Below are 72089 nucleotides of genomic sequence, written 5' to 3' on the forward strand. Positions count from 1 at the left end.
GTTCCCCCATCCATGCCATGGGTAGCTAAGGAGACATGTAGCACTGCCTGAGAGATACGTAAGCCATGATGCTGGGCACCAGCTGGAAAATTCAGGACACTAGATCATCCCATCTCACACTGAGTGTGAGCCTTGAAGATGACGTTCATCAGCAAAGGCCCCATCTCATGTGAAACAGTAGCACAAACTTCTCCTCTCTCTATCATCTCATCACCCTTGGCTGGCCCAGCTCTGTCTTTGGTAAAGGTGTCAAAGGGCCGCTTGCCCTACCCACTCCCCAACCTCAGTTCTGCAACCACTCCTTCTTGCAAGGGGACAGCTTATGCAATGGATATGAGGGCACACAAGAGTTTTGCCATCCAGAGCAGGTTACAGATGCAACTAAGTCTGCAGAGAGGAAAAGGAAGCCCTGCACAAACCGAACCTTCAGTGAACACCTTCCACAGTGAGGGAAACAATGACACCCTGGCCAAGAACACTTACTCTGAATTAGTATTATTTCTCCCATATACACATTTCCCATACACGAGTTGCATTTATGCCCCTTTCCATCCTGAAAAATGCTTCTGCTTCCCCAGTAACACAGATTAAATAACTGTCAGTCTTGCTGTTGCAAATATGTTGGTGTAACGTTTAAATGCCCATTTCCCTTTTTTGACTTGGCTTGTTGGAGAACATAGCAAAGTGAAGAAATTTGTCTTTCTATGCTGTTTCTGGACAGGGAGGGGTGAGGGGAGCACACAGTTGGACAGACTGGCTAATGTCCTCTTGGACATGTGCTGAAGGCTCTTTGTTCCCCATTGACCTAACAATAAATAGGAACTGGACTATCCTGAGCCAGGACATCAGAGGCAGCTTTGTCCATGGTCAGTTGTTCTCCATTATATGTCTCCTCCCTCCTCGTGGACCTCACATCCTCATGAGATCTGAGGACTTTGACTATTTGGCCAAGATTTCTAGATGTTCTGAAATCCCAGACAAGTGGTCATGGGGCACAGTAACCCTGCAGCCCATGGACACATATTTCCATGCAGAAAATCCCAGCTGTTATTTGTATGCTGTTACCATGCCATAAGCACATAAGCCCAATGGGCCTAGTTGGCTCAGGCAGACCAGGACTGACACACCATCTGTCTGAACACACCCACTGTCCCAAATAAAAACTCTACAATATACAAAGAAGCCATGCAAAAAAAAAAAAAAAAAAAAAAAAACAAATACCTCAAGCAACACTAAAGACCTGAGGAAAGCTACCGTTCCTTTCTGATCATATCTGGAAAGTATGTAGAAAATGTGGAAAATAGCCTCACTATTAAAAAGGGGGAGGAGGCATAATTTTTCTTCCTTTCTAGGTCTTGAAAGCAAAGCGATAATCAGTGGAGATAAGCCCTGTCATGTATATATTGTTCTAGAAAAAAAGAAAAGGCTGAGGTGGCACTGTAGTGCTCCTGCCTTGCAGCATGGGCAATCAGATGCACAGGCAGTTTCCATGATTCAGCACTCATAAATCCCACTTCTGACTCATCAGCTCACAGGCCTCATCAACTCAGTCCTTGCCTCTTCCATGTAGACATGGGCTTCCTGCCTCCATTGCCCTCCCTAATACCTCTCAGGGTTAGCTTGCCAGAAGTCTACAATATTGCTTCCACTGAGCATCTTAAGGGAGGTCCATGCAAGAACCTGTCACATCAACTCTTCCTTCTTCAGAGTGTCTTCATGAAAAGTGTCAGGAGTTGCTGTTTCTATCCATCATTCAAAGACTGTTCTGAAACTGCTTGCTTCAATTTATCCTATACTATCTGCCAGAATACATGAGATGTGGCAGGTTCCATGAATCAACATACTTAATTCAGAAGGATAGTTTGGGTAACTTTTTTTCAATTGTATTAGTCAGACTTAGGAACTGGGAACAATTGCTCCAACCCAGACTGGCTGTGAGAGCAAGAATTACAAGCTAACTCCCCAGAACACAATCAGGACACACAATGTCTTGGCATTGCCTGTCTGTAGGGATCAAGTCCCTTACAGAAGTCATTATCACTATTATCCTATTCTTCTCCTTGGGAAACTGCRGTACTTTGGTCTGTTTTTCCTTTTAGAAAACCCTCAGAAGACATTTGGGATGATGCTAGAGGAACACCTGCATAGGGAGGTATCTCAGTGCTGCTTGCCTGTGGTAAGAAAAGTGCTTTTCATGAGTCACCAGCAGTTCCTTCCCAAAAGCTTGCAGTAGGCCATAAGGCCTCTGCTACCGTATATTTTGCAGTAGTGCTGCTCTCTGGCAGAACTGGCCTGAGTTCTCTGAGCATGTCATCCTGCTCATCTATTTTAAAAGCTTATTTGTCAAGGCTTCGGGTAATAGATTCAGAGTTTAAGTTGCAAGATCTGCAAAAACTCGATTACTAGTGAAATTCACTGTAACTCCATGCATTAGAGCAAGACACTTCCCTAGCTGATCCGGTATATTTGCCAAAGTCTTTGTGATGTTGATCAGTATGGGAAGTAGAGACCCAGATTCCATGAAGCGACAGCGCTATCAGGATCTCTCTTCTCCCTTTCTCCACCCAGTATATCCAGCTTCCTATTTTTATCTACTACTAATGCAGCTCTGATGGTCTCTGCTTTGAACATCTACAGTTTCACTCCATTAAAGCTCTGATGGCCCAACACWCCTTAGAAACCTTCAAGGCTTAACTGGCCCCATGCTGTACACCTCAGACTATTCATTTTATGTGGATCTTTCCAAGCTTACAGCCTCAGGCACGTTCTCATCTTCTGAAAGGTCTTGCACAACCTTTCTGGCTATCTTATCAGCACACAGAGCATGCCTAGGAACAAGGTGCTTTGCTCAGAGCTGACCTCTTTCCTTCCATTTTTCAGCCAGGGGGGATGGGTGTCCTGGGTCATTATCTGCAACCAGAGCAGGACCAAAGCTTTATGTCCTTGACTGTCAAATGGCATGGGCAGCACAAAACCTTTCCTCCACCAAGTTGAGCTCAAATGGTTTGGCCTGGGAAGAAAAAAACATCCTTTACCAAACATGGGTAAATTAGAGCATGCCTGCAGAGAGGATGAATTTTAAAACAGGATTGTAATCCTGCCTCCAGGCGTACACCAGCCTCGCTGGCAAAGGGGAGAGCCAGCTTCCTGCACTGGCAGGTTTACTCCACTGGGAGTTTCTGTGCACCTTCTTCTGAAGCATCTAGACCCTAGAGCATTTCCTGCTAAGCCCAGAGTCCTAAAGTGGCAAGACCACCTATGTGGTGATCCGCATGTCACCCAGAGGCACTGCTGCCACCTCTTCCAACCTTCCTTGGAGACCCTGTGTTCCAGCACTGGTCTGGCWCTGCACTGCTTGCCTGAGGTGTGCTGGTTTTGCTCATGACCCAACACTTTGCAACTGCAGATGTTTTAATACTCAAGCAATGTCCCTTCCCCCCCTCCCATGTTGAGATGAGTTTCCACTTGCCACGCCATGTTCTTGGAAGCATAGACAGAATGGAATTAAATATTTCAAACTAGCTCAGTGGAGGTAAAAAATGTTGCCTAAAGACAGAAGGAAAAGATTGTCAAGTGAGATTTAGAGATGCCCTGGGCAGATGAAAGATGATTGCATCCGATTCTGATAATGCGCCTGATTCTAGTACTGCTTGAAAAGGCCTCTTTCTCTCCTGGAGCTTGTTTTTGGCCCATTTCAGTCTATCCATCGAACTATTCAGACAGAAAAATATCCTCTCTAGCTTTAGACTCTAGAGTCTGTAATAGCTCCTGCCACTAACTATGAGATGAGGCAATGCTCACTTTAAATGAYTCCCAATTTTCTAAAGCCAGACAGCTAGTTTGTGACTCTCTTACCTCTTACAAGCTTCTTTTCTGTGACTCAAACTTATATGGAGGGTTAGAAATGAATGTCAAGCTAAAACTAACAAAGTGGGTGCCAAATATTTTTTTTTTTCAGGATACCATTTTCCCAGAGTCTCACAGAAGTAATTAAAAGGTGTCAGCATTTAGAAGGAATATCCTTGACAGTAATCCGATATAACTCAGATCAAATAGTTTGTCCGTTTGTTCTCTGGACCATAATATAACAACATCTTACAACATTGTGCTACAGTCACTAATTATAGTCAGGAAAGAATCCCCTGAGCTAAGTGAAATAGAATAAAATTGCCATATAATCATTAACAAGTCTGACTAAACTTAGACAAATTCAGAAAAGTCTGTTCTCTGCGTATAAGTGTTAGACTGCGATTCAGAAGACTTGTGCTCAGCCCCAAGATCAAAAACTCATTGCTTCTTGTGACTTTAAACCAGCAATACCTTGCCTGTCTGAAAAGCAAGGGACTTCCTTTCATGCTGCAGCTGCTTTAGTACCTGATTGACCTCTTCTAATTTCTTGACGTAGTACCTCAGACTGTGAAGCCCTATTATTCTTTAGATCCCTTTGGAAATAATTCAAAAACAACAACAACAAAAAAAAATTGTTGACTATGCTAAGCTGGAAAAATGGTGATCTTATTTTATTTTCTCAGGTGGGACTCGACTGAGACGTCTTTTTCTACAGCATCAGGTACCTATGAGCTATGTCTCCAAAAACTTTAGAACAACTAAGTTACAAAATAGAATCACATTTAATATCTTCTTTTCTAGACTGGCCTTTCACTCACCTGGAATGTGTTTTTGTGAAGATTAATCTGAACCTGCAGAGTTCCATTGGGACACTGGAGATTGAATGTCTAAATGAAAGTTGAAGTTGGGATAAGCCTCTGATAAGCAGGATAAATAAATAAATAAATAAATAAATACATATGTAACTGGACAAGACAGAGATTAAGGCAGTTTAGTTTTTCTGAAGATCTTACTAAAAAATATGAATGCTAAGATTCACATTCCTTACAGGTTGCCAGAAATGCTCGAAGTGCTGAATCTCTTCTCTAGATTTGTACCTGAACAGTATCAGTGGTGACGATGGTTTTGGCCCATTATGTTTCATGACAGACTGGACCCTTGGGTTTCTCATCTGAGCTCAGCCTCAATTAAAACTTCAGTAAAAGTCTGGGTATTTGACCTGGGATTACTTGCTTAGCCCTGTTGTGGGGTCAGTGCTAAATTCCACAGCACAAACCTGGACAACCAGCCAAACCCAAGCTATAGCCACATTCAGAGAGAGTCAGATTTGGCGTTTTAACTTAAAATTAGATTTTTTTTTTTAGCAACAAAATGCAGGAGAGAYTGAGGGATCTAATCAGATATTCTGATTCAATCCTAACTTTTGCAGAGATATTGTCTTTTCACTTGGTTGTTTTCACTGGAGCAAAGCACATCTCAGCACCAAGCAGCAGTGAGAGCTGGGTCTCAGGAATGCATTTCTGCTGTGGAGTAGAAGTTGCTAGGAAACCAAACAAGCAACAAGTTTATCTTCAAAGCTTGGGACCTTGGAAACTGGAATTATCTGGGAGGAATATCCTTCAGTGGGAACCATAGCATCTCGTCACTCCTGGCAGAAGGTATGTTAGGTTCTGATGAGGCACTGATGTGTGCCTAGGGACTCCAAAGCTACCAGATTTCCAATAACATCTCCGTGGAAAAAAAGCTAAATGTAATTAATTTTCAAATATGTGAAAAAAATGAATCAAGCTAAAAAGACTTAYGATCTAGAGAAGTTTTTAAGAAACAGTGAAGCACAGTAAGGCATGTAGCCACACCAGTTATTGRTTAGATGAGAAGCATAAGGCAGTGCCCACTAGGGAACTGAAAGCAGATTGTTCTCTTTGAGCAGGTACATAGCTCTCAACTGAGTTTTCAATTCAAAAGGCAATTGAAGTGACTCCGAAACTGCTGAGCCACCAAAAATTTAATTAGAATAACACAAGCACAATAAAAAGCAAGTATCATTGGTAGGTGACAGCCTGTTTTGTAGTCCTTAACCTCTACCATGCCAGTAGCAATTTCAAGCAAGTTCATCCCCATGCTGGGAGATGTACCCATCACTTGATGGCTCTAACACCAGGAGSGTCTGTGAGCATGCAGAGGGGCCTTGGCTCCCAGAGCCAAGAAGGTCATCTTGTTGCTGGCCAGCTTAGCCTCACACAAGCCAAGGCCAGTTGAACAAATCTTCTTAGCTCTATAGCTGCTCAAAGGGTATCTTTAGAGGGATGGTATTTCTGGGGTTCTCCTCTGTAACTCCACTAACATTTCTATATTAACTCTAGCTTGAAGTTTATGTAAATTGGAAAGATTCTCCCATGTGAATAATGTCCACTGTCTCCTCAGCCAGATATCTACATTATGGGTTTGTACCAATATGACTATACTGGTGACTAAAACCTCAATGTATGCCAACAACTACTATCAGAATCCAGACTTAACCAAATATAAAAGTTAATTACAATACTTGAAAATATTATAATTATTTCCTTTGGAGGCTATGACAAGGTTGTAGAATGGCTCCAGGAGCAAGGAGTGCAGGGCTAGAGATGCAGCAAAGCCTAGTACAGAGAATATGGGACTTTGAATTGAGACTGACACACACTTAAATCGAAGGACTTAGAAACCTCATTCCTGACTGATTTCCTCAGATATGCATGCCAAACTATCTTTAAAGATCCAAGGCCTAGCCATGGAAAATCAGCAATGCTGCAATACATAGGCAGATGTTTATATGTATCACTRTTATATATTGGAAAGAAGCAGCATTGCTAATACGTGTCATATGTCCTACTCTGGCAGCCACCAACGGTAATTCTTTAGCTTGAGTGTCAGATGCTTTTTAGGATGGGTGATTCTGTACTCTGTTACTCCARGCAAGGTCAAGTTGCAAGTGGTCGTGTTGTGCTATATAATGGCAAATTAGATGTTCCTGGATGGACATGGATTTATACAAAATTTTTAAGAAAAGAAAGGAGATAGAAAACATCTGTGTAGTGAATAGCTATTCTAGTGCTTCTCCATAAAAAGTCAGTTGTTCAGGGTACATCTGAGCATTCTCGGCTCTTGGATAGTCTTGCTAATTTTGCTTGGACTGATAAAGCCTAAGATGTGCATGTTATGATTTGCGCCACTGAATTTCGGTTCTGGGACAAGAAAGGGATAAACTCTTGTCTGGTGCAAAAGTGTAACTGTATTGTTATACCTGAGGAATGAGCAATGGTGCAGGTTCCCAGAAATAGCTACTAGTGTGTGTAGGTACTCCATATCTCACAGATAGGCAACCTTGCTTTACCCTTCTCCACAAGCAGAAGCACTTGCAAACATGAGCAATTAAGAGATAACRTCAGTGAGATAGAGTATAATTGTGGGATAATGGTCCCTTGTCTCAATTTAACTATTATCACAGAGCAGGGAGATTTATTTACCAAGTGTAAGATACAGTTCTGACCCTATGATAACATGATTTCGCAGTTACCTCCATAGTGTGGTGGCTCATCGGCTGATGTGTTTGTATGTGTTTCATTCTGGCTGATGGCTCCTGGAGCAGTCATTCATTACTGAGCAGTTTGCATGCCTCTCAGCTTAGAGTGCATAGAAATGCCCAAAGTGCTGAAATACGATTCAGTCCCTGGCTCTGTCACAGGCCTCTTATTTCACCTTGCGCATAGCCTTCTGCCTTGTGGGGGAACAGCTGTGCATTACGCTGTAGGAGCCGATCTGAGGCTGGACAGGGCAAATTGTAGTTTCTACAGAAGCCAGAAGATTGGAAGCTTTGTTATCTACCGTTTGCAGTGTATCTTTGGTCACTTGTGTTTTCACATCCTTTCTTTCTGGGACAGAGGAGAATGTATGTCCGTTTGGGATAAAGAGGAGAATCACTATTCTTGTTGAGACCCTTTTTGGCAGTGTCAGCAGTAAAAGTAAGGATGGATTGGTCACTGGGAGAAAACCATCTGTTTACTCCTAAATCTGAATAGATATTCCCTGTGTAAGCAGCTGTGCCAGGGGAAGACAATTGTCTTTCTCCCTTCCCTGGTGTTACCGTTCCCAGTCCAAGGTCACCACCACCCCCATAGATAGGTCTGCTGAGCGCTCATCTGCTTCATGCAAAACCTCCCGGATTAGCCTATGGAGCCGTCACAAAAGCTTTCGTTTTGTCTGAAGCAACTCAGGGAGGTCACACAACCCTGTCAGCTGACAGAGCGGTGGGATGGTAAATTCCAGACTGTAGGCGATGATGAGGAACTAGGGGAATCACAGCCAGACCCAGGAAATACCTGTCTATAATGTCCCCAGGGGTCGGAGGGAACATGCCTAACTGGGGTGGATAGGCAGTTTGGAAGAAGGTTCCTGTTGTTCAGATAGACACTTGGCTAAAATCCAAGGATGTCAGTAGGCAACTTTCACAAGTACAAGGCACTTAACAGAAAGCTCCCAGTGGTTTTCTGTGCTATTTTCCTATACTGAAATGGGACAGGTCTTATCTTTTTGAGGAAACTATCCAAAATTTCCTTGCYGAAAACACCCCCTTGCCTAATTGCTACACAAAGCTAAAAATAAATGTACTACTTTCCACCAAACTGCTTGCATGCAGCAGACAGGCTCCAGGGCCTTGCTGAGAAATGTAGTCTTTGAGAACTCCTCCACTCCGATGCAAAACAGAGAGCCTGCAGATAAGGCCTGCTGGCTGGCAAAGTGAACACTCGCCTAGTTGATTGTTTCCTATATCCAAAACAGGACTCCTTCAGGCTTAATCAGTATCTTCTCCTTTGTAAGATGTGCCAGGACTCCTTTTACTAACTTGCTGCAGCTGCTTCCTTCCTTCTCACCCAAGAAGACCAGAGAGCCAATTGCTCAGCTTAACCTCTGTTTGAGAAAAGAGATTGGAAATAGCGTGCTCTACCAAGACCTGGTGGAATTTCCTCACACAATTTCCTGGGCTTRCCACAATGCTTTTACCGTCTTCTACAAAGTATTTGGAGTCAGGATCTTGTTGCAAAGCTCAGCCACAATTTAATGCGGCACAGGTGTGGTCTTGCAGAGTGGAGGCAAAAATAGACAAGAACACTACAGTTAAAAATGCTGAAGTCCCAACTCAAGTTCCTGCATCTGCTTCCGCCAAAGAAAGAAGCTGAAGACTTACAGCAGCAACAACTATGGAAAGAATCCTGTCTACATTAAGGAAGTGCTTTCAGAAGGATGAGAGGTCAGAAGGTAGAAGTTGGGAGGTGACTGCCGAGTATGTGGAGGACTGCTCTGCATGCCAAAATGTCTACTATAGCTTTGAGGACCACTTTGCAACACAAACCCACATGACCAATTTTCAGGAACTGTATTACTCCTATTTGCAACAGCATCAACTGCTTGGCTCAGTCCTCCAGCACTGGCTCAGTCACAAGGACATGCTTTCCTGTAGGTCTCTAAAGGAAAGGATTTTGCTCTTAGCAAGACAACAGCGTGTGCCCCCGTGTTAGGTGGAGCTGCCCCCTTCAAAACTGCCCAACCCATTTCCTCCAAATCACTGCAGCTCAACAGATGCAGGCTTGACGGGATTTTAAGTTTCAAAAGGTTGCAGAAATGGAAAGGAGATTCTGAGGCATATGGAACTAAAGCACGCTGTGGCCTACTGACTCCTCAACTCCACAGGAAATGTTTTTAAAACTTTAGTCCTGCTTAATCAGTGAAACAATACTGGACGCCTACAGAGAAAGGCAAAATTCCCCTCTTCTCCTGCAGATACAGAAAATGCTTGTCTGAGCGGTTCATTGCTGATCTGCTTTAAAAAATTCTTTAAAGGGGGGTTTGAAGGGGAGGAAGATCTCTCCCTCCTTGTATAGACTGGTATGTTTGCAGGAACACCAGGTACTCAGTACCGAGTAGGAGATGCCCAGCCAAACTGCAGGTTCGAAACCTAAATGATTCATCACTTGCTGAGGCTGAATAGAAACTGGGTTACTGGGGCTTTTGAGTTTGATTACTCAGTGTGGGGGGTACAGGAAGTGTGAGAGTTTTGTGTGTCATACCTGGCTGCCCTATGCAGATRTCTCAGATGCTCTCAGGCATCTCAGGTCAGACAGGACCACATGTCTCTGTAGCAACAGAATTGCAACCCAGATCCCCACTGACTATAATGAGAGCTCAGATATGTAGTTCACAGGTAGACACCTACATGCATTTCGATAGTTTTATCCCTGTACTACTCCATGGGAAACTCCTCATTCTCATCTTAGGGACATAATCGAAATGTGGAGCAAGGGAAGGAAAAGGCAATCTCTGGCAACCTAAAGACCTCCCTGATCATAGACATCTCATGGTCAGTTATCTGATTTTATAATAAATAAATAAGAGATTAATTCCACTGARGTTAGCAGAAACTTTGCATGAGAATTAAAATGAGGATTTCAGCTTTCCCTGAAAACTCATTCACTGAAACTCCCTAGAAACTCAAATACCAGATTGATAAGGTCAGGAAAAAGCAATCTTGGCTGCTTATCCAAAGGCTAATCACTGATCTTTTGTGCTAGTTGTGTGCAGAATCTGCATCTTGATAAAAAATAATCCTGTCATCAGGTTCTGCTGAGAATGGGTGAGAGCAAGAGTTAGCAAGAAATCTGCTGCCTTTCTCCCAGAGAGGGTTTATTGCAAGGCACTTGTAGGCCTTACTGAGCATAATGAGTTTTCATTGATTTCAACATATTTTGGACCAAATCTTGAAGGGGAAAATTCTGAGGAAAGAGAATGTGTTTGTTGGAAAGACAACGAGAGTCCAGGAACCGTGACAGTAAGAAGTGTGACCTAATTTTCACCAGCTGGACACTTGGAAGAAGACTCTACACCAGACTWTGCAGTGTCTTACACTGGTCATTTTTTTTGGCCTAGTTTTCAAACAAATGGCAGAAATCCCTTGTTTGGACGCTCTGCCTCTCTTTTGTTATTTTCCACAAAGCAGGGGTAAGGTTCACCTTCCTCCTTCTGGCACGCTAYGCAGCCCTGCTGGGCACTTTACATCCAGGGAGTCTCTGGGAAACCAAGAACCCTACTCACAACATGAATTGTCAGGTCCAAAGTCCTTTCACGCAGCTCCCATTGACTCCAGAAGACTTTGGACAGCCTGGCTGATGTCAGACAAGTAAAAATCAGATGCCTGAATCTGAGCTGGCCTCCCTCAGATTCCCTTTATAGTCTATGGAGAAGAGTCAGACACTGCTGGAGAGCAGCTTGTCTGACCTATTTTAGGAAGAGATGAGTCACTCTCTGAAAGAACCTCTTTTTCCCCATTGACCGTAAGGGGAGTCCAGGAAGGCTGGCTCAGACTTGTAAGCCTAACTTTGAGACAAATCCTATTCTACCTGTCTGTTTTTGTGGGGCAGGAGCTCACTGGTCATTGCCTCCGGTGCTGCATGGGTAGCGTTATTAAATGAATAGATACATCCCTTTATTGTCACAATGTCACAGTCGGACATCACACACCGGGTTATATCTGATGACTATTCCAATCACAGGGCTTGTGGCTGCCAGGGTCAGACTGCTCTTCCAATATTGTCACATTTTRTGTGATCAGAGTTTTAAAACTCTGGTGCTCTCGAAAGCACCTCTGTTACAGGGGAGATCAGGAGAGATGTTATGTTGCGGGTTGAACCCTCTGTGTAGAAAGGACTTGCAACGAGAGACTAAAACAGAAACTGTAAGTAACAGACAACTTGTTACCCACATGACACAGTGAATGGCATGGAAAGTGCTAGCACTCCTCAGCTGTCATGTATGCTGGTTAATAGCTAAGGCAGCTCTGGCTAAACTGATTTATTCTAGAGTAAATGAAAACAGTATCTGATCTGAGTATGATAAAAGAAAAGGATGAAAGGGCCATGGAGATTCTCACAGCGGGGACGTATAGGCAATTTCACTTAGTCCTGTTGTATCTAGCGTTAATTGTAGGAAATAAGAACCACTTGACACATCTGCTCTTAGTTATTTGCACAGGCCCAAATTTGCCAAAYTGGTTGTCGAGAGCTAGACACTGAGGCTGTCAACATACATCTCCTYCTGGATTCAGTTGTCTTAATGGAGATGTTCCCAACCTGCCCCCCCCCAATCATCCTCTAGCCAGCACCTYTCCTCTCAGGTCTGCCATTAATTTGCTTGTGAGATTGTTCCCTAACCCGTTCCAACTGAAATGACCAACTTAGCTAAGATTACGTCATTAAGTCTTTGGAAAAAAGTCCTTTCCCCTAGCTTTGGCAACTGGGCATGCACTGGGAGATGCACTGCATTCCCTCATATCCTGCCATTTCAGTTCTCTCTGCTGGCTGGTCTCCAAGTCTCCCTTCATCATGAGGCAATGTCTATTAGAGTACAGCCAGTTGGAGGCTGCCCTCCTGTTTGAGCTGCTGCACTCTAGGCTAGCACGTCTCCTCTGCAAAATCCCCAAGGCAGAGGAGTTGCCATACCAAATCAAAAAGCAGTAAACCCAGTCTAGCATGGGGGATGCTGAGGCACTTGAGAGAGTGGTTCATGACTTCCCTGGCCCAGCTATGCCTGCTCTGGGAGTCTGGCCGCCACCAAGGGCTCTCCCACATCCCTTCCAATGTGCTGCCTGTGCCAACAAAGTTATGTAYCAAGAAGAAAAAAAGCACCTCTCTCTGGCATGTTGGACCTTTACAAATGAGAACATCCCTCTGCCCACACTCCTGTATTAGGTGTTCTCATGGTGTATCTCTGGGGCTACAGCARGTCAGGCAAGCTCTTGTAGATGTCCCACTGGGCAGTACTGAGCCTCACTGGGGCRGCTGTTTAAGCAGATGATGCATTTCAAAGACAAGCCTGAGAGGATTCATGGAAATTGTGCTTGAGATTGGCATCTGGGCTGCGCTAATCTARCCATCTCACTTCGGTTATGCAGTGCAAATGATCAGACCTCTTCTTGTTGCAAAACAGTACTGCATCCCAAGTAGAGGGAAAGGAGAAAAAACCCTCCAGAAATAGTCCTGGATATTGAAATATGGGAAAAACAAGCAAAATAAGTAATTACTGTAAGAGCTTTAAACAGCTGCTGAGCCCTTTCTATCCACTTCTCCCATGTAAAGGGGAGCTTGGACCCAGGAGGCTCTCTCTTGGCCCTCAACTATTTCAGTGTCTGTCTTCTGCACTCCTCCTGGACTAAGTCTGAGGTGTAGGAAAGGACAAGGTGGCTCAGCTGCAGGCAAAACTTAACTCCACARGCAGGACATATTCCGTATTCACTTCAACGGACCACTGACACAGACATCCAARGCAGTTGGGCTGGTGAAAGACTTCACACCAACCCCAAGCTCGATCACTGCTGCTTGCTATCACTGCTATGTTCAACTGTGATTTACTTCCATTTTGCATCAGCATAAACACCAACATGAGGTAAAAAATGATGGAGAACCAAGTCCTGGGGCTGCTRTAAGGCAATAGTCACTAGCCACCTGAGAGCAGGAGCAGCCTGGAACTATTAACATAGTGCAAAATGAAGCAGCTTCCATCAAACTCCAGCTCCKGATCCCAGCTAGCTGGAGATGCTGTCAGAGCCCAGATGAGCTTGAGTCACTTGTGGCAGGGCTGAACAACGYATTTTCCTGAACTTTAGGCAGATAAAATTTTTCAGAGCTGTCTCAAAAGCCCACCTTAACCACATGTTTTGACTTCCCAGGCCAAATCACCCTTTGTGGCCAGTGCATCAAGGGTAGCCTTTATCTGTGTCCAGACAGGCTTGAACATATGTCCCTGGACCTCTTTGGCACATCTCCAAAAGCTAGGTCTTTCCAGCTGCTAATTGATATTATCTTTTGCCACTCCACTAGGCAAGAGCCACCAGTCCTTCCACCCATGCTCCTATCTTTATGATATTGGTGTAACTCAAGAGCACCTCTTTTGACATTTACCCCATGATAAAAACATATGAGAGCATGGAGAAGCAATTCCATGGAGCTTGGGTACATTTTTTTCATAAAAAAAAAGGAGGAGAATTAAAAATATACACAAACACATCCGTATTAAGAAATAAAAGGTATGGTGAAAGGGTGGGTTTTTCCTTCAGAGCAGGGTTAATTGGTTTGCATAAGCTCCGTCAGAGTTGCTGAAGGAAATACACACAGTAAACTGCTCATTTGGCTCCTTGCTCCAAATTCCTATTCATGYATGCACCGTGTTTGACTGCAAATTGCAGCCATTTCCATAAACTCCTCACCTCTTCCTTTGAGTGYGCTAGCAAAAGAGGGAAATCAAATGCTCTGCACTTTCCCTCAATAGCTCTTAGCACATGTTTTGGCCTTAATTGGGAACAAAATGCTTTCTAAGTAGCATCTAATGTTACCRGTTATCTGCTTGCCACTCTGAGGGTTTATGGCCTGGCGCGTTTAGATAACTGGTAACATTAGATGCTWATACGATGCTTGTAACAGGGGCTGAAACACGGCTTAAGCACTACCGCAGGGAGAGAAAGGTTTGCCCACGTTGCTTTCTCCACCTCTTAACGAAATCACAACTTCGTTGCGTGTGCAGACTAATGTGGGGCAGGGCTCTGAGGGCAAAAATGCTAAAAATGGGGAAGGGTTGTACTGGTATAAACTGATATGACCTCCCGGGTAATGTTTCTCCCTGGAGTAAATGGGCTGGGCTGTAGCCACAGGCTTCCTTCCCCTCCACTGAGTTCCTGCCCATTTCCTGCGTGGGCAATCCCATGGGATTGCTGCTCCCTCCCCCATCTTCTTCCATCTGGGTAGCCCAGGGACCTGGAAAACACCTGTAATTTCTCACTGGGGATTCCCGCAGGAAGGGGGAGTCACAGGCGGGTTGTCCGTCCATCCTGCTGCCCTGTGGGGGATGCTGCTTGTGGGTGAGAGCGTTCTGGTGGGCGCTGGGGAATCCGAAATCTCTGCAGCACGGTTTGCCTGCCAAAATCTTGCATTTTGTGCTGACAGCTTGCAGTGTGGTTGGTGCCATACCTTCCCTGCGCTCTCCCTTAAACCAAGGTGAATCAAGAGTAAGTCTGCTGTTGAGTAAGAGCAAGGGATCAATAGGCCCTAAAGGCCAGTTAAATCACTCCAGCGGTGGGACAAGTATTAAAGCAAATTTAATATCTATTTATGTTAACTTTACATAACTAGTGCAGCGGCAAGTGGCTGCAGAGAAAAATCAGGCCAAGTGAATTTATTCTGTCTGAAGCGAGAGGAAAAATCAGGTCCAGCTGAGTGCAGCCGTCCTGCCGAGCGGAGTGCARTGGGCATTTTCGTGCCGAGCTGAAGGCAGACCGCACTCGTGCCTGCCTCAGGCACACGTGTCAGCCCTGTGTTTCTCTCCTGTGCTATCTTCCCCTCYGTTTCCAGCCATGGCCACAACCGCAGTCCCGTGGGCTGCAAGGAGAGTTTTGCCTTTTGGTTGCTTTAGAGGGAAGGATCAGGCCCCTGGATGAATTACTGTTCCTGAAAGTCCTATGATTAAATACTAATACCAATAATAACAATAACAACAATAATCAACTTAATTTTTTTTATCCCCCCCCCCATCCCCACGAGCACATCAAAGACAAAATGACTAAATATCGCTGAAATATCTAAAGTGATTTCGGTCACCAACTGCAGTCCCTGCTTTGCCTGAGCAAAGCAGAGTTCACACTCCAGTTTATTTGTGAAGCTTTCTCATAGTGAGCCCACCCCCTCTATTCCATTTTTACAGGATTTTTCCTTATTAAGGTATAAGTAGCTTATTTTTGCTTGTCCTGTGCAAAGTCCAGATGGTAGCTAGAAAGGGCAGCCCCATCAGACACCCACCAGCTGTCGCTTGTAGCCTCCACGCCAGCCATCCCCAAAACAGTCTTTTATTGCCTCCTACTCTTTAGTTTCCACTAACATAATGTTGGATTTTCTRGGGGGAAAAAAAAAGACAACTAAATCTGAATTTAAGGACTGCCACTGGTTTAAAGAAGATGCTGGCCAATCAATGACTGTGGTTTATAAGTGATTAGGGGATTACGGTTATTTCTCTTTTTTTTCCTTTCTATTTCTCTCTCTTTCCATAGGATAGCACAGAACTATTTTGCTAATGCAGCTAGTTCCCTGACACTACTCACTAGTGAGCTGTTCCTATTAATCTTTCAAGTAGCAGTGGGAATTAATACTTTTTAAAAAAATTGGTAGTTGTGATTGTAAGAGCACACAACCTACCAGGAGAATTCTTGTTCAAACGTACAAGCTTGTACGTTTTTACATGTACTTGTGTTGTTACTTTTCCTTTTCTATCTCAAGTTCTCTATAATTACTCTGAAGAGAACRGTCACAGGCTCCACTATCAGGCAAATAAAGGGCAGTGAAGTCAACRGACCTGTCTCTGATGACTTTAAGCTTTGGATCGTGCAGTAGGGAGCAAAAACAAGTCCCTTAGGACAATAACGAAGTTACAGGGGTTAATGTATCCTTTTGATGCCAGAGATCTTTTAGGATTCATGTAATTCAGAGGAACAAAAAACTTTTAAAACTCCCAGCCATGCTGTCTTTGATTCACTTTAATCCCTGTAAATATAAGGCAAAGACAGAGGAGCTGCTTGATTCTCACCTCCAGCCCAGGCTGGGCAGATCYGTGCACGTACAGGAGGAGGATGCTGCATGAGTATGGAGGTGTGCAGAGCTGCCTTTGGTTTCTGAAGTGTTACAGGTTGGGCACAGCCTTCTGCCTTTCTCCAAGCCATCRGGGATGGACTTGAGGCTTGCCAAGGAAACAGACCTCCTTCACTGGCACTTTGAACTTCCTTGTGTGGTCCCCCTAGGAGAACTAAATCCTAGGTGCTACAGATCCCACTCATTGGCCACAAGTGTTCCCTGTCCCCCGGGCAGAAGAGGACACCTGCCTGCATGCTGGCCCTTCCATTGCAAAACCTTGGYTGCTGATTAAATCATTGGCCGGGCYAGGACCRCTTGATCATACCCTCACTTCTAGGTATAGCATAATCCATTTTCATGCCAGAAATGCAGGGTTTCAGCTCTCACTGGCAGCAGAGCRAGCAAAACCCATGTCTCTGATGTCAGTGCTCTTATCACTCTGCTCTTGAGGGAGGCTCTTCTTTTTCTGCCTTTCCCATGGGAAACAGCTGGTCTGGGCACCCAYTCCAAGGGAGGTAGCAGCCCCAGTTCCCAAATAGGGAGCCCATAGCCCTGGGTGAGATACCAAGCCCCAGAGAAGGATGGGCATCCYCTCCTTGGTACCTCCTGGTAGCCAGGTGGGGCGCCTCACTGCTGAGCATGCTGGTACTTAGCTATCTGGTATTTAGCACCCTCCTCATGCTCTCAGGAGCTGAGGCACTCAGCCCAAGACAGTGCATCTTTGGGGATGACGAAGTGTCTGAGATTGTGTCATGGTGCTGAGTGAGATGGTACCAAGTCTGCTACAGCTCCAGCRCAAGGCAGCTACTCCTCTTCTGCGGAGAGCTCCTGTCTCCTGGCTGCCCCTCCGTTCCCAGGGCAGATCTGAGAGAGCCAGGCACCAGTCCTCCCTGCTCTTACAAAGAMGCTTTATCAGAAGGGTTATGTGATAAGGGAAAGTATTAGCTAACTGCCATGTTAAGTGCTTGGGAGTGAGCAGGCGCATAAGTCCTGAGTGGTCCTGGCACGGAGAGAGATCAGTGTTATCCCAATAAAACACAAAACTGGAAGCTCTTGGGGATATTAATAGAAATTCTGCAAAATCTACAGGCCCAGAAACCGTTTTGTTTTCTCAGAGTAATTCCCTTAACACTAAGTGCTGTTTTTCTTGCACAGCCTGTACCCCAAACCGGCAAATAGTGCTGAGAGGAAGTAAGGACACTGGTGCGTTCACTGAAGCAGGCATTGCTAACTTTTATGTTCCGTGATTGAAGTGCTTTGTCTTCAAATACCTACGAGCGCTAACCACACCACTGCTGAGAAATGCCCTCAAAATCGTTGCCAAGTGTCTAACTCTGTTATGTTGGGACCTGCCTTCTTCATCCAGGTGCTTCATTCATTCAGGTGGTGGCAATAAAGCAGCCAAACTGGTTTTAATTCTGTGCATGGTTCTGAAGCCTGTCCCTTTGGCTTTGTTTGGATAAAAATTAGATAAAAATAGTATTCAGCTTTTTCCTCCTGGCACCTCCAAAAATTCCACAGAGGTCCTATTAAACTGATTTAATATGACTAGGAGTAATCCGTGGAGCACAGGGCAGCTGTGAGATGGTAACTAATCCATAAGTTTCCTCTTCCTGGGGAGAGCGCTACTGCAATTTGGCCCAAAGTCTCACTAACAGCAGAGGAGTATTATAGTATAGTATGACACAGAAAAGAATTTTGGCTATCAGGCCATTTTCTTTATCTGAATCTTTTGTCTCTAAACCAGCAARGAAGGACAGGGATGACCCTTATGTTTGTTATAAGGTGTGCCAAGAGGGGTTGTTAACTTTAGATGAGCTTCCATTTAACTGGAGGAAGACAGAGGGGGCTATGCAGTGTTCAACGTGGCTGCTCAAGTCAGAAATCAAAGACAGCATCCCTGGGTCTCAGGAGCTAGTAGTCATGTGCARTGGCACAGAGAGATGTGCCACTGTATGCAAAACCCTCCACATGAAGGGCTTGGAAGGAGACCCTGGTTCATGCCTCACAAAGGAGCATCACACGGGGGTCCCTAAACTAGCTGGTAAGTCCAGGCAGAGCAATACAGTAAAAGCAACAAGGGTATGGCTATGCTGAGGCAACACAGTTGACTACAAGCTGCAAATGGACACTTAGGAAGCCAGTGCCATAATCTCTGATTCAGGCTTACGTTTGTGGGAATGATCAAACATAAATCTTACAGGGTGTCCTCACTCCCAGGGAGAACAGGAGCGCAAAAATGGCTTGTGGCCCTAACCTTGGGAAAGCCCAAGTGCCAAACCTCGTTACCTTGAACTCAAACATCTGAAGGCTACAAGCAGCAGAATTTGTAGGTGAAGGAGTCAGTCTCTGCAGACATGTTTCCCAGAAAACTGATTTGCCAGAATATTTTCACCAGGCAAACGCAAACAGACTGTGCTAATACAGTCTGATTCTCTTTTCTTATTTTTACTTTTTTTCTCTCTCTAGACATACTTTGGGAGGCATTTGTTAGACCACAGCCACAGGCTAGCTCAGCTCTGCTTTGCTGAACACATGCTTTCCCAGCTGGCAAACCAGCCCAAACCATTTGTAGAATGAGGATAGTTTTGCTATTTTCTTCACTATTCTCTGAAGAACAAAACAAGCAGATACTATCTGCTTTTAAGGCCTGATTTGCAAGAATTCAGCACCTTCTATCATACTTTTCCTGGCTCAGCTCCAGTTAATTTATCTCCTACTCTGTCCTGCACTTCGAGATGTTGAGCCAAGAGTTCAAGCCTGGGTGCCCCTTTGGGTCAAGTACCATATGTGGTGTCCTACAAGGCAGTACCAAGGCTAGCCTCCTCCTCCTGCAATCTGAGCTACAAAAACGCCTGCTGACAACTCAGCTGACTGAGATCCACCTCGACCTGAGCCCTTCTCAGACTCTCCACCAGTCCTTTCTGACCCATGGCAAAAGTGGGTCCTTCCAGAAGGCCCAAGCCACAGGGAAGCTGTGGGCTCCACTTTTGGAGCCGGCAAAGCCAAGAGGGCATGCAAATGGAGAAACTTTCAAAAATCTACAGGAAAGCCATCTGCCCAGATCAGATCCACCCCCTTACTATCCACAAGCCCAGAGTTCAACCTTTCTGAGGCCTGCTGAGGCCTACTGGTTTGTGACTTACAGCCAGATCCCGTAGCAACACTTAGGTGCCTAACTTCTAATTAGTTCAATTAGACACCTAAATACCTTCATATAGCTTGAGTCTTTCTCCTACTGTCCAAAGCTATCACTAGGCTTTGGCCAAGGCAGGCCATATATACTCTTACAACCTCTTCTGAAAAGCCTGTGCAGGCCCCATCACCCTGCTGTGACTAGCATCTGCTTTACACCTATAATTCAGCCCTTTGAAAATGTATTTACTTTTAATTTCATTGCTCGTGTAGTGACCTCCTCTTTTGCATGTCTGGCAGAGCTTTACAGCCGGGCACTAGTACGCCTGYGGCTTTGAAWCTTTTGCAGCCGTTGTCAGTGATTTACTCTAGCTGATTTAGCAGCATTTCTTACCCCAGAAATAAAGAAAGAAASAAACAAAAAAGCTGATCTGATTTTCTGACAAATAATTTATTTTGACAGCAGAACTATAAGTCTCCAACCCCCTCCCTAATTCTCCAGCTAGAGCTCGGTTAAAGGAGCCATCTTTGCTCCACCTGCACCTCCACAGAGGTCAGACTTGAAGTAATGGAGAATTTGCAGCCATGAATGGGAAGTGCAGTGACTTCCCCTCCTAATTATCCTTTTTTTTCCCTCTCCTCTGATTACCAGAGCCAGCTCCTTTACCCGCAGACATATCCGAATCACCAGCTATCTGAAAAGTCAAACAATGTTTGACGGATGTCATTTTTCTTAGATGGCCAGGATTTGTAGACCTCTGGGAGAGGATATGCTGAACCTGTTCTAAGGTAAGTAAACACTAGATCAAAAAGCTCCTTCTCTGGTAATGGGGTCATAGTTAAGACTCTTCTACTTGTGGTCAGGAATAGAGCACAGATGTGGTACCTGTTTTCTCGATGCAGGAGTAGAGGGATGGATAGGAATGGATAGGAAGAGACATGGGCAAATGTGAAGTTGTAGCAGTATGTAAGTTCCAGGCACCAAACAAGTCAAAATCTTTCTGAAACCTTAATTCACTGGTTTGTTACTGTCTCTCTCTATGTCCCTTTCAAGCACCAAACAGCTACCAGAGAATGGGGTGCCAACTTGGCCTCCCTCTGCATCTYGTCTAAATTATAGGCACAATTTCTCTGGAAGAGCTTAGGTATCAGGCAGCAAACTCTGTTTTGGGTACACAGCTCTTTGCTTTCCCTTCTTGCCTGCATACTTCTGAGCCAAAATCCACAAGAAAAATCCTTCCACCTGGAATAAGGCTCACAAAAGCAGCTTGTTAAACTTTGATGATTATCCATTCAAATGGAGCTCTGTTGGACAAAGACATAGCTGCTGCTGAGGGCAAGCTAGTTTTTCAAGACTCAGCTCAAAGAGGCTGTTCGCTAAATGTGGGAAAGTTTGGCAAGGGATTTAGCTTGACTGAGGAGCCTGATCACAGAGCCAACCTGACAAAGGGTTCTGGCACTTAGAGAAATAAAGGTCTCTCCAGCCACTTAAAAGGAAACTTATGTAGAAGAAAGAACAAAGAGGTAGGATTTTTGTAACACAGACATCCTTTAAATTGAAGAACCAGTGTAGGAAAAAGAAAGCTTTCCTAGAAGAGGGTGGGGGAAAGTGAATGGTTTAGAAGAGAAACCCTGTGTAGGACAAAGATATGGAACATTTTTGAGTATATGAATAAAGTCAGTAGAATGTAAGAAAGACTCAGGCAGGGAAGTGCCTGCAGATGTTGCATGGTTTTGTCTGTGCAGCTGTTTATTTCTTGTGCTGCAGTAAAGACTGATTGTACTTTGAGCTCCWGCAAAGTGTGTGCACTTGCTTGATCCCACTGCTGCATGACCTTAGCAGAGGCTCAGTAAAGTCGGGATGTTCACAAAGGCTGGCGGATGCATCTGCCCCACAAAGTCACATTTCTGTGAGAGGCGGAAAGCACAGCCCAGAAAGGGGCTGGAGAACCCAGGAGAACTGCAACCTGCTTAAGTTGAGAAGCCAGGTCAGGACATACCACAGTCATCTGTTGTTGGGTGATCCAGGGAGACTTTCCCTGGGACTGGACCAGATGGTAAATCGCACTTGCTAGTTATACCAGCAAGGCTTAAACCCTTCACCAACATAACTGAAAGCCCTAACATAGATGCATTTATGCCCCCCCCCAAAAAAAAAAAAAAATCACCTTTGCTGATCCAATTTATTCCATTTGCACAAGTGGTTTGAGAATGAACAGTAAACTATTGGACTCACCTGTGGATATTTGCTGATAACTCTTCTGCCACATCCATTCTAGTGGATCTCTCTCCTCTGGGGTTGGTTAGGCAATGGTTGGAAGCATTTCTTTAAAATTTTCATTTGAAATCAATTCTGCAAAAAATTAAGTTTTCACTTAAGGGAATTTAAGGATTCTTAATTTTAAGGATTTTTTTGCAGAAAAATTCACTTTAAATTGGAAAATTTTCGTACTGTAAAGCAGAGATTGAATGCCTCAAATCAAAATATGTGTATGTGGATATATCCATATATATGTGTGTAGACACATACACAGAAATGTCTTTATATTTTGTATAATTGTGTGTATACATGTTTATACGTACATAGATCTGTTTATCTACAAGAAGTTTGCATGAAGAATTTCTCTGAAAGGTGATTTTTTCCATGGAAAATCTAGACAAAACAGAAACTATTCTCTGTGGCCACCATTTCCCCCAGCAGGCCCATGAGTTCCTCTTTTGTATCACTGTGTTTTGCCAGGCTTTGCTGTCCGAGAAGGTGGTTGGAGGCACAAGACTGCTCTGCCAGCTCTCCGCGCCTGGAGATTCCCTGCGTGTGGGGGAACCCCAGCCTTGGTGCCAGCCTCGACACTGCAAAACCCTTGTGCGTTGCCACGTGTCTACAACACCAGCCAATGCTCCTTGACTGGGGCAGCCCCTCCAGGAGGTCCAAGGCGGTGGGTTAGGTGAGCATCGGGCTCAGGTGATGCCACCGGCACAACTCCTTCACTTACTGACTGRGTGGCTCTGGGGAAATGTTGGTCAGGGATTATTTAATACTTGTCTGGTTTACCTGGGCTTAACAGGAGTTTGGATTGAGAAGCTGCGGGTGAAAACAGTGCATTTAAAAATTTTATCCCATGGACATGTTAACAGGTGAGTGCTGAATCCCTAACCATGCATTTGATGAAAGGTAGACATCCAACTACTCTGCTCTTTCACAGCAGCGAGAGTGGCAGCAAGCTGAGAACAAAAGAGATGAGGGAGGGGAGAAGGAACATTTAAATCTTTTTTTGTGTCTTGTTTGATTACAAAGTCACCCTCCAAAGAGAGCCCAGGCTTTTATTAGCAATTTCTACCTGCAGGACGTGACCAGATACAGTCCATATGAGCACCATGTCTCAGTTATGACACAGCTTTGGCCTCGTGCCATCCTTAGATGTTTACTGTGCAGGGAGCCCGTGGAGACCAGCAGATGCCTTATAGCTTTGCACCAGGGTACACAGGGACCTGGAGAACAGTGCCTGCTGCCCTAGACTTCTCACCCAGCTTTCAGAGACGTGACACCATGAGCTTCTTGGAGGCACCGTGCTAATTTAAGGACATCTCATGAGTGAACACTGAGCCATGCTGGATCTGCTGACTTCACACCCACAATCTGAAGACTTAGGATCCCGGGGGTTGATGTAGGTTATCAGGAAATAAATGTCACCTGAGGAATACTGTAGTGGGGCTTGGTTYTCAGCTCTGCATGGGTTGGTGTGATCCAACTTTTATCCCCACTCATTCTGGTGTTACTCCACAGTTCATGGCTATGGGAAAGAAAAAGGGAAGRTGTGGTTTGGGGAGGAGGAGATAAATGGATATCAGTGCAAAATGAAGGTCAGTTGGAGGAAGGGAAGGYCAAGACTACGAAAGTATAGATCAGATAACGGGTTTGGCACAGTAAAAAAAACCAAACAACAAACAAACAAACAAAAAAACCCCCCAAAAAACAAAAAAAGCCGGATGTTCACATTTGTTCCTGGAGAAAAGGAAGAAACAAGGAAAGCAGATGAAGTGGGTGAGGATACAGTTTAGTCACTGGCCAAAGAAAATGTGAGGTAGAAAAGGGCACTATTTTTTCCCCTGAAATACACAGATAGGTCTGACTGTAACATTTCACCGACTAAATGCAATTCCAGGAAATTGTTCCCAAGGAAAAAAAGAACTTTACTATTTTTTAATAGAAATATTTCACTTCTCTTTGAAGTTTCTCTCACATTAACAAATTATCTGTGCAAATTATAAAAGCACTTAAAAATCACCTTGGCCAAAAAAGTGCTTACTTGGCCATAATTGAAATTATTTCATTACTGCGTTGATTTCTCCCTACCCTGCCCCAACTGGAAAATGTTCRTTTTTGATTAGCCCACGGCAAATACATTTATTTTTTCCGGTCTGGTTACCCCTCACCCCTATCAGTTATTTGCACAGTTCTGCTTTTCAGCAAATTTACACAGCTCAGAGACATGGATACAAGCACCGCAGATGGGTAGGAGAAGGAAGTGATCATCACAGTCTGACCAAATCTACTGTCTGTAAATATTAACAGAGCAGAGAAAGTCTCTGTTATAAGGCAAGGCTGCCCATGGGGGAGGCTACAGGTGTGTGTATGTGTGTTGCTTTAACTTCCTGCAGCATTATTTGAAATAACCTGTAGCGGAGCTCAGCGCAAGGCAAGACATTGCAGGAAGAGGCRGAAAACGGCAGCTGCGGCGCGCCGGTGCCCGAGAGCCGGTCTGCCGCGGCGCGGGTGTCTCCCGACGTCGCTCCACGCTGCCCTGGCCACCGAGGCTCGTGCAATGGCTTGGGTTCAGCGCGTGGCACTTGCACAAGTTGCAAAACCCAACATTTTTTACCTGGGAGGAGGTTATAGGCTTTATTGCGGTGTTTTTCCGTAYGGATATTTGCACCATTTTGTCTTGGGCTGTTTCCAAACAGCCCATGATCGCTCCCATAGCAGTTCATGCTTGAGCAGAGCATCGTCTTTTGGTTCRGAATAACCTGTCTGATTTCCAGTTGAACCAGGAAAAACAGACACAACACGGCATGGCCATCCCTGGGCAAAAATACTGCAGAAAGAGCACCCCCCCCCCCAAGGAGGTGCTAGGCTGATTTTCATTCACGGCTCTCCTTACACGTGCACCAATCTCCCCTTTGCTTGGTGTGAAAATGTGGAAAGAGGGAGTTTTCTGCATGTTTTATCTGCATGCTCTGCTCCTTTGAGATGCAAGGGGGGACCTGGGCAACATGTCATGGRCTGAAGGCTGTGGAGCAGCATGTTTAAATAAGGTTTTACTTGTGTGTGGGCTTCTTTGCAGCTGAGTTTCTTTTCCCTGTTGTATTACGAGTCAGCATTTATCCTCAGCTCACACAGCCAGTGCACATCCTATTCCTGAAGGTTTTATAACAGATCATGTGATTTCACTTAACTCCCTCGCTCTTTGGGTCACCAAGGTGTTTACACATGGTGCAGAAGCAGTTTCGTTTCTGCAGAAGGGCTGCTTGGTGCTGGCAACTTTCACAATTCCTTGGACAAACTTGCCTACTTTGTTTTTCACTTTTTTTTTCCTTTAAAGTCAGACCTCCTAAAAGTTGACAGTTTTGCCTGATTTTCTTCATGGGAATTTGTTTCAAACATGTTTGAAGCCCTTATAATTAAGGATAATCATAAAGAAAGTGGCRTATGAACACGTCATAAATGGGTTTGATTTCCATCTTGTGAATATAGGGATTTGCTGCATGATTTTGGACCCATGTGCCCCAGTGGTGGGACCCACAGGGTGATTTTCCAAGGTGCAGAGGTGTGTTTGTGCATGCACGTGTCTTGTACCACGCACACAGAGAGCATCCGTGGGAGGCCTTAGTTACACAAATAAAAACAGGGAAGCTCAGAGGGGGTGAAAAAACAACTGCCTTAAGGCTTTAGGGCTGCTCCTACAGAGCTCCAGGCACCTAAAGCTTGTTTCACTGCACTTAAAAGCAGGAATGAAAATACCCCCAAGCCCTTAACCAGCATAATTGTTCCTGCAAATACCCCTTGGCACRTGGGAATTTGCAACTCTCGTTGGCACTCTAGAGGGAAAGTAGCTGCAAGGGAGAGGAATACAACAGGGTTTTTGCCCAGTTTTTGTTATGTAGGCTGGGGTGGGTGCAGCCTGCGARCTGGGTGGGGGGCATTACAAGCCTTTAGTCCCTGCAAAATCTGCACATCATGTTAGTTGGGAAATCCTTTGTGCCAGGCAGCTTATTCTCTCCTGGGCACTACTCCAGACTATTCTCGCAACTGYTCTCCTGCAAGGGCAAAGGTGCATCCTCCCTGCAGGGCTGTTGCTGTGCTGCTTCTCGTGCTGAACCCTTTTCTGTGCACAAAGCCCGTGAGGTGAGTTTATTATCCCGGCACAAAGCACGATGCCAGAATAACCACGTCCCTGCAGGCTGCTTCGTGAAGGTCCCCTACAGCAAGCACGGCCTCTGGGATCTTACCCACACCCCTGACCGGTTTTAGCCTTGGCAGCTGCCCTGATTGTGGGTTCCCAGGTCACTGCATAGGATCTTAATGGGAGCTGGGATCAGCGTCATGCGCCAGGCTGGGAAGTGGGGATTAAAGCGTCTGGCACCTGGATGCTGGCTGGTATCCTGGGATGCGCCGCTTAGGCACGGCTGCAGCCAGCAGGGTAGGAAACCCCAAGAGCTCCTGGGATTTAGCAGTTCCAGAAGCTTATTAAGTTCAGCTGCTTCTCAGATACAAGGAAAAGATAACAGCAACCTTTCCTTGCTGCTGGCAGGGACTGGGCTGAACGCAGGAGCCCAGTTCCCACAGCACTTCATCCCCTGCCTGCTCTCCAAAGATAGAAGTCGTTAGAGGGGCTCAGCACCATCAAGCCCAAATTATATTGCATTTCCATTCCCCAGTGTTTCCCACCCTACAAATCTGCAAAAGCAAAACTTCCTTTTTTCCTTTTATTAAAAAAAAAAAAAAGAAAGAAAGAAAGGAAGAAAGAGAGAGAGAGAGGTAGTTTCTAGACTTTTTGGTTGCAAACCAAGGTAAACTCTCGCCTTTGAGTCTGCAGCCAGGAGGCAGAYGGCAACAGTAACACCCGCAGAAGAGGGTGTGCTCCCATTCATCTCAATGGGTGTTAACCTGGAAGGGTAATTATGACCCCCTATGCCAAGAGCTCTAACCGTTTCGCTGTTGAGCATCCCAGCCCATAAATAAAGCCTCTGCTGGCTGCAAAGAAACCTGGGTGGGAGGGAAGCTATGCAGCAGCGAGGCGTTAACTTGGGGATCTGCCAGGAGCCTTGGCTCCTCCTAAGGCTCCCAACTTCTGCTGCAAACCCGTCCCCACCGGTGGCTCTCCAGAGGTGTTCAATCACCCTGGAATTCACTGAGTTTTCTACAAAAACAGTCCAGCGTGATGCAGTCAGCTCAGGACAAAGGGACACGTGTCTGGTGAGTGCATTGTCCTGGGTTTCCCTGGGAAACTCAGCTGGCTTCAAGATAAAGAAGGTCCAAGAGAGCAAAAGAAGAGTGGAGTGCAGATGGATGAGGGGGACTCGTCTTTTCCTCACGAATCAGCGTCTGTGTCTCGAGCCCCCAGCTAAGGTCAAGTCCTCCCCGTCCTTGGAACTGCACGAAGAAACATGTTCTTATAATCTAATTAGCCAAGATAGACAAAGATCAGGAGGAAAGGAAATGTATGAAGAAAGGGAAGGGTTTCGGCAGAGTTACGCAGACACTCCTCCATCCTCCTGCCTCTGGGAGGCTCCAGCCCTTGTCTGAGTGAAGAAAACCCTCCGAAATGCAAAGATGAGAGTGGATACAAAGCCTTCTTCCTGAGTCCGCAGGCAGTTTCAGCAGCTATGGTAGCAAGAGGCATGACCTGCTCCCATTGATTAACTGTGGAAYCTACTGACAACAACTTAAGCTGAGGCTCTCTCAGATATTTCTGCAACAAAACCTTGAGCAAAGGAGAGCTGGCATATTATTAGCATCGCACATCCCAAAAAGTGAGAGTGGCCTATCCCTCCTGGAAACCCCCTATAGGAAAGATCAGAGAATTGGCATAGTCACAGCRTGCTCCAAAGTGCAAAAGTGGCACAAGCCTTCGGTGACGTCGGCCCTGGGGATCATCCACAGCTCTTCAGCTGCTTTTTTTCCTGTTACTCTTAATGTTTCTTAGGGTGTACTTTGGTGAGGCACAGCTGTGTCTAGTGTAAATAACTCTTTGCACTCATCTACTGAAAGTAAAAGGAAGGAAATTAATGACAACAATAAAATARAGCCCAAACCTCCCACTTACAGTCAATGCTGATGCTGCCCAGTTAACCCTTGTTTGATTTTGGTTTCCTGTTAGCTGGGGAAGGTGGTTTCCTCTCAGTTTCTCTGGTGCTATTTTAGTTCTCCCCCACCCCACCGAAATTGCCTCTCTCCTCACAACAAGGAGGATGCAAGAAGCAGCCGCTGTCCACTCTGCTTTTAACTCCAAACTTACCATTAATAATTTAGCCTCCACCACAGGGGTGCCGGGAACTCAAATAACCCACTGCTAGGGYTGGGCTGGGGCTGGGGCTGCAAGGCCAACGAGGCACCGCTAGCAAGGCTAATGGGCTGAAGTCAGGATTTATATCACGCACGYGCCCCACAATTACGTTAAATATGAAGGTAACTAGTGTGATTCATTTTGTCTGAAGAGAGATGTTGAAAATAACACAGGCAAATCTGTCTCTGCAGGCACCTGTTTCTTTCCATAGATTATTAATGCAATTTAAATGACTAGCTACTATGTCTATGCATACGTACCCACAGTGAGGGAGGGCATGATGGCCCTCCAAAGCCGTTGGCCCACTACCGACTAAAGCTGGTGGAATAAGGCCTGTGGCTGTATGTGCTGGCTTGTTACACCTGCTAAGCGCTATTTAAGCTGAGAAATGCATAAATAGCCTCACTGTCATTTTAGGGAAGAGGAAATGGAGGCCCACAAATTACRCTGTTTGCTCTAAGTCATACAGTAAACGGGCTGCAGCCCTTGATGCTGTATGTAAATTTTGCACCAGAATAAACGCATTCGTATTTTGCACCATTTGTCCTGCCAGTGCAAATGCTCTGTTCTGAAACACAGAGTTTGGTCCTTCCTGTCGGGGTAAGACGGTCTTTGATGCAACTTGGTCATTTGAATTCTAAAATAAATATCCCCACACAATTCTGGACTTAAATAGTTCATTTTGGAGTGAATTTGGTTAAAGTTTATCCTTCAGAAACAGAAGCCAAATTCTTCATGGATTGTCAATATAAAATCAGCCAAGCAAAATTAAGTGCAGATTTCCAAATGCAATTAAGACCTTTTAGGTGTTAATAGGAGGTTTTGAGGGGGCTGGAGTGTGGGGAGAGCTCTCAGGGTCAAGCATTTGTATTATACATCTGGGAACCGAAGGGGCTGGGAGGTAATCTAGGGGCAGACTTCTCATTTGCTTTCCAGGCCAGACTGGCTGCAGTGGAAATTTTGCCTGAAGAGAGGTTAGCCTCTTGGCTGCTCCTTTTGGACTGGTTTCACAAGAGGATTACTCCTGGCCGGGAGTGACAGGGCAGGATGAGGTCTGTTCTTTATCCTGGTTTGCACCGTGGCCGGATGAACCCAAAGAGGACTTTTGCCGCCAGCTTTTCATATTCAGTTTTCTCCACAAAATCTGTTTGTACCTCTTGCGCAGGTGAAGTTAAACCTCTACTGAGCAGTTGATATTGCTCAAGCCTCAACCAGTGTCTCCTAAGTGGAAGACCTTACTGGTTAGCAGGCTGCTGGAAAATACCATTTCATTCTTGTTTCTGCCCTTGGTCTGACTCTACAGCAGCTCTGAAGCTCCTTGGAGCTTTCATGAAAGGAGCTCTGTGAAGAGGAGAAACACCAGCAATTGAGCAAGTATTAGTGAATGCAGTGATGGGCACCTCCCATTTCAGAGAGAAATTTCCCAAAGGGCAGAGAAGAGGGACAATGTAACTGCCCTGATCGCTTTGAAAGACAAGGAGCACAAGGTGTCTGGCTGCTTTTCRTGCTGCTGAGAAGCAGCCCCTTGCACTGCCTTGATTCCTCTGTTGACTCAGAATAGAGAAGCCGCGTTTCCCCTCTCTGCCTGCACTCTCCTTTGATTTTAAGGACTGGGTAGGTGCTGAGCAGCTACAACTTTATTTGAGCTTTTTCTTTTGTTTTACTATTTCACAAAACACAAGGAGTAGGTAAAAAAAAACACAAAGAATTGTACGGTTGGCTAAAACAAGTCAAAAGATGCACAGGAGATCTGAGGTTCAGCTCCCCAGTGTGGCAGCATCAYCTTGATTTTGTTGGCTCACAAGAACATGGACGTTTGGGAGGAGGAGTAAAAATAGCCCTTCACACTTCTCTTCCCAGGAGAGAAATYTGCAAGCATATCCCAAATGTGGAAGGAGGAGGAAGAGCTGATCCCCAGGGCAACAAATCCCTAATGGATACCTCAATTGAGACGGTGCTGCAGGRGACTTGAGCCTTATAGGAAAGCAAGACAAAGGAGCTGCAAAAATGAAACAGTGAGGACTTCGAATTGAAATGAAATGCACAACTGAAACTGCTTTACTATCTGTCTCTAACAGCTTTTCCTCATTTCCCCTCCCTTGGCTGTTTCCAGAGAGCCAGTGGGGACTGTCGGATAGCCTTGGTCATGGGCTGAGGAACCAGTCGCCTTGGAGATGTAATCCTTGCAGTCCCTCCTGCCTTAACCCCTCTTCCTCATTTTCCTGATCTGCTGAATGAGGGCTGGGATGATCTTCAGAGGGCATGGTGAGGATTTGCTTATTACYTGGCTAGAGCCTTGTACCCAGTGAGACAGACGAGTTTCATCCCGGGTGCAAAGGAGAAGAAGTCTTCAAGAATTGTGTCCAGCATTATCATAAAAGGTTGAGGAGCTTGCTGATCRTAGCATGGATCTGCAAATCAGCTGTGTAGTTTTATCAAGAAAACCAATAGGGAAAAAACGAGCCATTTTGCCAAGGAGGTGTTTGTAAGCATTTAAACGGTGCTATGTTTGATCACACAAAAAGAAGCTGTTTCTCTGATGTGAAGTTGCAGGAAACCCAAGGGACTATTATTCTGTGTTGTAATGAGGGCTAAACAAGATCAAAGATCTCTTGTACTCAGCACTGAACACAGAAAAAAAACAAAGAGATTCTCACCGGCGTGTCTAGATAGACCAGGCAGAGACAAGAAGCATTAGTATAATCCTCGTTTTACAGAAGACAGATTGGGCAGGCAGGCAGATTAGGGCTTTTCTGYGTAGGGAAGTGACTGTGGAATGAACTCTTGGTGTGAACTGAAAAAGCGACGCCTCTTGCCCAGACGGAGGCTGTGTCCAGACCAGATGGAAAATGAGCTCGGTAACGCTCGTTGAGTCCCCATTGCCTGACGGTGTGGGTGGGGGGGACCTTTCTCTCCTGCAGCCACTGGGATCTGGAGATGGGGAGAGCAAGGGCTCTCCTTTATCATAGTAAAATCAGACATCTTCAGCTGAGCTGCTCACCTTGGGCTCCTTTGGAGTCAGCATAAATTAAGAGGTGCTTTCAGGGCACATTTCATCTGATCTCATCTGACATTTTGCTCAGGGTGACTGCCCCAGGTGTAGATACCTACAGTAGACATGATTTTGCTGTACATACAGAATAAATTCATGTGCACTGGGCAATCGTAGATGGCTTTTCCCATCCCTTTCCTAGTGTGGTCAAGTCCTAAGTGACTTGGCAAGAGTCACACAGAAAGACTGTGGCAGAGCTGAGAAAATGACCAACACTCCAAAGCTGCAGATTTAACGTCCAGACATTATGATTCCCTTCTAAATATAGAGGCAAAATTGGCTGGAAATTAGAATTTCTGTCTGCTGGGAAATGCCCACRTTTGCTTTCTATTTATGATTCTGAATCTGAGCAAACCCATAAAATTTCAAAATGTTTGATGTAAAACCCATTCAATCTGACACCATTGAAACATTTCACTTTGATAACRTATAACAAGTATAACTAATGCGCATACAACATAAATCCCAGGACAATAAAATATAACATACATTGAAAATGCTTCAATTAATATTGCAAAACAATACAAAATGAATCATAACAAATTGAAACAATATCTTTCTATGTCAACAAAACATTTCACCATTGCTGAAGTGAAACTGAGGAAATGCAATTCATTTAAATGTTTCACTGAAAGCTTTTCGTGAAAATTGATGTATTCTTGTGAACAGTGTAGATGTCAATAAAACTGCATTTTAAGATGGAGAATGATTTTCTCAAAAATGTTGAGCAGCTCTGAGATGCACATTTTTTGCTTTTCTGCAAAATAAAATAACTTTCAATAACTGACAAGAACTAGAAGTCAAAAGGTATTTATACTTACTCAGAGCTGGTAAAAATTCCTTACATCCCTTTTCAATGCACATCACAACTTCTCTTATTACATGCGGGTGTTTTTTGGTTACTGAATATATTTAAGAGTAAACTGTTTAGGTGGCATTGAKGGTAACATCCAGAAGAGGCAAATTTGTCCTCAGACCTGGAAAATTCTGTCTACCCACTATGAGATGTTACACATATTTTCCCCCATCAGAGTTTTGTCAGCTACCAGATACCTTCTTCCTCATACCATAYTTGCAAATGAGTTAACTAATTATTACATGTGGCTTAACTGGAGTCATCCTTTTGTGATATAACACTGGTGACTAATTGTCGTATTTAGTCATGTCTCAAACAATGATTGTGTGGCTGCACATGCTGGATGGGTCCCCGTCTGGACAAGAGYTGTGTCTCCCCTCACCACCACTGGCTACACATCTCAAATCATTTTCAAGATACTTTAAACATGAAATAAATCGGTTCAAAATGAGAGCATGGAGGGAAATGTGCTGTTCATGATGGAACATGTCAAAGTCTTCTTGCAGCTTGCATCTCCCAAAAAYATGCAATAAAGAAAGATGGAGCCTTTCCACGTTGGACATCCACACCCAAGTGGGATCAGTGCTCACCATTCACTTCCCTCAGCTGCAGGGGGTCCAACGTTACAAGGAGCTTATAAAAAGCCATCACTTCTTTTCAGAGATGGTCTTGTCTCAGTAATGGGTGGAGCAATGGCTGTGTATGTAATGGACAAGGGTTGGAGGAGAAAGGCATTTCAATACACCCCTAGACCAGGTGTTCAGGAGGTGGGAGTTTCATCACCTCCTGAACCACCATCACAGCTGCAATAATGACAGCTGAGTCCTGGTTTGGCACCGACAGGGACAAAACTACAGCTTGCCAACCTCAGCAAGTGTGTCATGAAGATGTGCAAATGCTAGCCTGCAGACAACTATAATGAATCTGCAAATCTGATGAGACTGAGGCTGTGATGAGTTGCCAGATGGCTGGTGTCCATCTGGAGTGCTGGGCATGATTATGACCTCTCTAAACAGAGGACTCATAATATCTACCATAACCCCATACCCAGACATAACAGGGAGCTGGACTCAAAGCTGTCTCAACAGGAGCTGTGGTCTATGCTGCTCTGTGCCAGGGACAATATTTTTCATATCCCAAGCACTGTTCTTTCCACATTTCTCCCTCTTAAAAGGTTTGTTTCACCCACACCTTCCCCTCTCACCATATCCAAGCAGAGAACTCCACCTTCTATGTCTCACCCCATATCTGAAGTGCTTTAGGCTGTCAGAAAAACTAGAGGAGGGAAGAGGATCTCCAGAGAACAGAGGACAGCTGTCAGGGGAATGGAATGAAGAGATGAAGCCGGAAACCCCTGTGACATGTACTGGTACATTGCAGCTAGCTAGTGCTAGCTTTGAGCAAAGAGCCATGGAGAGGCAGGGAAAGAGAGTATATTTGGGTAATTGGTTTTAATATAACTTTCCTGTAGTTGATCAGACCTTAAGTAGAGTGTGTGCATTTAAGATAGCGTGGAGGGGAGAGCATACTCTGACCTTGCCTCCTGAGAGTATTTTTCACTGACTGTCATAAAGCCAGAGYATGTCCAATGGGGTCAGCAACAGCATATTGTGGGGGAGAGCTGAATGCCCTGGCACAGCTGGTGAGCCACAAATATACCTCTTTGGCAAGGGAAGGTTGTCCGCTCAGGCTGTCTCAGGCTCTGTTCCTCCCACTCCTTGGGCATGTGCTTTCCATACTTCAGGGCAAGTATTAGGCATGAACCAGGACACGTTGGCCTTTTCCTGAAGGACATGGCTGTTCACACAGAAATGCTTCTCGTGCTCTGGTATATGATTAAAAATGAAAAGGCCTGTGAATAAAAGGAAGGATGGAGCAGTCATTTGGAGGGTAATGGGATATTCTGGTGGTTTTATGCTGCCTGGGACTCAGCAGAACAGGAATGTACTCTGCTCTGTTAAAACCTTCTTGGATATTTTTCAGGGACTTAGCTATACAGCTGCAAGAAGGGTATTTTCTGTCCTGCATGCACCTTTTTCCCATGCTGAGTTAGGCGTCCTGCAGGGAAGCAATGGTCTTTTTCTGCATGTTCATGCAGGATCTACCCCATCTCAGCTGTGACTGCCCCCTTCCTAGGTAAGTCATCTCCCTTAGGGCAAGGGATGTTACAGTGGTTTCATGACTGCTCCAAGAACCAACTGAAGAAACATCAGTCAGGAAGGATATACGCAAAGCAGGAGCTCCGAGACATGAGGATGGACCAGACAACCTCTCAGACTGCATCAGTACCAGTAGATAAAACTGGCCAAGGTTTGGTTTAACTTTTGCCTTTACTGCTAAATCCTCYTCACATACAGCAGTCTTGCCCATACTTTTCTGGAGCGAAGCCTCCAGTCCATGTGGTCCCATGAACCACGTGTTCCTGAGCTCCACTCATCCAGGGACAGATATGCCCAGGAGTGCATTACTAGTGAAATGAGGTGGGACTGTAAGACAGTGCTTGAGCCTGCGCTCTGGCACTGCTGAATTCACTAACACAGACAAAACCTCAAGGTCCCTTCCAGCTCTGTTTATCTCCTGCTCCCTGATGGCCTCCAGGGCCCAGTTACCTCAGTAGATGTGTATTCAACAAGGCTGTACAACACAGCGGTTATCCCCATTTGAAGGTAAACTGAGGCACAGGACTGTAAGTAGCTTGCCAAGGCAACATGCAAAATGCATAGCAAACTGGGAAGGAAACCCAGATACCTTTGGTCCACGTGCTAGTAGCCCCTGTAGTCAGGACACCCACAATTTCCTCCCAAAGCAGAGARTGCTTAATCCAGGAAGCCACGCTGCATGTCTGTGTCTCTGGGAGAGAAGTGTGCATTGCATTGGCAATTGAATATTTGGATTGACACAGATCATGGGCCCAGAATTAACCCTATGGAAGCCCTGGTGCCAAAGAAGTAGAGAGGMCTTGGCAGGCTCCCCCATTCCCTTGCAGGGGATTTGTATTTGGGATAAATCCATCTTCTCAGAACATCCTCATGGTCTCCAATAGAAACCAGGATGGAGCCTCCTGGGCAGACAGTCTCCCAGGTCACCATGGCTTGCACCAGAAGGCTTCAAGACCTTTGAGCTTCTAGAGYTCACGTAGAACTTCTCCAAGCTCACCCTTGATGAGTGCCTTGGTAAGAACCCCATAGCCATACCCTAACAACAGTGTGGGTAGGAATGGAGAGGACACCACATCACCAATCACAGGGAGCATGAGAAGACGACAAATCAATGAAAGGAACAGTGTGAGAGGAATCATTGTCCACAAAAAAGCCCTGACTGACATGGCAGCACTGAGCACTGCATTCCTCTTTTCATTATGTTCCCTTCACACAGGTTTCAGCTTCATCTGTCTGTGTTGAAGGCCAGTGAGGAGATGGATTTTACCCGGAGTGCTTTACCTTGCACTCTTTTGTTCCTGGCTGCCTCTGCACCCCAGCAACACACCACCACACAACAATGCCCTCCCTCATCCCGTATCGCTTCCCAACACCATCTTTCCTCCTCCCCTTCCCCCTCTTGCTGTGGCTTGACACAGAGGAACCTGAAAATTCACTGTGATGTTTGAATCCCAGCCAAAACTGAAAGCGAGACCCTGCGACTGGTCTGAAAGCCTAAAAAACATATGGCATTAATTCTGCTTTCCCACAGTTCCTAAAACTGCAATTAAAAGCAGCCCCCACCAAACAGAACCCCATAACTCAGCTCCATGATTTATTGAAATAATGAAGCTTTAGGGGAAAGTTGGCGAGGCACAGGAATTCCACATCCGAGAGACGGGCTGTGCGCACATGGCCCGTGCACAGCAGAGTTTATTTTATTAGTGTGCCACCGGTGGAAGAGCAGGATCAGAGAGGGACATTCCTCCAAGAAAGCTTATCTTTGGCACCCTCTTGACTCCACACAATAAACCAGCCTCCACGTGTGCAAGCTGCAGAAGATGCTGCACAGTCAAATGAAAGCTGGCTGAGGCTAGCCTGTTCCTGTGCCGCAGTAGTTTGGTGGGTAAACAAAGTGCCTTTTTTTCCATCATTAACAAACAAATGCAGCCCATGAGATGTCAAAGATCAGGAGTCATGGAATTGATGTGATGGACTGCAAATCKCCCATTGCCCAAGGAGGTGATATATCATACTTGCTCTCTTAAAACCAARGATTTTTAGGTATTTAGCTGTAAGCAAACATGAAAGTCAATCTACAAAGCTCAGCTCTAGAATTTTCAATGTAGCTGAGTAGTTTGGAGAGGAGGTATATGTGGGCAATCGGTCTAGCTAAGGATGTGGGGAATCAGTCTAGCTAAGGATGCAGATTTCTGCCTCTCTCTCATTTTACTGATGTCTGTTATGATGATCCTTTCTAATAGTTAAATGCAGTAGCCAAGTATAGACAGGATCAAACTAATTTCTATAAGACATTTTATAATCCTCATGGCTTGATACTTCTAAATCACAYGATGAAGGCAAACTTTAGTCAAATTGAGTCTCAGAGCAATGCCAGGAAAGAGGTAGAGCAAGAACTACATTATGCATTTAAATGAGGGCACAGTTGCAAGACCAAACATGTCAAACTTCAATATCTTTTGCAAAAGAGTCTCTGCCAGTTGTCCAGCTCCAGTTTCCACTWCCATACTTGCTCACATAGCATTTTTCAGGAGCATTGGTCTATTTGACAGTTGATATCATGCTTGTTGTGGTGATTTTGCTTAGCCAAACTACTGAAGAAGTAGACAAAGGTACATCACCACCCAATTTCTTTTGGTGAGCAGGAATATTTTGTCTTTCAACCGCCTTCTGCAAACTGGACTATGCAGATGAATGATAACATTTTAAAAACAGACTTTCAGGCTCAGGAGAAGATTATATTCACCCCTTGCAGTGCCTTAAGCTGCAAAGCTTTGTGTCAGTGTGTTGTACAAATCTTGTGCTAGCAGAGTAGGCTACTCCCCCTACAAAGAGAGCATTTGCTGAACACCTGCCTTGATAGAGATCTCTAAACATCATCGCTGATGAGGAGTTGTCACTATGCAACTTTATACTAGAGCAGGTGCAGCAAAAGCTGGCTGCAGTGTCTGGTAACAGGAGACTGAAGTTGTTTGGTTTCCTTTGCCTAGCAAAACAGAAGTGAGCCATAATTGGAAAAAAAGAAGTCTTTTTAAATAGTCTTAGGAATGAAGTTTTGGTTGGCTCTGGAGCCTTTCAAGTGGAGGAGTGGAGGCAAGGGACCTGCAGACTCTGATGAGAGGGCTTATGCAAAAGACCAACTGACAGGGCAGGGACGAACCTGAGGTTAGAAAGTGAAGCTTGCTAAGAGACTAAGGATGCTATTCAGCCCATCTAATGTCAGACGTATCTTCAGGTGAATTAGTCCCTCAAGGTCCCCTTCACAGTCAATGGACAGAAACAGGTATACGCAGGCACGATCCATCTTATCTGTTGCAGATGTCTTCTTTAGGCCAAGAAGAATTACTCCCTAGAGGCCATTGACCATATTGATTAGATGTCCACTAAAGGCAATCTGAGTAGAGGATACTGAGCTTAGATGCGAATGTCTACCTTATTGATATCTTCTGTAGTTAGGTGAGTCCCATCCCTTGAGCCATTCAGCTAGGGGGGCAGTGTTACMCCTGTCTAAATGGACACTTCGTAATACAGAGAGTCTGTGAACCTGCCTCGTAACCAATCTACTTTATTCTTCTCTGAGCCTTGACAGCCCGTCGCCTGTCCTTATGCAGAAGTCCAGACAAAGTGCTGCTTCTTCAGAGCCTGCCTGCACTAGAAATCTGTACAGATATCTACACAGTTAAAGAGGAACAGCTAAAGACAGGAGTGTGAGTGGGAATACTGGTGATTGCAATGACATTACAATATATCAAGTGCCTKGTCAGTGTACCTTGTCCACAGGTCCCAGATTAAACAAATCTTCAGATGTGAGATCAAGAAAGGGAGTCAGCTTGGCAAGGATTGTTGCACTTTTTGGCTTCCTTCATGGTTATCATCCCAACGTCTTCTAGGAATTTCCTTTAACTTCCCTCTGGCTAGTGAAAGATCCTAGGATAATTGGATCTCTTTTACTCTTTCATTAGCATATTAGAAATATGACTTTTGGTCTTCTCCAAACTTAGTTTAGGGTCTGTTATTGACGATGGGAAGCAAATGTGGCCTGTGATGTGTGGAGGAGCTGTTTGGTAGGTGCTGTGGACCATAGCCTTGCCTGCAATTGTGAGGGGCAGACTGGGATGACTCTAGGATATAGACTGCCTCTGTTCGATGATACTACAATGATTTGTGGGAGGATAAAGAAAAAAAAAAGGGCAGACAAAACCAGATCAATTATGAAGCTGAATTCATTGGACAATATGTACCTCAGCAAAGCCAAAGGGAAGCCACAATGCCAGTATCATTTGTTYTTCTAACTGCAGCTTGAAAGCTTTGTGAAAGCTCCTGATGTCCTGGTGGTGGTCAGCAGGGCATGAGCTTATAGTGAGATGTTGTGGTCAGGAGAACTCATATGCTCTGTCAATATACAAGGAGTGGATTTGTCAATGAGGTGAGACAGGCTCTTCCTGCCTCTGCAGGTAGTATTACTGAGCTCATAACTGAAGTATTACATCTAGTTCKGGTGCCTGGACTTTCAAATGCAGCTTGCAAATTTGGAAAGAGTTTAGAAAAGAATGAGTTGCAAACTGCTGAATCTGCCTCACAATGTGACTCTGGAGAAGCTCAAGTCTTTTGTCTGTCTAAGACATTTTCCATCTATCTTTATTTGTGGGCTCTGTGAATTGTCCCTTAGAAGTGCAGAGACTGGCARTTTTCTGCCTGTTGGCATTTGGTTTCCTTTTCCTAGTCCCCTTCCATGAAAGCCTCAGCAGTAATCGTTGGCCTACCAGGCATTCAAGGGCCAGTGGCTAAAAGCCACTTCTCTAGAACAACACCTCTCTGATAGCACAAACCTCTTGTTGAAGAGACAAAACCAAAATGCCATATGGATGGCTGGAGAGAGATGTCCAAACGGAAAGCAAGGTGCAAGCAGATTGCGGTAATGAACCCAAGGAGGGCTCTGCTCATGGACGTCTTCGAAATAGTTTTGAATATTTTCTGAGGAGATACTCACTAGGCCAGTAGGTTTTGGAGACCTCTGAAAAGATTCCCTTTTCTGTTCTTAGTCACCTTTACAGACACTTCTGAAACAGTCTTTACATCCACAGTTACTCCCAGACCACAAAGAAAAAAACCACTAGTTTGGCAAGAAATTACAGAAGCCTGAAGAAGACCATAATGCTCTCTTCTGGCTTCAAGTCTGTAGTGTGTTTGAATAGTGACCACTTTGTTCACCAGAAGTATATACAAATAATCAGAAAAACATGGCAACAGAGTGACAAAATTATGGTATAATATTTCCCAAAATGACCTCAAAGACATAACCAAATTGCTGTAGCAGCCTAACCTCCATCCAGTGTATTTTATTAACTGTTATTACTGCATATTATTTGTTAACAGAGTGCTGTACATGTAGACACTACTTTACAGGTATGTGAAAGACCACCCTGAGGAGTTTAGTTTCACTTAGGCACACAAATATGATATTCATTGCAGCAGCACTATGGGTTAATGATTGTGTAACTGTTTCAGGTTTCTTGCTTCCTTTTTGATTTTATTGCACTAAAGTCAAACACATTTTAAACTCTGGACTTCGAGTTAGTCTGTCTGTTTGAGGCATTATATGGCCATATTGTGTTAGCATCAGAGTGTCTAACAGGCTTCAACGTATTTATTTTACTAGAACATCTAAACTCAGGGTTTTGAACTAACACCTGAACTAACTGGAAATTTTCCATTTAACTTTTCTTTCTTTGATGGCTAGTGGGACATGATACCTTAGCAAAGCAGGGATTTTCATAAACAAACAAAGCATCCCACGTGGGTCGAAGGCAGGCTTTCCATTTGCTTGTGTGTAAAACTCAATCTTCCCTTTTTGTCATTCGGGCTGGGAGAGCCAGGGAGATGTTAAACAAAATACTGTTTTTTTGTTTTGTTTTGTTTTGTTTTGTTTTGTTTTTCTAGTTGTGCTTCTTTCTGCATTGGGAGTGGGAGGGGGAAGCCCAGTTTAATTTAATTGGTGTTTATCACTGTATTACCGAATGTCTCCCTGGCAAGGACACTGGTGAAGCAAAGTCCCCAAAGCACCTTTGTGCCCCGTGCAGCACTGCAGTTGTGAAGCTCTCAGTGGAGATGTGTTTCCTTTTGGTGTTGCTGTTTCCCCCCACCGCAGGGTGATAGTATCAGAGGGAAGGTGTATGGCTGGCTTCTCCTCCAGCCCACCAGCCCTCTGCATCTCTCTCAGACTCTAAGCATCTGCTGACTTGGGTTGAGACAGGGGTTGGTGGTGAGCAAAGCCCATCTATCTCTGAGGCATCTTCTGTCTCTGAGGCAGGAGTTGCATTATAATCAATAGAAGCAGGACACATCAGTACTAGCTTAATAAGCATTTGGCAACCTCATTTTCCAGCACAACGTTTATTTCATAGGTGTTAGAGTCACTGCTGCAGCTTGAACCCACCAAAGAGCTCAAATTCATAAGCTGATGAGAGGAAACCAGAGGGCTGAGCGATTAGCTTAGGTGTAGATTTACTGGGAGTACTAAGGAGACTAAGGAGACTCTAGCACTGCCAAGTGGAGTTGCTGAGCAGCATTTCTCTCACAGTACAAGACCTTTTCCACTCCCCCAGTTACAGTGGGGAAGAAAGACATGGCAAAATCACTGTCTTAGATAGCAATGGTTTCTCATCCAGCAAGAGCAAGCCAAGAACATTTCTCACCATCAGCATCAAAGTCTCATTCACCAGATGTCTCGAGGAAAGGCAGCATCTGTCTTTCTGACAGGAAGTTCTCCGATTTCCCAGGGATGTAGGAAGGATTGTCTCTGATTTTTTTTTCCAGGATTATTACTCTAAACTTAACTGTAAGAGAAGATCTTATTCCAATTCTAGCTATTGCAAAAYATTTTACATGCCAGTGGAAAGCCACAGACTCAATTAATTACTTAATTGCTAATTATTTCAGTACTGAAAAGTATACTATACCCTGCCCATCTGYCCAGGTATGCAGCCCTACATCGGGGAGTTACAGGCTCATTTCTGACAGCATGGAACAAAGTTGTAATGAAGCRGTAAAAAGCGGCAGGGGAGAGAAGTTGGGGCATCTGTTCAGACTTAGCAAGCTCCAGTGCCCAGGCTGGCACAGCAAAGAGAGGAAAAATAAACACACAGGACACAGAGGTGTCTCTGCTAACTTATTTCTCACATGCAGTGTAACAAAAGACATCTCGAGGAGGAACACAAAAGATGTGGGACTTCATTGCCTGAGATAGGGGAACTGAAGGGAGGTTGGGAGGTTAGAACATAAGGTTGTAGTTTAGGAGATATCCCCAACTTGGGTTTAAAGTCTTCCTTTGTCAAAATCTTCCGTATGACCATCAATCACATTACCTGCTCAGTACCTGGGCTGCAAAACTGGGGAAACCAGTATTTCCAAGGGGGCATTGCCAAGATAAGCACACACCACATTAGGAAGTGCTGGTACCCTGGCAGCCAGGGCAGGCAAGCACGAGCCGTGCTGCGACTCGCACGTCCTGCATTTTCCTCATACCCGGAGACACTGCCATCTCGACTCTTGCCTCAGGCTGAAGAGGCTGCCGAATAGGTAACCGGAGTCGTTCCCGGGAGAAGGGCAGAAACATAAGCAGCTCTGGGAGCAGCCTGGAGCTGTGAGCAGGAACATATCTCAAGCTCTCCTCCTCCTGCGCTCCCGTTTTGCAGGTCGGCTTGTGGTGGTGGTGGACAGGAAAGGTCCCTCCCACAACCCTCCGGCACTGCTGCTGCTACTTCTGTGCCTGACCCAGCAGCCGAAGCAGTGGCAGGGTGCAGCTCTGTCAACAAGCCTGGCCAGATTCCTGGTGACAAATGCTCCTGCTGGAGCCCTTATTTTCCCCCGTGTGTCAGCAGCTAATGACAGGTTGTAAAATAGTGGTCAGACTCTGCCTCAGTAATACTGGCACCAGGAGCAACCTGTTTCCTTGGGGGCACCTTCTCCCACCCTGAGGTGCTGGAGACATCAGGCTGTGTGACCTTCCCAGCCCTGTGCCAGCTGTAGCAGTGCCCAGGGTTTGTCAGACTCCATTTTTCATACTCAGTAAGTGATTTAATAAACGGAGGCAAGAATATCACAAAGCTAAAGAGAAGCAGGTAGAGTCAGCCCTCAGCATGTCCATACCCCCCTGGAGAAGGGAAAATCCTGCCAGCTAGACCTTATAGATTCACCTTTTTTCYGTCTTTGAAACAAGCAAACAGCTTGTACACTCAAGAGCCTTGATCCTGCAAAAACTCAGCTTTGCCGGCATGTTTTAGAGAAGTCCCACGGGATTACAAAATTAAACCTGCACCTAAATCTTTGAAGGAGAAGGTGAATATTGGCACTCTGGCTCCTCAGAGCTCAGGCAAGCATGTGAGTTTAGCTTTTCCAAGGCCACGGTCAGAAAAGGCTGATGTCAGGTCAGACCTAGGTGATATCCATCTTACAGCGAGGCAGGAAACATATCTCCATGTTTCTGCTAACCTTAGAAAGCAAGTGGTCAGATTGCTACACAGAGGATTTGTAGCAACAAGGAGAATGTAATTAAATAGCAGGGATGATCTCATTATTGTAATGATGAGGTGTCATTTAATAAGGAGAATCCAGGACTGGGAGCTGAGAACCACTGAGTCCTCATCTCAGCCCTGGCTCCAGCTCCCTTGGCAGCCCTGGGGAGGTCACATAAGGCCAGCATCCTTTCTTCAGTGTGCATTTATGCAACACACGACACCAGGAGACCCTGCTGCTTGTAGAAGCTATTGCAACAGAAAGAAGAACAACAGTAATAAGAAAAATCGCCTTGTGTATCTACCTTCCCTATAAAAGCTGGGTTAACATAATTTCCCATTATACAAGAGACAGTGAGGATCACTGGAAAATGATGATTATGAAGGGCTTGCTACAAGAAGGGCACRGGGTGAAATGATAAGGTTTTGTCTAATCTTCAGGCCCTTCCAAATGCAAACTCAAATGACTGATAAAGAAATCAATGCTATGAGGTTTATGGGGCAATAYAGCCTTGGAAAAATCATTTCCTCAAATAAAGGTTTGGTTTGGTTCATCCTTCTACCATCCCTCCATGCAGCCCTTCTTCCCAGGCCCCTTCAGTCAAAGCCAGCATCCCTTATCCTCAATGATGATGCTAAGTTTAGAAGATTTTAAGTTGTCTCACTCATCCACCCTTATTTTCTGCTTTCAGTATGCTGTGAATTTCGGTTTTTGAGGCTGGGAGTCCYGAGAGGTGAGGCGGACCATTTCAGGCAGAGAGGCAGTGGGCTGTGCAAACGCTTTGAACTGGGCCATGCTCACCTCTGTCATGCTACTTCAGGTTTTCTTATTCATCATCACCCAGGATATTCAGCAACAATTATTCAGCACGGTAACTTTGCACAGTGCCAAGTCTGAGATGCCAAACAGAGCCTCCTCAGCACCCAAAATTTGCATCCCAGATGTCGTTTCTGCAGTCTGTGCAGAAAAGCTCAGCAGTTCATGTCATCTGTGGCAGCATTTCTGGGCCGCCCACGAGGCCTATGTACCACCCTGGATCTCAGCAGCCTGGTAAAGAGGCTCTGCTTTTGCTGCCATCCCCACCCCTTCCCMTTGCCAGTGGCTTACTGGAAAGCAGCATCCCCTCCCACAGATCAGAATAGAGAAATCTTTCATGGAGGAGGAAGTGTGGGACATTGATATCTTTTTCCTTGGCGTAAGAAAGCTGGAGCGTTGAAGGGGTTTTCCCCCACAGCCTGACCTGCAAACACTAARGAAAGTCAGCGGCTTTGCTCTCTGAGCCATTCCAGTATTACAGMAAGTAAAGACTAGAGTAGCATGTGTAAGAGATTTCAGTTCAGCTCTATAGCCTTATCCCAAAGCCTGTTTTTGCCTTTGAATTTTAGCATTTGCTTTTGGAGCCTTAAATGGCACTGCCATTCTTTCTTTATTTTTAAACAAGTTCATCATAGAGGATAAAAACACTGAGCTGCTTTACCTCAAACACACACCATGCACACACACAGCACTGACACACATCCCTGATAAATTGCTTTCCATTTAACAAACAGCTTCCATGACAAAATAAACCACCGGAGCATCCTGTTATCAAGATCGCATCATGGGAACCCCGAGTTTCTCGCAGATGACCTTTTCCATGGAAGGATTCAGTGCTCCCAGACTGCCAGTGCTTGAGCTTTTTCCATTGCCTGATCTTGGAACCTTTGCTTTCTGTTTTTTAAAGATAYCTAGCTCTTGGTTTTGTAGAGAAAAGCTTGAAAGCTTTAATATTCAAGTTTCCTAATCTTTAAGCCAACCTTACCATCTGGGAGAGGGCCAATGAGTGATTCTTGAATTTCTAATATTAAAATATCACTGATGTTGTTAATTGCTAATTTTATTATCACCATCCCGCAGTGAATTTAATGAGGATGGTAATGAGCTGCTCACTGTCCACAGTTCACAGATCACAGCTGTAACAGGTCCTTCCTTCAGCCTTATGATGATACCATAAAATGCTGTAAGGGGAAACGATAATAGCTCTCATCTGCGCTGCTTAGAACAAGTAGAAGTCTGGACAAGCCATGCCTTTTTGATCTCCTGGGCTCTAAGTCTTGACCCATCTTGGACCAGGCATAACAAATAACAAGCTCTGAGAGTATGGTTTGATGATACGAAGCAATGTTAGCTCTAAATTACTATTTCTGCTAGACCCAGAGCCCAGCCACTCTGGTAAGGCATTTATCTGCAGCGTCTCGTGTCTGTTTGCAGCCCTGGAGCTAATACCATGGGGGTCTTGAACAGAAATCTTTGTCAAATCACACTGAAAAACACAAGATTTTTCTTTGCAGCAGTCCAGGCTGGATTTACCACTCCTTTCCATGGGTATCTGTAGTGTTTCGGGAAGGTTATATATGAGTTAAACAACGCATGAGCCGTTGAAAYATTTCAAACGACTAATATTCCCCCCCCCACCCCAGTGGAAAATCAAACCTTAAACCACCACATTTCCTTGCAAAGCTTGTCATGAAAAATTTATCCTGTTTCCTGATTGACTATAAAAGAGACTGAATAAAACTGGTGTTTCTGTTTTTGCTTCTGCTGTTTGAAACAGCTGCTTTCTGACAATCTCTTTGAATGGAGAGCAGTGTCCAGTTTTCTTTAGTCAGATGACGCTCATGGACTCCCCACTTATGGGATGATCTGGTAAAAACTTTTCAAGAGAGAACCCAGGGACCTTCCCTGTGGTCTTATTTTGTTTTTTCCTTTGTGAGAAGTACATGAGTTCCAGATTCTTTGCTAATCATTTGAGGAACCACAAGAGAAAGAGAAAATGTCAACATGAGTTCCTCTTCACTTGTAAGCTGGCTCGGAGGTGATTGTGGTTTGAAGGAGAGGAATGAACTGGGAGGAAAAATGATACTGCAAGGTGGTTTAATAGAAATCCCAGACAAAGAGCTGCTTCCTAAATTCTGCCTCTCTACTAGGCTTCAGGTGGTGGAGGTAGATGCACRTGCAGACTCTTTCCAAAGGTGAAAGCACGATGTGGGATGTGTTTTCCACCAATCTCTTGTCAGTGGTAAAAAAAAGAGTGCGAGATGAATACTTCGCTGTTCTTCATGGGATGGGGGACATCATTCTCCTTGTGTGCATGTGCAGAGGGAGGAAGGGTGGAGGGGTAGGAATGGTTTTGTTCCCAAACTATGTCGTAACAGAGCATCTGAACTACCTAAGGTCCTGTCCCACAGCCCTACCTTCTCCTGCCCTCAAATTTACATCTCTCAACCCCTCCTGCTCTAAAACCTTTCCTATTAAGTAGGCAAGAGAGAAGAAGAAGACTTCAAGTCAGAGGGAAAAAACAGACATATGGCAGTCTTATGCTTGCACAGTTCTGAATAATGCTAAGCTACCCTACTCCAAACACCAGGCCTGATGGAAACGTCATTAGTACTGGACATGAATGAAGGCAAGTTCTTGCTGAAGAYGAAACCTGAGCTTGTGACCCAGAAGAAGTGCTCTGTGGTCTGTGACCCCCACGGCCAGTTGGCAGAAGAGATGCCCTGTACTTGTGGCTCAGACGAATTGATCTGCACACTTACGTGGAGAGTCTGTATTTGAGTGACCTATATACTAAACAAAAGTGACGCCACACGGCCAAATCAATACATGTCAGGTCACATTACCTGTTATTGATGAACATGGTTGTTAATCCTAACATATTCTATTTGCAGAACTTCCTGGTCTCCTCAGGGCTGTATGGGACAAAGTTTTGTTTGGTTGAAACTTCTTTAAAGGAGAGMAGCTTTGCTTATGAAAGATCGTTGTGAATGGGGCCAAATATGTAGTTTACTACTACTGGTGAGCTCTTCATATCTATTCTCTTTGCTTCCCTCAAAACAAGTTTCAGATGTCCTAGGGTACCCTTTACAAGCCACAGGCCTGATTTATCTATGTAATATGGGTACTTAACTGAGGAAACCAAGCTGAAAGTGTGATCACCGCAGACTCTCCTTGCTCATGGAAGAGGAGAAACCCTTCTGTAGGAAGCTGAGCCGCAGGCTCTGAATCTCTGTCTGCAAGCACTTTTCTCTTCTTGTGGTTCTTAATGGCATCCAGGATGCCCAACTCATAACTGGGATGCTCCCCATAATGCAGGGTGGGTCCAGGTAAAGAGGAGGTGCTCAGATCACAACTGCCTGTGGTTTCTGAGCAGGGCCTCCTCTTTCCACCTTCACTATGTCCCTGTATGGTAGTTTCTCCTGACCTCTGTGGTGCTTGGGACCAAGCACAGGCCCCCAGGGGCTTGCAGGGAAGACAGAGCTATGGCACAGGGGGAGCAGGTAGGAGAGCAAGATGAGGGACAGCAGTCCAAGTCCTCCTCACAGATTGMGATATGACAGGTCTGGAGGTACGGGTTGCACTGAGCTGGTAAGAAACCAAGGTACAAGGAAGATCAGTGCCTACCAGCCCTAGAGACAACAGTCATGAGACCTCAGGCCTTGTTTTGCTGCCAAGTCAGCTGTCCGTAGCAGTCCTGCACTTCAGCCAAGATTCCATCCCCCTCAAAGCACCGGCATTCCCCTTCCTCTTCATTCCCAGTTCCTCCTGTCTAAGGGGCTTTCCTTTTCCTTTCACATCACACATGAGGTCAGAGCCACCTATCACTTTTCATGCAGGATTCAAGCACAGAGCCCCACACTGCAGTCTTTGCTGTGGTGGCACACTGCCCCAAAGTGCACTCCCTGGTCTCCTCCATGAAGGAACTGCCGATTTGGACAATGCTTATCCTGTCCCTGCAGACTGCACCAGTTCGTATTCTCTTTAGCTTCTGGACCTCACCATCCAGGAGCTTTCTCTGTAGCTGAGCAGGACTTGCTGCTACCCCAGTTAGAGTAATTTCTTGGCTTGAGGTCCTGACCAGGAAAATGCATTTGTGTCCAYGATGCTCATTTGCTGCTGTGCCCTTGTGCTCTCCATGGGCTCCTGGCACATCTAACACTTTCCATGCCTGGAGTGTGCCCTTTAATTCRTAGCTGTGCTGAGTTCTCCTTGCCATCAGCAGGAGTTTTGCAGAGCAGGACTTTATTTTGCCTTTATTTTGCAGCTGGGCTGGGTCTTCTTTGTTGCTTGATGAGGGAAAGGATACAGCATTTGCAGGTGGGAAAATCTGCCCCAGCAGTTAGCGTTCTGGCCAGATTCCTGTTGCAGCTGGCTTGAAAGAGCCCACACTCACCATCTGTTGTCAAGAACAAAACTGTTGTGGTTTTGAAACACATGCACTGACATTAAAAAGGCACACACAGAAAAATCCCACTTGAACGACTTCATAAAAAAAAAGTGGCAGCAGCAGCAGCCTTGCTAAACAGGCTGTGGCGTTCGGGTTGATTAATATTGTTAGCTCTAATTGGAGTCTGTTGCTTTTACCTAAGTCTTCTTTTAGTTTGCGCAACAGATTTTCTTGTAAAATTTGCTTCTAACAGGACTCTTAGGATTCCTATTAGGAATATTAAAGTCAAGGGAAGAGAGCAGGTGACAGGGTAATTTCCCAAAGAAATCACCTAGTGGGAACATTTTAGTGACATTGTAGCTGGTATGTTTGTGTGTGTAAAACACAGCCATGACCTGGATGGACTCCATGTGGCTCATTTGTGTGTCACCAGCTCTGTAGTGTGTCTTTTTAAGGGAAGTCAGGATTCCTTTGGATGATAAAGGGCCCATGCTTTTAGTGCAGGAAGAGCTGGATTTAATCCCTGTGGCTGCTGTAAAGTGGCCAACATGTGCAGCTGGGATGCCTCAGAAGAACCAGATCCACTTTCTATGGGGAGGAAGCRGGAGGGAAGCATTCACTAAAATAATCCGATTGAAATGCCCTTCTCTCTTGCTGAACTTTCTGCGCAACGCTTTGCTCTAGAGAGGCTGTGYGTCCACCAAGAAGGGCTGAGCAGCTCCAACTGTTACTTGGCATCACAATTTTGCCTGGAAAAGTCTGTTAGCTTGGCTATATATTTAGCTAGCGTCAATAAAGCCCGTGGACTGCTGCTTTGAATTCAGCAAGCGGCATGTGAAATGCTGCCAGACCAGAGCGGATCCATAAGCCTGTGGCCCTGGCTGGCGGCGAAACCAGGCTGAGGCTGCACTGGGAGCAACGTGAGATCACAACATGTGACAGATCTGAGTTCAGAGGGGTGACTCAAACCAATCCCTCTAACTGGCTTTTCTGCTTTGATTCATTCATTCTGAGCAGCACAGATGGAAAAGGAACAAGCGACAGTAATTTCGGCTTGAGAGAAAGCTCAAATGGGAAGTGTGCTTCCCTCAGCTTGTCCATAGCCTCTGTGTAGCTGCTGTGCCAGCAAAACCTGAGGAGTGAAGCCAAGGGCTACTATCCACTCAATGCTGCTCCGTCCGTCACCAAGCAGGAGGAATGCAATAACTCTCTACAGCTATGTATGCTAAAGACACCAAGGGAAGAGTGGGATTGGGTCAGAGTGTTTCCAGGGGAGCTCTCAATGTGTAAGAGGGGAAAATTAAAGGAAAAATTGAATTAGAAACTCTAGGGATTCTTCCAAATGGCAAAAGCTATTAGAGTACTTTCTGCTCCATCATATGAAGGCTTTCCCTTTCCCTACATCTCTGAAACAAGTAGGCAGGCATGAGGATGTGCTCATGTATGCGAGAACCAGGTCTCACACTTGCTCTCCAAAGTTTCTATTTTTTTATATTTAAAATCATAGAATCATAGAATCATAGAATCAGTAAGGTTGGAAGGGACCTCCGGAGATCATCTAGTCCAACAAAAATGGGCAGGTCTCCAATGTTTAAGGTCTGAACAAACCTAGAGCATGATGCTGATGTAATACCTGAGTGGGGAGAGAGCCCGAGGAATCGGCCTCAAGCAAACTCATGCATTTGTCTTCCAGGTCCCTTCTTCATCCTGSAGAACATGCTGGCTGTGGGAGAGGGTTGTCCTCTCCCACTGGAAGTAGGGACAGCTTTGGCACAGCCAGCAGCTAGGTCTGACTCCAGAGGGTGCAGTGATGATGAGCCAGGTCTGACCTGAGGGGCCAAGAGCTTTCTCTACAACTATGATAMAAAGAGTTTGGGGAAAATACCATTTCGTTCAGCTCCGTACTAAACAAATCAGGTTCTTCATTAAAAATCCTGACAAGGATTTATATTCTACTGATAGACAAACAACTAAAAATGCAACAGGCAGCTCCTCTTGACAACTAGAGAAATTTTTGTTGTGTGTTAATGCTGCAGGTTAGGTGTCATCGTTACAAGCAAATCCTTTGCATTTTGGATGGGGTTCATCTGAGCCSTCACAGCCATTGGTTACTTCAGGTCTATGGCTACACTTTGCCTCTGAAAGTTAGCTCTACCTGCCTTACCTTATATTGTGATGTTTGGGGATAGAAGGTTCAAAATTGTGTCTGAGGACAAGAAGGAAGGAATGTAGGTGCTCAGGTGTTGTCTTAGCTCATGCAGGGTCAGAAAGACTCAGTGTAGGAGAATCAGATTGGTAGTATGAATTTAGAGATCTTGACCAGACTAAGTCATGAAGATGGGCCATTGGCTGCATCTTGCTTGCCCCCTTGCCTCAGTCACTCAGGAGCTCGACAAGGGCTTTTATAAATGCTCCTCTGAGCTCTCCCTAGCAGTGTAATGTCACAGCATCCCCAGCTTGACAAGGAGACTGGACAGCAAAATGTCCTTGTGGGATGGCTCTGAGACATGCCGCTAGTGAAGACAACCTCATCCTGCGTGACACTGGGGTGCAGATCTAGTTAGCAACACCAACACCTTGAATTTGCTCCTTTCAGGCATGCCCAAGAGACAGCAGAGAAGAGGTGGGGGAATTTACTTCCTCTCTCCTGGAAAATAATAATAATAATAATGACATTGTTACAGTTGAATAAGATTTAGCATAAAAGGGAGACTGAAATAGAGATAAATGCTTTCAGTTGCTGAGCATAAATTTTCACTAATATTTATTTCCCTTCTCTCAATCTCTTTTCTTCTCATACCTGGTATCAAGTACACTATCAATTGCACYAATTCCAAAGCTTTTAAGACCAACTTAGAAAACTTCTCATTGTGCCACAGTTATTCAAGCAAATGCTGTTGCCAGATTCTGCTTCTTGAACTAACAACATTTCTCAGATCTTGAACAAATGATTTCTCATCAAGGCCTGACCCAAACCCACCAGAAAGCTTCCTACTGCATGATTTCCAGTTGACTTCAGTTCAGGTTCTTCCATGAGGGTGAGCCAAAGCAAAGAGCTGGTGCCTCATGACTCCTGCATTAATGCACCGTGCAAGAGGAAGCCGTATGAGCATAGGTCTAGACCAGCGGGACGGGGTGATGGACATCTGCATGTGGCAGCTGCCCTTCGTGCACCAGGTGCCCTTCGTGCTCTGCTGGCTTGGAGGCATTTATGGGAGGCCTGGCATCGACCTTGCTGGGGTTTTAATCTGGTCGTGCCCCACTCTCCCCAGAGAGAAACTTGTGGAGAGACTTCTGTGGCACTGCATGCCTWTCCTGTCAGGTTGTCTGAACACTGCACAGTCTCCGGGGGACACACACCCCCATCCCCAAGCCACTTCTGAGCAGAAAACTGCGGAGCCAGAGGAGCCTACATCTGCCTGAAGGCATGTTGCTTCCACTGGAGTCTTTTACGTGCTGCAATTTCACATTAATCTTGTTACACCCAGTCATGAAACAGGGCTTACCTCCTGGATCAGAGAAGGGCTTTCACCGAATAACCTCACCGTGGACAGGAGGACAGGGACAGGGACACCTTCCTTGAAAGGGAGGGAAGGAATTATTCAAATTCACATGTTCACTACATTGCAGGTGCTCCCTTTCTTTTCCCTGTATTTTAATGCTTCAGCTGGCTATCTCCAGGCCCGTTTCTAGCACAGCCATTCCCAGCTATGAGGGAAGGCGATGCTAAGGAGATCCGAAATGTAGCGCCRAGGCAGAGGTGACAACAGCAGGCCAGGGCAGAGCTCTATTCACTGCCCTCAGGGTGGAAATTGCRTGGACTGTAATATCCCCCAGCCCTTGGCTGAAGACTGGCTGTGTCAGGAGTCCACTTGCAGTCAGGGATCACAGTGGGCCTTTGCCCAGGCCCATGAAAGCACACAGGGTTGTTTGGGTGCTGCATGTGGTATTTTGCATCCTGGATCCAAGGCTGGCTCTAGGCAGTAGTGAAAAGCCATCCAGATGCAGGGAAAGCTAGAGCTGTCTGCTCTAGCAGACAGGGAATTTCCTGTAGAGCATCAATAGAGAAAAAAAAGTCCTTACCAAATTTCCCTTAATTATTCCTGGAGGACAAGTCACCTTAACCTCAGGGTCCAAAGAAATCCTAGGTGATGCTAATCCCAGGCTGAATCATAGACAGACCTTAAATCTGGTGGATACTATTCCTGGCATCCACCAGCAAGACTCAGTGTGATTTTAAATCACATCTGGCTCCAATATTAATAACTGAGAGATTTTTGGGGARAGCAGAGGTTTTGTTTGTTGGTGCTTTTACTGAAGTCTCCTGCTGACTACAAGTCATAGTGATACAAGTGATATCCTGGCAAGGCACCACACTCCCACATCAGAGAGATGACTGTATGGACACTTTCTTAGGGGTATTCCTCCCATGTCGTCAAGAGGTAGATAAACCACCAGCAGGAGGTCTCTCTCTGTCCCTCTCCCTTGACTGGAGGGGGAGGTGAGATCCATAGGTCACCTCTTCTCCTGCCTGAGCAGGTATGTTTTGCGTGCTTTGAACTGATACTGGCAGTGAGAGAGTGCGTGTCACACATACTGCTATACAGCCTAAGCATTAGCACACGTCACACACAAATCTACTTACTTAGGTCCATTCTGAGAGAGAGAGAGAGAGGAAGTTTTGGTCCAGAGATGGACAACAACCAGCTAAATATCAAAAGAAGTAAGGAAAAGTAGAAGGAAGGAACAAGCTTGTCCAGACCTTCCTTTTCCATTGCAGTGATCACAAACCTTTCATTTTAAGCACTGCATTCATGCCCAGCACAGCACTTTAGAAATGCTTCTGTGAGTTAGAAGGATGGCTCAGAATTTCCTTTGATGGTTACAGGAACAGGCAGAGGAGAAAAAGCTTCTTATAAAAGCTAGGATGCTGGTATCTGTTGAGAGGGGGCATGTCCTTACATCTATAGATGCTGCATGAGGCTATGGAAGTGCTGGGCTCGGGTCARTTTAGGTCACTTCGGCTTAGATCAGTTGTTCTGACTTGCAGCTGAGTTTCAGAAACCAAAGGCACAAGTTCTGCTCTCCTGATGGCACTCCAAGTAGATGTCTTGATTGCAGCAGGACCTGGGGAGCAAACCACCACCTGAACACTTTCCTTCTGACTCCAAAATGCAAGGAGAGAGCAAAACACTGGTGACCTGAGGGTATACCTCAAGAGCCTTGCCTTGGGCTGAGGACTAAAAGAGGCCTCACCCAAAGGAAGATGTCACCTCAGTAACGTGACCTTCATCTATGGGAAGCCTAAGGCCACTGTATTTTGCCTTCCAGACAGCCATTTACTCCTCTGGATTGTAACCTAAGACTTGGTAAGAGCCGTGTGAAGATTCTGCTCTGCCACAGACTGTCTATGTGATGGTAATGGAGTTATTTAGCTCTTCCACACTTTAGTCTCCCTTTCTATAAACCAAAATAGAGATACTATTTCCCTACACCACATGGCTGTTCTGAGGATAACAGCGTTACAAGGCAGACTGGTCAGACGAAGTCTTAAAGAAGGCTCTATGAAGTCCTGTAGAAAAGTGCAAAGAGGTTGAATTCCTGTCCTTGTTCTTGGGACTTGGGATCTTGCCAAAGTCTGCACATTCAAACATACATGTCTAAAATTCAAGCCAGACCTTTATTTCTTGAGATATTGAGTGGCAGAGACTCAGACTGACCTTGGTATGATTTCTCAGGCTGAGCCTCTCCAAGGCAATGCTCAGCAGCAGTGATAGTGGGAGACCTCCAACTCTTGAGGTGCTTCCAGTAAGAGGAGCAGTGGTCAGAGTCTGCACTTGAGTATCTCAAAGTCCTGACCTGGCAACTTCAGGCCAAATCGACAGTTAGTTTTACTAGGGTGTAAGAGAAAGCAAAAATGGGGCAATTTTGTCTCCTGTAAGACACCTAAGATGCATATGTCCCTGTTTTTCCTATTGTAAGCAGAGTCATGTACCAGGCTAAAGATGTGCTCATCAACCTCAGCATTTTGGGGGGGAAAAAATGTAACCCTAAGGCCCTGTTCATTTCCTACATTTCCCTCCCTTTTAGATAAATCGCAAGGATGTTCTGGGTTATAAACCCCAATAGGCTTGTAGGATTCTTACCTAGGGGTTCAAAGGCAGAGTTGCCCCTCATTAGAAGGGCTATTTGCATAAAAATGGGAGCACTGGGTCTGATTCCTCAAGCTGGGAGCTGCTCTCATGAAGACCCAAATGCCCTCAGATCCCAGAAGGGCACTCAGCCTCTCTGCGGGGTGAGCCCCTAAGCTCCCTACAACTCTGTACAGACATTTTGGGTGGGGAAGGAGGAGGCTGTATCCAAATGAAGCAGCGGGGGCAATTGCAGAACTCAGGAGGTAATGACCCATGTTGGAAAGCAGCCAGGAGAGCAGAAATAGCATATGGAAAAGGCTCTAAGAGAGCAATGGATGTTGCTGATTCTTAGGAATAATCAGCAACACCTCTTTACATGCTGTGTGTTTTAKCACAAGTTGAGAGTAAAAATCCTCTCTGCTAAAATAGCAGAGTCTGCATTTCCTTCCCCCCACAGACAGGCTCCATCAGCACTACAGGTATGATGTCCTCCTGCTTCCTTTGCTTGGGATAAATATCATGATCCGCTTTCCATCAGCAGGAAAACCGAGGCACAGACAGCACAAATACCTTGCCCTTGGTCATGGACCTTGTTGGTGGCAGCGCTGAGGTGAAGGCTCGAGAGGTACATGTACTGCTGCAGCTTTATTCCTGCGCTATGTCAGAAAACATTATCTCTCACTTTGATGCATCCAGATTTTCTTGACACAAATTGCTGAAATCGCTGAGAGAAGCATTTATTTCAAAGTTCAGCACATTATACGTAGGGAGAGAGAAGTTGAGTAACTGGAAAAATCAACTTGGAATTGCATCACCAGGAGCCAGAATGTTTGTTTAATCTTTTGTGAGATGAAGCAAGCTCCAGTTTGGCCTCATCCAGGCGTGATTAGTCAAAAGATAACGAAGGGTTTCTAGACAGATCCCTGACACTGAGTGATTTCAGGCATGGATGTATTTTGGAAAGTGGGGGGGAGGAGGGGAGGAGGAGAGAAAAAGGAAGGATGGTCCCTTTCCCACCTGGCCAAGCAGACTATAATATTGGCCCTAAGACACATTTCTCCAAATGAGCAATTCCTCACTAGCTGAGTTGCTCTGTTTCCCTCCTTTCCCACCCTTCCCCACTGAAGAACAAACCAATTTCAGTAAATTATAAACCAAGGGACTTTGCAGTAAACCCCCATCCCCAGAAAGATCAAAGCTGACTTTTATCTTGGATAAGCCAAATTTTCTGGGATACGAAATCCCAAGAGCACAAGTGCCGCCAGGAGGTTTCAGCTGTCCTGCTCCCAGATGACAAAGCAGCCCCTGCTTTRAAGGCTCCAGGGTTAAGCGTCCTTCCTGCCTCTTCCTCGGCTCTGGCAAAGCTGCTCGCTCACCTGCTTCTGCACAGTCCCTGGCTCCTGTTCCAGCACGGGATGACAACAGGAATGTAAAATCTAGAGAAATGTTTTGCAGACTTGTGATTCCTGCCTGATTTCGCACCGTGACAGCTGTCCTTGGTGGTATGCCTCGCTTCATTTTGTGTCACATCTCCCCTTGTGCCAGCCAGCACATGCTATTCTGCACCAGGCGGGGCAAATCTCTTTTCGCCTTTTAAGACCTGCAGTGTAAATGGCTTGGAAGTCTGGAGATGTAGAGTCTTTTTCCTTCAAAAACTGAAATTTTGTTGGGCTCTAAGAATTTACCCACCATACATCTAGTCTGAGCCTTGCTRTATTTTGCAAATAGAGATTTTACCTTGATGCATTCCTGTTTGCAGTCCTAACAGAGCTCCCCTACTCAAAAATCTGCAGGGCTAGGATCTAAACTCATCTCAGCAAAACACAGTGAAAGAAAAGTGTTACCACCCGTCATCTCTTTCAGGATAAAGACCAGAAAGGGGAGAGTTTTGGCTCCCAGCAGCAGCTGCAAGTGAAAAGCGCTGCTCAAGACTGTTTAGCCCTTTGGAGCCTGCAGCCTTGGCTGGGAAAATCAGTGGACTTGGCAGTGCTGCTGAAACCCAGGCATGGAAGAAGAAGCACCCCCCCCCAAAAAAAAAAACAATTAAAAACTAAGTGGTTCTGTGGATGGCTGCAGGCTGGTTTCCTCTGACTCTGGATATCGTGGCTGAGTCGTATGACAGCTGGTTCCTGCCCTCACACCTCTCCTCGACTCCCCATCACCCCAGCCCTGCTACTTCCTCTCGGGACACCCAGTGACCACAGAGGCTCCAATCCCCAAGGAAAGCAAGCTAAAAACTATTCAAATGTCAGAGAAAACCTGATTTAAAGGAAGAAGAAAGCCCAGATAGAGGCTGGCCAAAAGATAAAAATCCCTCAAAACTTTGTCAGCCCTTTCTAATGCTGTGGTTTTCTGCTCTGAACCCTGGTCTGAGAGCTCTGATTTTCCCTCCTTTTCATCTCAGACCTAGACATGAGTTTTTCTCTTCATTGAACCCTGCAAAGCACGTAGGGGTTAGCTGTTAATTCAACTGTTTCCGCTGGGCTCCCTGGGAACTTGAGCACTGTGTTTTCTCTTTGGTGAAGTGAACCACATGCGAATAAAACACGATGGAGCAGAAAAGCATCCCTAGATGTATGAACGGCCCGTGCAAYGTAACCTCCCATACAGATGAGTCGCCTTTATTAAACACACCCGAGCAGGGCGAATGACTACGTGCTGCTCCGTAATATTTTGAAATGAATGCATATTTTCTTGATTCCACTCTTGCTCACATCCTTAAGCTATGTGTTTTGGGGGCTGAAGRCAAGTGGTCATCCCAGGATCAGGCAGGATCAAGGTTAGCTTGGTCCTATCTATACCATTGCTTGATGTCTCAGGGAAGGCTATAGGGTCCCAGCTGCAATCTCTGCTCCTTACTGGCCATTCAACATGCAATAGGGTCCCTCACCCAAGCTCTCCACCTGCAGCAGCACTTCCCAGCCTCCGCTCCCAGGACACATGAGGCATCTTGTCTTTGCTTGGTCCCAAAGCTCACCTTCCAAGTGAAGAGGTGTGCTCCAGCCAACTCTAAAAAAATGCCTTATTTCTAAATTAATGAATTAATTAATCTATCAATCAATTAAATACAAAGCCTCCCCTCCACCCCATGCAGAACCAGCCTGGTGTGAATGGAGATTGTTCAATCAGGGTGAGGGATTGTTATGAAAAGGAATCTGTGGGTGTGATTTGTTTCTTCTTCTGACCTTGGGAGACCTTTACCTACATTTCTTTCTCAGACCTGAATTAGCAACATAATAACATAGCACTGGAAAATTATACTTAAACCTCCCAGCTATTTCTGGGTTACAAAGGCTCTTTCTTTTTTTCAGTCTAACCTAGTTTTTCTGTGGAACCTTCCCAGCCTTTAGAAAGAGACATCCCAGTTTTTGTCCCTATATAATTATATAAAGTCTGGCCTATATTCATGCCCTTTTGCTCAGTTGCCTTTAATGTCAGCGAGGGATTCTGTTCCCTTTGGAGAGGTAAAGAGCAGCAGCAAAGATTGACACTTCACCTCTGCTTCTGCCCTGAAAATGGCCTGGATAAAAGTTGGCTCTGTCTGTGAAGGTCCCCACCAGCTGGAGAAGGCTCTTGAGAGAGATGGTGGTGCATCCATGGCACAAGACACAGCTTTGCTCTCCACTGCACAAAATRGAGGTGCCCTGGCCCTACCTTATGAAGTGCCCAAAGTCCTGATTGAGGTTTTGCACGTAAATGGCAAAACTGTAGTTCTTCAAATCCAGTTTGTCTTCTTTTTAATCATGTAGATGATACAAAATAAATGCTTATGATTTTTTCCCAGGAAAATGAYGGGAAAGGTAGGCAAGGGAGATATGCATTCACCCTGGCAACATGTTAGCCAGTCCTGGGAGGTCTGCGTTTTCAGGACATGTAGGAACTCCTCCTGAGGAGAAATGCAAGTTGAGGGACTGCAGAGGGCAGGAAGAGTGGGTCTGCAGACTTCAACGTCAGTCAGTCTTGGCTTTGCTCTCATTTCCTCCAAAGCATTGGAGTCAGAAGAGAGATAGATTTAAACAATTAGCTTTTCTAGCATTAYCTAGATCCTTCTGCTGCTTTCAAGGGGCTTGAACCAGGCCATACATCACAGCATCAGCTAAACACCCCGAAACATTACAGCAGTGGCACCTTGTGTGATCAGAAAAAATCCACAGAGCTGAGGATGACTTAACAGAGCTAAGGATGACTTTCACAGAAAACCTGCCTGGCTCCTTGCCTTTGCTGTGCCTCATACAACCTGGACAGGAACAAGAAACACCGAGCTCTGTGCGAGGCAGCCAGGAGGAGACGGGCACATCTGCAAGGCCATGTGCTGGCAGCTGGCTTTTTGCTGACGGGTCTTGAACTGTCATCTCTGGCTAAGGAGCACAATGAGTCTTGTGCAGGATGGAGCAGCAAGGGGAGTGAGCTCGCCATCTCGACACAGCTTCACCGTGAGGTGAGAAAGGCTTGTCTGGCTTTACCATCTCCTGAGTCAWTTTATTTCAATGTTGTAAGAGGCAATAAAGCAAGGCCCAGACCACAGTCATACACAGCCTTGYGGTCTTTCCAGAAATGCTTGGACAGAGACCTGTGAAGTTTGGTCACTTGCAAGATGAGTGGAAACAGCCCTTTCCTAACTTGTCACTGGCAGCCCCTTAAAAACCAAGAAATTTTGAGTCAAAAGAATGAGACGAATTCCTCCTACTAGCTGTTAAAGAAGAAGAAGAAGAAGAAGAAGAAGAAGAAGAAGAAGAAGAAGAAGAAGAAGAAGAATTGCATAGTGTTTTGGAGGCAGAGTCTGCCCTCCTGGTTGTTGCCCATGGCCAGTGTACATGTGCATTGCTGCAGAGTGAGGGCTCACCTGAGATCACATTGTACGAGTGGAAAATGTGCGGTCTGTTAAGGATGGAGGGGATGGGTGAGGAACAACAGGAACACCCTTTCCTGGAAGGTGACACACCAGAACATTTTGGACACTTTTTGCTATATTGCGCGGTTCCCTCTACAGGTCACAGTAAGAAGCACTAGACAGCTRGGGCTGACTGTTGTGGTGGGGAAGAAAAGGCATTTTGGTGTGTGGCTGGCTGAGGAAGGGGCTTTGAGTCATGCTGGCAGAAGGAGGCTTGCACCACTGATGCTTTAGTTTCAGGTTTACTGGGAAAAATCCCTATAGATATATTAGTTTTGATCACAGGAACATCATATTCCTAGTTCTTACAGATCAGATTGGATTCTTATGAAGGCATGGTGATCTTTCATTAAACGCTCTTGTAGTAATCAGCAGAGACTCTGAGACCTCAGGTGCTGCTATAACCCAGAGAATTGTTATTATGATTATTAGTAATAACAACAACAATCTTTTCCAAGGCTCTTGGCTATCACTGTGGGACAATTAATGGATGACAATCAGACTGATTCCTGTGTGCAGACAACATATTTCCCTCCTGCAGGCAAGCTCACGCTTTCAGGAGGAATTTGAAGGATGCACCACCAAAAGACCTGAGAAAACACAACACCATCAAAAAGGTGTGAATCTTCCCACTCCSTGCTTGGCAGGGCACTTGTGTTGCCACCTCTCTGACCTCCCCAATTTTCTGTGAATGCTGTAAATTTGACTGATGACAGCAGCTGGCAAAACTCAGCCCACCCAAGAGAAAGGAGGAAGGCTTCAAAGGACAAATATCCTTCACCTAGAGGACTCTTGAGGGCACTTGACCAGGGTCCTTGGGCATGTAACCCTCCTTGGCCCCACTAAAAATCCCAGTGCTGGTGGGCAACAAATAGTGGAGACCACTTGTAGCTCTGGCTTCTCATCATGGCTAGAAAGAAGCAGCTGTGTTTTATCAGGCACTGAGGCATATATTGCATTTAAATGGGGCAAATTGGTTACTGGAATTAGCCAACGCAGAGTACAGTCAGATGTTTGCCAAGTCTTTTACTCYCAGCCTTGCTCTAAGACAAGCAAGACTCTTCCTTCAGCCCATTGCTGAGTGACCTTCAGTGGAGCTCAGCTTTCAGAGCACATACTTCTCAGAGACAGGTCCCCTATTACAGCATCATCTCACTGCAGCATCAAGTACATAGTTTCCTAAAATGCACTTAGTCAAAAAAGTGATCACCCTTTGAAAAAAAGAGTTAGCAAAGTTTTTGAAGTACCCTTTCCATGGGTCCCCCATCTGTCCCCCTTCTCTTTGTGGTCTGGGCTTCTTTCTAGGGTACATGGCTTGCAGGGAGGAGAGGTCTGTCCCCTTCGCCACTGCCCCATGTGCTGTAATTTCTTTTAGTTATACAGCAAAGGACCGGCTGCTCCGCTCTCCCTCTATATCCGCTTGCCGGACCTGCTGTCCTGAGCATGAATGCTCATTTCTCCAGGCAAATACATGTCACTCATAGTGACAGGTTGGGGTTGCTTAGGGAAAGGTGTAAGAATACATATAAAGTGGCCCAGCTGCTGAGTTATCTTCTGATAATCAGCAGTTTAGCAACTTCCTATGCCAGGTCTGCGTCCAGACCAATTCGACAGCCTCTGCTGGACTGCTGTCATCCATAAATTTGTCTGCACCWGAGTCCAACCTCTCTGTAACCTGCATGACAGCCTGTGGCACAGAGATGCATCAGCCAATTATTTTTCCTGTGCTCAAAATCCAGCCTCGACCCCAATCTGCACTTCACAAAATTGTCTCCTACTCGTAAAACACTGGCAAGGGCCAGCCCAGAGTTTGCAGCGGTGCTTGCAGCCAACTCTGCTGCTACAAAGGCTTCATCTTTCTGCACAAATGACCACGGCCTGCTTAAAGAAACACTGCAAATTTATACCACAGATAATTACAGTGATACTATAACTTTAGAAAGAAATCTGTGAAGTATATTTTGTGATGACATTTCTTTGATTATTCTTAATTGCATTTGACTCACCAATGCAGACTCCAAATTAATGAGCTCTTACGGTACCATGGAGCCTGGATTATAAACTTAGACAGCAACCAAAACAGTCATGATAATGAGCCACACGAGGGTGACGTTTTTTCCCTTTGGCTCTCCCTTTTCTTCCCATCTCCCTCCTGACTTACAGCAAGAGCAGGGCTGTCTGCTTGCCTTGCTGTGATGGATTTCAATTCCCTGGACCGTCCTTAATATTTGTTTTCAAAAGCCTAATGTTTTAGAGGAATTATTAAAGAAGAAAAACAGGCTGGTTCCCACTTGCTGTCTCTTGTCTTGAGCTTTGATGGAGGGATCATCTTCCATGCGTGTTTGTATTATGCTTGGCACTCTGCAGCCCTCGCCTGTGATGGGACACAGAGTAATTAAATGCAATCAATAATGCCTATACTCAACTTTAAAGCGCACTTTATTCTTGCAGTGCAGGACAGCACAATACACACTAATAAACCTTCACAGCTGTTGCACAGCCTTTTTTTTTTTTCTTTTTTTTTTTCTTTTTCCTGGCCTGTTAAAATACGAAGCTGGACAACACCCTGCATTTACTGGGAGCTGAGCTGAGTCACAGGCAGGGCGACCGGCGCTGCCCACAGTGGAGGAGCAGCCGGACGATCCTGCAGGCCCCGTATTTCCTGGCACTGCAGCTCTCCTGGGACGACTCACCACCGGTGAGACCAGGAGCACTGCATCGCCACCATGGCTCCAAGCACCTGCTGCCGGTGATATAGAAAAGCTGAGTTTTTTGCAAGCCTTTTTTTCTGGAGCTCAGTGTTAAAGTGGATTTGGTGCTGCATCTCAGAGGAGACCAGTGCTCAAGCCTTGTTGGGCAGGCTGGAAGTGAGGCTGAAGAAGCTCATGTGTCCTCTGTGAGCTGCTGTCCTAACTTCTCCTGTACACTAGGGAATCTCCTTTTGGCTCTGCACAGACCCATGCCTGGTTTGCGGCCGGCAGTCTCAGATGCAATGGTTGTAAAATAGCAACGTGCAGAGTGCTCTTTCCAGCAACTGCCCCTGGAAGCTAACCTGGAGGCTGGGGCCCTTCATGCCTTCCATGAGTGCTGTCTTTCAGATGAGCTTGTCAACCTGTTCCTCAGAATTTTGAATCTCTGCCCTGTTTGAGGGAAAACTGGAGTTACACTGTATGCAAAGGGAAGCACCGTGGATTCGTTTGCCTTTATTGTCTGAGGCCCAGTAAACAGGTTCCAAACACAAATAATTGTTTGTAAGTCACGTTCCTCCATGTCAAAGGAACCATTTCTGCTCTGCAACCTTTTGCTGATGCAGCAAAAAAAAAAAAAAAAAAAAAAAAGAAAGAAAAACAGCCTGAAGGGGAGAAGCAAACATCCCAGGCTCCTCTCTCCAGCCCAGAGAAAGCTCTGAGTGAGAACAGCTGCTAAGCAGAAATCTCTCCGAACAAGAGTGGTTTAAATTAGTAGGATTCTGGCTAATTAAAAGACTATAAAGACATAATTAAAAGAACTGAGACCAAGCTATATTAAATTAGTCCACCAGCCGCCTTCCCAGCCGTCATGGAAAAGTGCAGGTTGTTGTTTTCACCTAGCGTATCCGAATCACCTCTGTGCCCTGAATGCACAAGCAGGAGAAGACGTTAGGATGGTGCCGGMTTTTGAGGGGGAGCGCTGGGGAAGGGACAGCGAGGGAGAGGAAGGGCTACTCGAATCCCCGCCAGGCAAAGGAGGGAAGAGGGAGGATTTCTCTGGGAATTCCCTCCCGGCCATCTGGGGGGAGGCCAATCTCCCGAGGAAGGTGTGAAATGGAGCGGGCTGTTCATTCCCCGGGATAATTTCTTCCCTCACACATCACTGCTCCTCTTGTGCTCCCCTGTTCCCACGAGGAGCAGAGCCGCGGTGTTTATGCGAAATCCGCAATTAAAACGCCCCGCTGTTCGCAAATGAGCTCGGCGGCGCTGCCTACCTGAGGGGCCCATCCGGAGCGACCCGGTGCCGAGGGAAGGGCTGTGGCAAGAGCCGAGAGCCGGCGGGGTACAGCTTGCCGGGCTATGGGAGAGGAGGAGAGAAAGAAGGAGCAAAAGAGATAGAGAAAGGAAGAGAGAGGAAGAGAGAGAGGGGGAAAGAGGAAGAGAGAGAAAGGAAGAAAGAAGGGAAGAAAGAAAGGAAGGGGAGAGAGTAAAAGGCAAGGGAGACGGAGAGGAGAGGAAAAAAGAAAGGAAAAGAAAGGAAATGCGAAAGAAAAGGGGAATAGGCAAAAAGCAAAGAAAGAAAAAGAAGAAAAAGAAAGGAAAAAAAAGCAGTATGGATGCTTCTACTGCTTCAGAGAWGCAAATTCCTGACCTCCCGTAGCATTGCTTTCAAGGGCTGCCCTGCAGCGCCGCAGCCCTGCTGTGAAATAACGACAGACCCCAGGCAGAAGGGAGTAATCCGGTGGCCCCAAGAACAGACCCTTTGGGGGTGAGTGACGTTTGCTGGGATCGCCGGCATCTCGCTGCACGTAGAGAAAAGGTTTCAGGTGAAGCACCGGGAGCTCAGTGTCCACGCTGTACCAGCTGAGAAAGGCCTGGCTTGGCCCCAAGRTTCACCAAGCCCAGGCGAGGATGATCTACAAAACACGAGAATGTCAAAACTCCCTTAAAAAGTCAAAAATACTATTACGTAATGACAGATGAGGATAAAGCTGACTTATGGCCTTTGCTCCCAGCTGCTGGAGAAGCAATCAATAGCTGTAGCTGCTCACACACCCGATTTTGAAGGCTGGTGGCAATTTCAAATTTTCAGAATACTTCCTTTCTTTGTGCCAGGAAAAGCAAAGGTTGGGAGATTTTCAGTAAATCAGCAATTTCAAAAGTTTTGTTTGGAGACGAAAGAAGTGTTTGTGTTTTTGAGCACCGTGTTAGAAAAATCCCATTAAAAAAACCCAGAAGCATATGTTGAAGTGTAAAGCTGGATCAAGCTGAATCAAAAACGAAAGAACGATAATTTGGGCTATTTTGAATTTGGGGGATGTTTCTTTTGGAAAACAAAAGTCATTCAATGTCACTCTGAATGCTTTGCTTCAAGGAAAAAAAATGAGCAAAAGGTGTTGAGCAAAATATGCCCAGAAACCAGAATATCCAAGAAAAGGAGTCTTTTGTCATACCCCATCTGTCCTTCTGCCGAAGGCAAAAGAAGAAACGATTCAAATGTGTGTGACTGTGACTACATYCGTGACTCCACCAGTACAGGGAATTTACACCCACTTGTGCCCCAGTCACAGAAATTGGGATTTCACCAGCACAAGCATCTCTATCCCAAAGACAAAAGCTTGTGCACATGTATTTCTCCCTCTTTTTGCCCAACCATCACACCACCAACGGAGTCTTACTGAGAGACATCCCCAGCAATGCTGTGCTTCCTCCCATTCCTGCTCAGTGCACTTATTAAGAGAAATGATTGTTTTTAAGGAGAAAAGCTTCCTCCTCCCACAGCATGCTATAAAAGTGAATGATCTGTAACTCAGACACTGTTGTGGCTATAAACCATTTCACTGTAAGTCATGCTAGTACCAGCACTGTCAAGGAGAGCAGGTGATAAGCAACTTATGCTACCCAGTTAATGGGAGAAAAAGTGCTTGTAAAGCCTGGAAGGAGAGCTTGTACCACGTGAAAGGTTCCTAGGGTGATTTCTTCAGGAAAAGCAGCTTGTGCAGTCACAGTCTCTGTGTCTGTCTGTTTCTGAATCAAGTTTGACAGAGGGTTAGTAGCCTCACTGGTAGTCACCCACTGGTTTCCTGAGAATAAGTACCTGGATGAAGTAGACAACCCTGACCTCATCTCTTATTAGCCACTGGAGAATCTACTTTAGGCYGCGTACCACCTACTGAGAGAAGCTGCTTTTAGGGTTTGCATCCCATTGGGAAAATTGAACCTGCAAGACAGAAATTCACAGAAAAGCAGATTTTAGCATGATCCCTGCTCAGGGCAGTGTGAACTTAAACTGTCTAGAAGATGATGAAAACTGGGTCCCTTGGACTACGTGGGAGAGATGTTATTGAATTTCCTAGGTATGTCCATGGGCTGTGATGACGGCGGATACTCTTGACATACAGCAGCTGCCTGCATCTACCGACTTCAGTGTTTGCTAGCTTATTTTGCAGCTAAATACTGGTTGTACAGGTGGTATAACTCTCTACCAGAATTTTTTCTTGAAAGTCTYCAATGCAGGGGTTAAAAAACAACCTAGTACCTGATAATGGCAATTCTTTGTGATTATATGGCATTCAGCGTGATGGAGAGAGACCTAGAAGAGACCYGAGGAGTGCCTATGCCACAAAGCTCACCGTCAGAGGGATGAAGCTGCTCATGGTTACACAGAAGGTCAAGGACAAAGCTTTTCTGGCTGCTGTGTGAAAGACACAGTGAGCCCAAGGTATTCTCCTCATCTGAGCTTGAAGGTCATCTTGATAGCCCACCGTGAGCTTGGTGGCTGGTTGAACCATGCCTTAGGGGAGCATGGCTGCATCAGCACCTCAGAGTGGGACCTTGTGAGGATGCTGTTTTTGAACTGGCCACCTGCTAGCTTTGTTTGACGCCCCTGATTCAGAGCAATGAGCAGTCAGTTGTCTCTCAAACATTTTTAGACTTCRCTATGATCTCTCCTTGGTAATTTATTTCCCAAACTGAAGAATTTAATCTTTCCTTCCAGACTGTCAGTCACTCTTACTACCTATCTTTGAACTTTTCCAATAATCCTATTTCTTTTTGGTGCTGTGGGGACAAAAATGGCACACAATATTCAAKATGACATCCTGAGGTCCCTTCTGACCTGAATTCTCCTATGGGCCTATGTGGATGCACCAGAGAAAGGTATAGCAATATAATGACATTTTCTGCTTTGTTCTCTGTTTCTGCACAATTCTTAGCATTTGATTTGATTCACATTGACAGAGATTGTGGCRTGATGCAAATGTCCTGAAAGGTCCCCTGTTGTACAGCCTGAGAAGGCTTAGGGCATACACACATGCCCTTTTCCAGCTCCAGCTGGACAACTGAGATGACTTTCCTCAGCCCCCCACCACTGACCACTTGGTAGAAAATGCTTTCTTCTCACAGGTAATTGTGCTATTCACATGAAGGAGCCCTACCYTGTCGCAGTCTGAAGGAGATGAAGGTTAGCTTAAACAGTTTTAGAATAGCATGTCTGTACTAACCCAGAGTTTTAAGCATGAATAGAAAGAGAATGGAAGTTGCCAGCTGCAGCATTTCAGCGGGCAAGGGTTGCCATGTGCCACAGCCGCTTTATCTGAAAGCCTGGTGGGCAAAGCAGCTGGAAAGTCCTTGAATGCTGGAGGCAAAATCTGGCTCCTATAAGGAGCTTGTGAACCCAGCTAGYGGCTGCAGTGATACGCAGCAGGTTTAAGGCAGCGTCCGCCCAGACCTACAGACCCTCCCTCCCCCAAGGGGTTCATTGTCATGGCTCAGAGTAAATCCTGTCCCTGGACGCACCACGGTTGGGGTGTGAGCAACATGTAGACATCCCCAGCTACAAATGGGCCTGGACCACAAGCCAAACTGACCCCAAAATCCCAAATCATCAGCTGACTTAAAAGAAGGGAAACCCCACCTGTCCTTCCCACTGGAATCACTCCCTGATTTCATCTGAGAGCAGAGGCACCCATGTGCTCTCCGAAGGGCTGTACTTGTGGTATTTTTGACCCAGCTGGAAGAAGGATGAGCTGTAAATCTTACTCGACAGCCTAATCTCATTATACTTCCCGCTCAGTTTCCAGGCCAAAGGGGTTTGGCTRAGCTTCAGAGAAGCATCTGAACTCTCAGATGCCACTCCAAACCAACCTCCTAAATCGTCAGATGGTCACCCATCAACAGGATGATCTTCTCTTGTTGTCACTAGTTATGTACTAGCAGTAGTGTACTAATACAAAGGCACAGCACATGTACTCACACAGATGTTTGTTAATACCAGCCCTTCGTGAAGGTTTTGCAAGCCATCACCTGAAGAGGAGGTATTAAGAGGAGGCACTGGTCATAAAAAGACATGAACTGACTGCTGCTAAAAAGACAAGAAATAGATCATCTGCCTGTGAATCTGCCTATGGCAATGATTAATGGACCATCATCAACCGGCAGAGATACCCACCAAACGCCAGCTGGAAAGGAAGTGGCATTGATGGGTATCTGCTGGGGTTCCTGAGCAAGTTACAGGCTTATGCAGAAAGAGGAAATTATAGCAGGAAATCCTGGATTGCTTTTAAGGTCTGAAGCCTCTGCCAAGTGAGATAGAGACCACTGCTGCAGAGGCAGGACCAGGGCTAGCTTTGGATGTGTCTGTACCCTGGTGGTCCTGAGAACAAAAGGAAAACCACGAAGGGAGAACAGACCTGCAGAACAGAAGGCAGCTGGTGCTATAAAGATCAGCCAAGCCCACTCTGTCAGCCTGGGAACTGGGGAATAAAGCTGTGTGCAGAGTAGGGGATTTCATTTCTCAGCGCTTTGTGCAAAAGCTGCCTTAATGTTTTGGTTCACTTAGCGTTGCAGCAACCCCTCTCAGCAAGGAACAGACTCCAAAGCTTACCAGAAAATCTAAGACTGTGTTACAACATATTTTTTGTCAGAAGTTTTCCTTTCATCTCTTTGGGATGCAACAGCAGGAACAGAGCAACTAGCTTCCTTATCCTTTGGAGAAATTGATCCTTACTCTCTAACAAAATGCTGGTCAAGGAGGATTTCAAACTCTTTGTGTTGCATCTCTCTATTAGGAGCTGTGCCTGGGATCATAGTGGTTTTCTCAAAACCAACTGGCTTGTCTCAATATATCTAGACTGCATGGGCCAGTGAAGCTTGGGCTTGGACCAGGCTTCAGTCACGCACCAGTTTCCCAACCTGGAAGGCCAGCTGGCTCACTCCGGACTAGCGCCAGACTGACAGCCTCTGTGCAGACCACATGGACTATGGGCCAGCTAACACGGCAGTGCTGTGAACAGCACTCTCCCTTCAGGACCACATTCCTGGAGCAGAAATCCTAATTTGAGTCAAACCAGACATCAAAACCCCAAAGCCCACAATTTTAGGGCCTGTTTACCAAAGGATTGCAGGTCCCAGACACCCATCAATGGGTGTCAGGTTGATTGAAGGATTGGTGAAGGTCTGAGGAATGGGAGGGAGGAGAACAGCTCTGAGTTTTGTAAGCCATGTAGGCGAGTCGAGCTTACAGAGGCATCCGATTTTTTTGTCCTTTCCTATCCTTCCAGCATCTGGATGGCTCCGCTATGCTCCAAGAAGAGACATTTCCCAGGAAATTCTGACTCTGTTAAACTTTTTAATCAAGTTTAAAAATTGTAGAAAACATTGTCCCAYAACTTTTCCTCTACATATTTGTGGCAGTGTTTCCAGGCACTTTTCCCTTTTCATATTCAAATTACTATTGGCTTTGTTTGGATCCTATGCTCCAGTTCTGGAAATTTTCTCTTCTGAGATAACTCATCATTTTGGCTTCCTAGAGCACCTACATGGTAACAAGGGTTTGGGGGCTTCAAAGGAGAGTAAGTATGATGAGATTCATATCTATATTTTCTCTCAGCATAATATACCACTGGATACACTTTATACATGTAAACTCATCCCTCAGATATTAAGCTCTACAAAGTAGGGCTTATTAAAGTGCTTCAGAACTGACTGGTGAGCTGGATCCACCAAAGACATTAAACATACCACATTCAGTCATTTCATTCACTGGAAATATCTCTTCAGTCTGTAATGCAGATCCACTTAAATCAGCCCCTGAACCAAAGTTCAGGAGAGCAATATCCAGGAAAACAAAGGGAAGAAATTCCCACTTGTAACATGAGCAGCTGTTCCTGGCTTCTAAAATAAATTAACACTCCGTGATACAAGAAGCATGATGGGTCTCTAATGTCAAAATGCTGTCAGAGGGCTGCAACCTTTAAAAGGATTTTTTTTCTTCTTGAAAAAAACCCATCAAATAGCTTTATTAGTATAAAATGTTTAGCTCAGTTGCTTAGAGCATGGTGCTGCTAATGCCAAGGTCGCATGTTCAATCCGTGTATGGGCTATGCTGAGGGTTGGACTAGATAATCTCCAGGGGTCCCTTCCAACCTTACCATTCTATGRTCACCATACAGCAGATATTAGCCTTTTACCTATTTTATTTAACCCCCGGAGGCCACAGCTATAGTTGGGAGCAGAAGATGCACACACCATGTGAACTATTGGCACAGGTTTGTGCAGCAGAGCTCTGTGTTTCAGCTACATGTCTGCTGATGCAGGCATGCTTTTTCCGAGCAGAGAGGGCTGCAGGAGCAGTGATGGGGCAGGGACCAGATCCTGTGGGTCATGGAGATTCTGCAGAGCTCAGGACAGCGTCACACGGGGGTGCTGGCTGCTCCACCAGTGTCAGCAGAGGAAACATCAGGGCAGCAGAGCTGCAGCTTTGCAAACACTGAGCTGCTGAGTCTCACACATCGAGCGTGGGACGCAAGGCACTGTGACATCTCCCACGGCTATCCCACCAGCCAGCTGCACCTCACACAGCCGGGGGCAGCTTGGGAGTGCACAACCAGACAGACTCCCACCACAGAGAGTGGCAGGGACCTGGGTCTTGCTGCCAGAAAAGAGAAACATGGGAAAATATCAGGTTGGGCAATGCAGGGGATGGACTCGTCCAGTACAGTGGGGATGTCTATTCCTGAGCTAGTCAAGACACCTTCAYTGTAAACTTCTGAGATTATGAGGTGAAAAAATCCCCTTTAAAAAAAGGCGGGGGGAGAGCCTGAATTCTTATTAGTCCCTGAGTTTCCTTCTCAGCAGCACATGCAGTTTCCAAGCTTGCAGGGCTTCGCTGCCAGCCCTGCCCCCTACCCTAAAACAGCCACAGAGGGAAGAGTTGCTGCTGACATTTGCTGTGTCAGAACTGGCCATWAGGTTTGACCCCTCTAATTAGATTAACAGAGGCCAGCGAATTCCCCTGCTGATTTCCTCCYGGGGCTGGGGGCCGAGGCTGTCAGCCCTGAAGACCTTGCACAGCCCCTGTGGTGTGTTGTGGTCTTCCTCGGCAGCCGTGGCTGGGGTAGCCTTGCTTGGCCTTTGTTTTGCRCTGTTAGAGATGCCAGTGAATGGTGATATTTGGTACATGAGGAATAGTACGTGAAGTAGCTGCCTGAAAAAAGAATAAAATGGATCCATGGATTATTCTTGGCCCTTTCACTTTGCCTTCTATGCGTAGACCTCAGATCATTTGATAATGAGTTTCCTAGATATCACCTATTTCCTAGACTGAGTTTCCTTGATATAATCATATATATATAATCATATAACCATAGAAGGTTCAAAGGGWGCTYTGGAGATCATCCAGTCCAACCCTCAGCATAGCCCATACGGGGGCTGAACCCGTGACGTTGGCATTAGCAGCACCACGTTCTAACCAACTGAGCTAAACCTGCAGAAGATGAAGTCCATCACTACCAGGTAATGAAGTGCTAAGCTGGATCCCCAGATTCCCAGCACTGTGCCTTRTCCCACAAATCCCATTCCCCTCTGAAGAATGCACTGTCAAAGGTTATTAAACCATAGCTCACAGAAAGACCATGAGGTTTTACTCCACTACTGCCAGTTGACCCATCTGGGTGCTAAATGCCTCTGAAATTCAGGCCATTCTCTTCAGTCCCACAGGACAGGGARGATTTAGGTACCTAAATTTTTATACTCACACTTGAAAGAGGAACAGTGCTTGTGGACCATGGCTCAAAGGAGACCTGGGACAGGRTTAGGGATGGAGGGAGAACAAGCTGACCCTGACTCTGTGTCTAGTCTGGGTTCCACTCCCAGACAAGGTAGTGCTTTAGGCAATGCCAGTTCCCCATAATCACTCAGAATAGGTTTAGGGCTCAGAAGACACGTGCTATGGAATGAAAAACAAGTTCTCTGCCTTGTCACAATGTGCTGGGCAGACAAGGGGAGAAGGGAGTTGCATCTAGCAAGAGAAAGGTGACAGTAGCTTATTTGCCCCACAGATGAAGGTAAGGATGCTTGCAAACCTCCTCCTTGTGTCTAGGGTCTGGCACTGGGAGATCATTGGATTGGGGCTCAGGGTGTCTATGACAGTCTGATCCTGACATCAGATGTGCCCTTTTTCATGGATTCGTCTTGCTAAAAGTTGCTGACCACCTCAAAACTCTTCCCCAGAATCCTGTTAGAGAAAGTTAGGTCAAGACAGCAAATGTAACCTGTGACCAAGAAGAGAGTAGAAAACCAACCCTTCCTTTATCTAGCAGTAAAACGGGAGCAATCATTCTGTGCTTCCCTGGGAAATGCCTCAGAGTACGTAGTGGTCTCAAAGTGATTTTATGCCACTGTCAATGGACAAGACAGGAGAACCAAGGCCTCCTTTCTGTATTTTAAAAGCAACATCACCTTTAAGCTAGTGGAAGAGGAAAGAAGTGGCTGATAGCCACCCAAACAATTATCTCTGACACTTTACTCAGATCACTGAGGGAGAAATTGTGATACAATACCTACTACTTCTGGGCTAAATGATGCTGGTCAGGTTAAAGGCAAATAGGGAAGAAAGGAGAAGGGATACTGGAGAAGGGAAAGGAGAATGAAAAAGCCCYCCCTGCTCTCCCTCTGCCTGAGGAAATAATTTAATGTGGAGAGTCACCTCAAAGAGTTAAATCAACCAGAGTACATTGTAAAAAGTCATTTTAGCCATTTCCATAGATAATGGTTAGGTCATGTCAAGATGCCGGCTTTCATGATGCTATCAAGCCATCCATAATTTAATGTTTAAAATGCAACCTTAGCAATACAATTAATACCATTTTATTAGCCCACAGAGGCTTCGTGTAACTACTTAGAGCCATATAACACGAACCCATCTCACAGCCCCATATAAATTCCTCCAGTAAGATAAACTTTTAGGTCTGCAGTTGCAGGCACAGAAAATCTGCAGAGCCAGCAGAAAGTAAATGGCTTTCCTGTTTGATAGAGTATCACTTTGGAGGAACGCACCTCTGA

This window comes from Rhea americana, unplaced genomic scaffold, assembly GCF_003343005.1.
Source record: "Rhea americana isolate MKP2758 unplaced genomic scaffold, rheAme1 scaffold_47, whole genome shotgun sequence".
NCBI classification, from domain to species: Eukaryota; Metazoa; Chordata; class Aves; order Rheiformes; family Rheidae; genus Rhea; species Rhea americana.